The sequence below is a fragment of the Styela clava genome, chromosome 8, assembly GCF_964204865.1.
Source record: "Styela clava chromosome 8, kaStyClav1.hap1.2, whole genome shotgun sequence".
In the NCBI taxonomy this organism is placed as follows: domain Eukaryota; kingdom Metazoa; phylum Chordata; class Ascidiacea; order Stolidobranchia; family Styelidae; genus Styela; species Styela clava.
In genome coordinates, this window is record NC_135257.1 from 1,733,404 (window position 1) to 1,805,492 (window position 72,089).

Below are 72,089 nucleotides of genomic sequence, written 5' to 3' on the forward strand. Positions count from 1 at the left end.
AATTCGCGTACATATATATACTTTTCTTTCTCAAGAATCACAACCCAAACTCTTTGCGTCAAACAGATCAGATGATACATGGTTTATATACATTAACTGTGAATCTTAATTGTGAACTTTGGGAGCAGTCTTTGATGACCTCATGGTCGTGTCGCTCACTCCAGTATACCGAATTAACTTATATTTTGTATATCTTTTATTGTACCATCGCTTGTTTTCTGGTTGACGAAACAATAAATCTCTCTCTGCTTGGTCGATGCCAAATCTAGGGTTTCGTTTTTTATCAATTTAAAAAAAAACATCCCGTTTTAAAACATGGGCTTGTTTTAATAAATCTATTTTTATTTAATACCCCTTGAAACTACGCCAAAATGTTGCGTTCTGTCAGCTGTACACTCAGCCGGAATAATAATTTCAAAAAAGTAAGTAAAATTTTTCTTTTACTTTCATCGCGTACATTTGTCGCCAAGTTTGTACCTACACCAAAGTCAGGAATGCTTATTCGAGATATCAGGAAAACGTTTTGAGTAGTAAAAATCATGAAACGAAGCCCACGAGCCTACTACAATCCAAAAGCAATTGGATCAAGGGCAGCTCATGGTAAAACAAGTGCGTTACAATAATAAAGAAATTACTTAGATTGACGGCAACCTACGGATTTAGACTACGGGGCACTCTGGCTCGGGCTGTTCGTATAATTGAATTCAGAATACTTTGTCTTTGAGGTTAAAAAGATAAAAGAAAAAATATTTTGAAATAAGCCTTTACAATTCAAATAAAACGATTTAAAAAGAGAGAATAGTTCAAAAACGGTTGTCAAGAAGCCTACCTTGCCCAATGGTATATCCGGTCCTGCTTCGAATCCCGTGAGAGATGTGACAATGTGCGAACGAATTGCTCCTCGCCGTCGCAGAGTGCGGACGTTTGCGGACGCATTAAACTACAGCTTGATAAGGCGTGTTTGGGCAAGTCATCAGTTTTTGTGGCGTTTCGAAGGGTTTATTGCGAATGAGAAGCGATTGGCAACTTTTCACATCCATTTTCCATGTTTAAGTTTTAACCTATTTAATACAAAAAAAAATAATAATACAGCCATTTTAAACAAAACAGGAAAAAAAACTTGATTTAAAACAACTGTTTTAAAACAATTCTCCTTGAACAAATCCCTAGCCAAATCTAGGTCTCAAAATCGACAATTTTCCTATTCAGATAATTCAAAATTTTACTAAAATGAAGAATCTATAGTTCTATACTATATCGGATACAATAAATTTCTATTCTGTTTGAATATTAAGTTCGATTTTACCTCCTGATTTTGGGCTTCCATTTTCATCAACTGCTTTTACTATACAAAATCAATATGCTCGGCAGCTTTGCATTTTAGGGGTGTGTTCACAGATTTAGATGGTGATGAATAGTTTGCTATTACCAAAAAAACTATTTGTAACCAATAAAAAATGTGTTATGTATTTTACTGACCATCTGCACCGGTACTTGCGACACTTTGTAGATATTCAAATATAATTATATATATTCAAGTTAGGAATGTTGAGCCTGATTTGGAGCTCGTACTTGAAAAAACGTGTTGGTTTGGGCGATTACACAATAGATATAAGTGGAAACAATTGTTTTTTACTGATCTCGTAAAACGCAATAACCTCCACGGGAAGGATTTCACCAAAAGTCTTCAGTTGGTCTCGCAAAACGAGAGCGAATCGCACTCTAGTTCTATTTACATGCATAGCTCAGGTACCAAAGTGACTATAATTATAGTCACTTTGTCAGGTAGCCTACTACGGAGTCCACGTTATGATATTGAGATCGCCACGCAAAATATACAGCCAGCCGATAAAATATGGCCAAATATATGTAAATGGAAAGCAATTTCGATAAGCCACCTTGGGTGATGTTTTATAGTCGTGAATGTTCGCTTTTGACTGACACATTGCCATATTATTCATCCACGACTCACGCAACATGAGAAAAAAGTCAAAATTAGCACGGTATGGTGGGCTGGGATCTATTAGCGTTTCATACTCAATAAGAAACGAATCAACATTAGGCGAATATGCAAGAAAAATCGACGCAAATAATTGAGTTCTGTGAAATCGTAAATATATACTACTACGGTCAAATACCATAAGAAACGCATTACGTGCCACGGAAAAGTTGAAAGTCTACCGTCAAAACGAGAGAGCCTTAGAAATGAGAGAGAAGCACACTCTTATAATCTGCGAGAGTCTGTGTACCGCACTTGCTTTAGTTTAGGGGCTGTTGGGACAACACTAAAAGGCTGAAGGAAGAAACGGATGAAGTGGAGGGAAAACGGAAGTTGAAGTGTTCCCAAAGGTGAAAAATTAAAAAACACTAAAAGGCTGAACACTAAAAGGAAGAAGTGGATGAAATTTCTTCCGACGGGTAGTTAGGTGGCTGAAGTCACTAAAATACTGAACACTAAAAGGAAGAAGTGGATGAAATTTCTTCCGACGAATAATGAGGTGGTTGAAGTCACTAAAAAGCTGAACACTAAAAGGAAGAAGTGGATGAAATTTCTTCCGACGAATAATGAGGTGGTTGAAGTCACTAAAAAGCTGAACACTAAAAAGAAGTGGATGAAATTTCTTCCGACGAATAATGAGGTGGTTGAAGTCACTAAAAAGCTGAACACTAAAAGGAAGAAGTGGATGAAATTTCTTCCGACGAATAATGAGGTGGTTGAAGTCACTAAAAAGCTGAACACTAAAAAGAAGAAGTGGATGAAATTTCTTCCGACGAATAATGAGGTGGTTGAAGTCACTAAGTTCGTATTTATGAGACAATGTCCTCGTGGATTCGTTTTTGTTAATTTTTTATATGTTATGCTCAGTTCGAGCCTGGCGAATTGAAGGCCATGACATTCTCGTTATATTCTTTTTAATTTTGATGTAATGTGCAAACAAATTAATATATATATATTTTCATATCTAGCTGTTCTAGATCAACAAACCTTGTAATTTATAATATGTTTGTGGCCCACCTCAAAATGCCTCTGAGGCTTACCAGTGGCCCATGGCCCATTGGTTGAGAACCAGTGGTCTAACAGGACTTCGATTTGACTAATACATCATTATTCAAAGTCTTCGTGCGTGAACTGCTTGCAAAATTTATAAAAACAGATATTAAGTTCAAGGAATGAAATACGGAATCAAAAATAAGTTATATTCGGGCACAATATCACGGCAATCTATTATTAATCACGGCAATTATCACGGCAATTATTATTAATTTTTGATTCCTATTTTCGTATTTACAAAATACAACGGCGATCCATGGACTTAAAATGTGTGGTAAACTGCCCGATTATAATTAATTCTTGATACATATTTTCGTATTTATAAAATAATAAAAGATATATATGCGGACATTGAAGTGCCCGAATATAAAAAAATCCATTCGTATTTACGTACTCACGAAAAAATTGTCGCAAGTCAGAAATATAATTTATACTTTATCCCGCTTTTTGGCAAATAATTTGGATAATGGTTGGTATTTAAAAGTATGGACTTTTACTAGGATGATTTTGTGTTGCGCAAAATGTTCAAATCTATGACCGATAGCACTATTTTAAATGCTTGCCGTATTAATTTAATTCTGATAACGTAACTCATGGTATATAAAAATATATCGCAGTAATCTGCAAACATGAAATGCATGGTAATATAGTCATGTTGTAGATAACAGTTATTCCATTGTTTATTGTATGCAAATTCCTTCATATACTATAGATCAGTAGTCGGCAACCACCGGGCCGCGGCCCATCGCCGGTCTGCGGAAAGGTCACTACCGGTCCGCAGAAAGGTGACATGAAAACGTACAATGCCATTGTTATCTTCATGTGAGGTTGGGTTTTTAAAATGGCAATTACAAAAACGAAAGATCGAAGTGGGTTTAACGTAAGAAATACGTTACGTGAATAGTATCACCTTCGTTTTTGAATGTATTGTCAACATCCATTTTCTAACGCATATTATTTATTACATTAGATTAGTTCGTTTGTATAAAGGTGGTCCGCCAAAATTTTGGTCAGGCTTTACCGGTCCGTTACTGAAAAAAGGTTGCCGGCCACTGCTATAGATCATTGATTTTCAACCGGTGTTCCGCGGAACACCGGTGTTCCGCGAGAGACCTCCGGGTGTTCCGCAGAAAATTGCTTTTTTGCAGTATTATGACGTCATAACTGATATTTAACCGTCCGATGGATTTATATAAATTTCCCAAAGCGCGGTTCACAACCGCTTCCAATCTTGCTATCATTTTCCACTACCTATCTTTGCGAAATGAGTTTTTAAGCATGGCCGGTCTAGGGCTGTGCAAAATATTCGAATAGCGAATACAATATTAAAATATTCGAATGCCATTTTACTATTCGTATGTACAATACCACATAATCTGTACCGCTTTGCTTGGGCACGGAATTCACGCCGGTAAATCGATCGCTTGGATTACGCGAGAATTCACCCTCGGCTTCCACTGTTATTATGCAAAAAGCGTGCCGACACTAGTCCGTAAATGTAGAAACGTCAACCCAAATAAGATATCTAAAATAAAGTTACCAGATTTTAAAGATGTTATTAGCCTCCGCATGCATGACCCGAATAGAAAATCATTTTCGGAAATTAAGAGTTACAAAGACGTTTTTTTTGGAGTGTTGAATTTGCAAATTCCGTAAATAAAATTATGAATTTCCCGGTAACGATATTAGCTATGATATTGGTCGGGGTATTGATTTGTTGTAAAATAAATGGTGACTTGAGGTGATTGATTATAATTAGCGTCTTCCCTTCTACTAGATACGAAAAGCACTTGGGCACAAAATTGTTTACAATTTTTTTGGTATCAGGTCGCGTATGTAAAATATCGTTCAAGAGTGCTGCCAAACGACAACGTAGAAATGCCTTTATTTCAGATTTTAAATCAACATTCTTTATTCACGCAATCGTGAATTCACGCAGTGACTTCGACCACCTCATTATTCGTCGGAAAAAATTTCATCCACTTCTTCCTTTTAGTGTTCAGCTTTTTAGTGACGTCAATCACCTTATTATTCGTCGGAAAAAATTTCATCCACTTCTTCCTTTTAGTGTTCAGCTTTTTAGTGACTTCAACCACCTCATTATTCGTCGGAAGAAATTTCATCCACTTTTTCCTTTTAGTGTTCAGCTTTTTAGTGACTTCAACCCCCTCATTATTCGTCGGAAAATATTTCATCCACCTCTTCCTTTTAGTGTTCAGCTTTTTAGTGACTTCAGCCACCTAACTACCCGTCGGAAGAAATTTCATCCACTTCTTCCTTTTAGTGTTCAGCTTTTTAGTGACTTCAACCACCTCATTATTCGTCGGAAGAAATTTCATCCACTTCTTCTTTTTAGTGTTCAGCTTTTTAGTGACTTCAACCACCTCATTATTCGTCGGAAGAAATTTCATCCACTTCTTCCTTTTATTGTTCAGCTTTTTAGTGACTTCAACCACCTCATTATTCGTCGGAAAATATTTCATCCACCTCTTCCTTTTACTGTTCAGCTTTTTAGTGACTTCAGCCACCTAACTACCCGTCGGAAGAAATTTCATCCACTTCTTCCTTTTAGTGTTCAGCCTTTTAGTGTTTTTTAATTTTTCACCTTTGGGAACACTTCAACTTCCGTTTTCCCTCCACTTCATCCGTTTCTTCCTTCAGCCTTTTAGTGTTGTCCGGGCTGTTGTTAGAAGTGAGCCTTCATCTGCCATGGAACTCTCGGAACAGCAAGTGAGTGTATTCCGATCCATTTATCCTAACTTTGTTGATTTTATTTCCTAGGAAATTTTATCGTTAATTTTGTATTGAAGTATTGTTAATACCGGTAGTAATTGAATATAATATTCAGTATATTACAGTATTATATAGCAGTACTGCAGTACCGGTATCAAATAATGTTGAAATAGGGGAATAAATGTTAACTTATGTAAAAATAATTGTTTTTTTGTATAATTAATTTGTTTTTGCGGCCCAGAAGCATACTGTTTAGTATTATGATATTTGAGCATATCCAGGGTTGCGATATTTTAGAAATTTATTTTTACAAAAGTTTGGGTCGCTCGAAAGAAAAGGTTGGGAACCACTGGTGTACTGTTTGAAATTCTATGCAGGCTGCCTGAAATTGTGTTTATGCTGTACAGATGTTATATTTTATTCAGGATGCTGGGGTAAGATTTAGAGATTATTCCCATATATCCCGGGGAAATGGAAAGCTGATAAAACAGCTTAATCCAGTAATCATAGTTTACACTACAGTTCTACTGGTTATACAGGTATATGGCAAACAAGGCTTTTTGCTCTGTTTCTTGTCCATTCGGGTACCGGTATGGCTGTATGAAAATAGGTATCATAACTAGTTTTTCGTTGTAGATGCATGGGCTCTGGGTCTAGTATAGTTTAGTACCACAAGTACGGTACTTCCAGTGGGCGTAGTATAAACAATTTTGCATATGTTATTCCTAACCCCCACCTGACTATGCCATCCAAAAATTACGACACTACGACGTCACCATCACGTCATAGGGCTTGCCAAAGTATAATTAAGATCGCCCGAAATGAATATGCGCCGCCGATACAGAACTCGCTAACGCCGGCGATCTCTCTCCTATCATGATCGTTGTGGCGAGAAAACGAGAGAAATAGCTTGCTCGATTTTGGGTGATCGTCTGCGTGTTTCGGACGACCATCCGCATACTTTGGTGGGCCTTATTACACCACTGTGACGTCGAAATGACATAATTTTTCGGTGACGTAGTTAGGTGGGGGTTAGGATTGACATATGCAAAAATTGTTGAGCCAAGCCAACTACAAGTACATGTGGTACTAAACTATACCAGACCCTGGGCTTGTTGTTGGAGGAAGCAGCATACCTGACCTGAATATATAGATTTTCCCGACCACAGGACGCTTTGAGTGATGATTTAGTTTCTTGAGATAAATCCATAAATATTAATGCAATATTACATGAATTTATACATTTTGAACAACTCTTCAAGGCGATCGAAAGTACAAGACCTAACTCAAGTTGCAGTCTTATGCATCTAGTGATAAGAAAAGCCGAAGGGGCGAAAGTCTGTAAACCCCTGACCAGCAGTTACATGAACCACGTCGTGACTGTGTGTTGTCTATCAGTACTCTCGCACAAAGTTATCCCCCTAAGTAATTCAAGCCTGTAAGGGTGTGAAGGGTAACCAGAGGTGCAATGACAAGAGTGTCCCAGACACTCAGCATAATGGCACTCATGCATATTTATATCTGCATTTTGAATTTCTTTCCGTTATTCAAACAGTGCCAGCTGATCTCCATACCATTGCAGGACTAAAGTTGATATACCGTATTTGCTCGTTTTGTAGCCCGGGCCCATATTTTTTTCAACCAACCCACTAACTTATTCAAACCGGCCCTTATTCAAGCACGGGCGCTTGTTATTTTCGATCATTACAATAATTAATATATTGTTATTTTCAGTTCTAAAGTATGATTTAAACAAGAATAATAAGAAAAGTTTTGCGACGTCCTATCAATATTGAATCGACGCACTTGGGCGTCGCGACGCCCAGTTTTAGAACCATGGTGTTATGTAATCAATGCTATCTATCTGTTATGTACTTTGACGCCTAAGGCGGGAGTGTTATCTACCGGCGCTTAAAATTCAACAGCATTGTTTCAAAAGCGCTTCTTATTTCCTATTGTTATCTACCACTGAAAAATCAGCTTTCATATCAGGCGGGTATTCAAGCACCGGCCCTTATTTATTTTTATGTTCTGTTCACACGGGAGGCTATTCAAACGGGCCCTTAGTCAAGATCGGGCGGTAAAACGAGCATATACGGTATTTCATATTTTATTGAACTCAAAATTTTGAAAAAGGCTGTTAATCACATTGCTACAGACACAAGTCTGTATTGTTTTAGGTATTCTATTCAATGCCGTATTATTTTTTTATTTATCTGATAGGAAGAAGTAGAAGTTTTAAACTCGATATTTGAGGGAGATGAAGCATTTACACAAATCAGTGATACCGAATTTCAATACAAGGTTTGTCCTCAATTTGTTGGAATTTTTCATATGGCATATACCGTACGTAATAATAAAATTTGCAACTCGTCAACTTGACCAAGTTTATATAATTTTTCAACTAGCCAGATTAGACTTGATGTTTGACTTCAATTCGATTGACATTTTCACCACCATCAACCAATCTCCAGTCAATATTACCCAGTTAGTGCTGTTAAATGTATTATAATTGATTTAGATTTCAGAACATGCTGTATGTGATTTTAACAGTCATCTTAACCTTTGCTATCAAAAGTGCTGGTCGGTGATTTTCCTTCAAATACAGTCAAATACATAACACATTTTTATAAGTTACAAATAGTTTTATTTCATCACAAATAATAAATGTGAAACACCCCCTCCCCGAAAATGCAAAGCTGGATAACATGCCGTTACTGGTGCTGTTCAATGTAGTTTACGATTAATCTTCACTTTTCCTCATTTTAGGTGGGAGAGGATGGGTCAATGAAATCATTTCTGATCACCATAAAATGGCCTGAACAATATCCACAAATCAAACCAGATATAAATATGGATTCTTTCTACAACAAACATATGTATGTGTTTCATGTTTATTAGTAAATCAGAAATGAAGTGTTTTTAAAAAGATTTGAACCAAATTAAGGTTTTTAAAAAAATTATTATTTTCCTGATTATGAGAGCTTTCAAAAGGTAATTATCTTGCGAACCTAGGGTGACTGTAGTCATTTGTAGATCATTAAAATTTATATACGTACATCCAGGAAGACTTATTTTCAGTTCAGAGATTTGTTTAAATATTTTGCACACAGAACTGAGGATGTCAAACAAAGTATCATGGAGTCTGCTACCGAACAAGCTGAACTTTTGATCGGGGAAGCAGCCACATACACAATTATAGACTGGGCAAAAGAAAATGCAGAATTGTTAATGGCGGAACAGCGTGAAGTTGTAACTAGGGTGAGTTTGGTTGATGAGTAGCATTTTAAGATTGAAGGCATTCAATCCTACTTTTAGGTGACCAATGAGAGATCAAAAATTTTTTTTGCATGAGTCTGCTTCTATAATTTCACTCCGAATTACAACATACCAGTAGTAGTTTTGTAACTTTTCGCAATAGGTTAGTTAATTCATCACTGCAAATGCACTAATGCAATATTGATAAATCTATTTTTGAAGATTACACAACTATGGTACTTACGTTTTACAGGAAGAAGGCATAAGGAATAGCGGTGAAAATGCAGTTTCTAAGAAAAAAGAGAAGAAAGAACAATTGACCAAAGCACAGAAGCGGAAATTAGCAGACAGATTAAGTATGAAAAGCTCTGTAAAGTTCTTGTGTTTGAATAGTTTTGCATTATTTTTCCAGCTACTTCGTTTTTATGATAACTTCTGATCAAGTCAAATCATAAACAATTGCTTGATTTATGCATCATTATCATATAGCCTACTCTTCTCATATATATATAATATGTGGTGCTGTGCTATGATAGAACATGAAGTTATTATGTACTTAGTCACATATTCCCCGGTGAAACTCTTCTTTGAGCATTGTAGTTTGAATATGCATGAAAGTTATTTTGCCCATAAAGATTGCAATGTTTGCCAACAATGCAACAACTGCCTTTTTCATTACAGATGCAAGTGGTGAACGCGCCAGAGGTTGGAATTGGGTAGATGTTGTTAAACATGTAAGTTTTATTAGTTTCTTACTTTTGTTAAGGCTTGTGAGTAAAAAGAATTTATCCTTTAGCTTTCCCAGACTGGACGAACGGAGAGCTGATCTTACCCACAACTGAAAAGAATCAAGCGTGGCCTCACAATAGGCACTGTGGCAGATAAATCAACATCATGAAAAGTGATCTGCATGCCATGGGTAATGTAATACTTGACTGGATGACGTGATCTACAGTGTAATGAGAACAGTAAACCATTTTTGTGCTTTAACATAGACTTCAGGTGGTCGTTTCAGTTTGCTGTGATCGATGTGGACTCTTTGGTACAGCCTGTTGGAGATGGATCATTTACAAAAATTCATAATCTGATTTTTTCTTACAATTGCTTATTTGGGTTACCTCAGTAATGAGCAGAGCCAAGTACATTTTTTACTGTATTTGTGCTCTCTTGCAGTTACTGAAATAGTGTGAGGTTCAATGTTATGGTGGAGAATTAAAATTATATTAATCGCGAGAGATTGGTCTTCCGTGTTCTTTTCAAAATGTGAGAAGTTGTATCAAATCTTTATATGGCTATTCTATTCCTGTTCATTGGTAACTAGGCTTGGTGTAAGTAGGGATGTACAATTCAGAATAACGAATTGGAGATAATGAAGATTCCCGGAAAGGAAACACCCATTCGTGAGGCGAGGAAGTGGACCAGACCGTTGTTGTCCTCTGCGTTGTTCAGCTTTACTATCGAGATTACGACATGCTAATAATTAATTGTTATCGGCAGATATTATATTTATGGAAATAACCAAATTTCACGATCTAACATTTGCGAATTTTTAATAATCGAGCCAGAGTCCTTCACTTTCAAATGATTTCTGGTGGCGTCACAGTTGTCAGGAAAAAATATATGTAAACACGGGAGCAGGAGCCCATGGATATTTCGGAATCGATATGTGCGGAGAGTTTGGGATCGTACAAAACGCGTTGTCTAGCGATACGCAGTATACGGTAAAGAAAAGCTTCCGTCTGCAAAATACCATATGAATTGCATTTCATACCCGCGAATACTGTAGAGAAAAATATTACTTACACCTTTATATTACGACACAAACACAAGCATGTTTGGTGTGAAATAAAGTCAAACGTTTAGTCAAGTGGCCAGCATATACCTTTGTTGGGGAAGGAAAATGGTATGCTCATGATATTTATTGGACACGTTTAGTGGACATAACGATCGTTTTGTTGTTATGTTGTTCTTTGACACGTTTTGAAGAAATCGCTTTTCTCTTTGATTACTGGACCAATTGCTTTAAAATTTTCACTGGTTAAAAATACTGCTATGACGTCATCAAAATTATTGCCATTAGGTGGCGCAACGTGTCCATACATTTGAGCATTGCTCTCTTGTATTCTGAAAAAAAGATACTGATATTTCAAAAAAGTAGCTTTTTTAATTAACCGATGGGACACGAAAGGCAAAACGAAGGATCACGGGTATGCAATCTTTCACAGCAGACTATGGGTACGGCAATCTTCACGACTAACAAGAAATCGGAATCGCCAAAAATTTGATTTGCTCAATTTTTGATGACGTTATCGCATACAGAAAACGGATCCCATAGAGTCCATAGAAGTGTTAAAATAATAAAAGTGATAGCTTTCTAGCGTAAAATATATAAAATTTCAAAGCAATTGGTCCAGTGCTTATCATAATAGGATTTTTTTTCATAACGATAAGAAGAAAAACAAGAGAGCTGTGCTCAAATATATGAACACGCCACAAGGTGTCACTATTTTTTATTCTGACACATAAAAAAAGAATCTCTTTAAAGATTGATTTTTTTTGCCAGAGGGCTATTATTTTTACTTATTTCAAAAATTTCTGTAGACTCAACTACTGAAAATTTCAAAGCAATTGGTCCAGTATTCGAAGAGAAAAGCGATTTCATCATGACGAAAGAGAAGACTAACAAGAACAACAACATAATAATATTGAAACGATCGTTATGTATCCTACACTGACGTGTCCAACAAAAACATAATAACAAAACGATTCATATATATGTACATTTCGTGACTACAAAAGGCAAGAAAATCATGGTAATAAGTTATTCTTTTTTTACTGGACTAGGAAAATAAAAATAGAATAGTATTCCGTATTTTGGATTTGAATATTATAGAATAGTAGGAAAATATTTTGTTTTGCTCATCACTTAGTGTAAACTGTAAGTAAGGAATAACAAACTTGCGTTTCTCGGAAACATCTTGAGGGCGATTTCTACAGAGATTTTGTCATATGATTTGCTAGAAAACAATTCCTCGTAGACCAACGACTAACATAGTTATGGACAGACTGCTTCAACATATAATATCTATAAACATGAAACTTATTAACCAAGACTACTGGCAATTTTGAACGATCCCGACTTTCAATATATATATTTATTAACATTCACGGGTGCAATAATTTGTCGGTGATAATATAGGCTACGCGTGTTTCAATGTGCTCTCTCCGAATAGGTCGGTCTAAGCCACAGGTAGGGGGTGGGCGATTACTTTCCTAAGTGGGCCACTTACAGACAATAGACTTGGTTCCCGAGCCGGAGGTTTAAAACTCAATATGATACTATGAATAAAAAACAGTTTATTTGCAAATAACTGGCTTCGATAACAATCGCTCGCTGCTTTCACTGATGTAAAAAAGCAATAGGTATTTGCTGCGGCCTGCAGGAGATGCAATAAATAACATTGGGAGATGACACCAGTATAGGCGGAATAATTGAGTTTAAGTACTGACATTGGTGTACCAGAAAGAAGGAAAAACATTTGTTGCAGTACGGTATTTATTTTGGCCAACGATTTGTTATTTCCATCGATATTTTCAACGCAAATATATATCCATAAAAATTACAGTCGTATTTTCAATAGAAACACGCACGCCGGATAAAACATTTCGAGGGCCTGGTCCGACCCGCGGGATGTAAATTGCCCACCCCTGGTCTAAGATGTGACGAATTAGCGTATCACAGGGCCGGATTCAGACGACGAGCGGTCCTAGGTTACATCATTTGTGATCATTTATTTGTGATCACTCAAGGCTGTATTAAAACGCCATGACACCAGGAAATCATTAACAACAATCATAATACTGTAATACCCGTTTCTAGTCGCGAGATGTGGAGGGGGATTGTCTATTTACTGATAAATAAATTAGGATAACTTCATTTTTTTCGACTATACCGTATTTAATGTTTATAACATTGTTTGAGACAAGATTTATTAATCTGATAAAAAATAATTAAACAGACATCAATTACAGTATATAAGTTCGAAGTTGCTATATTGTGGAACAATCCTTTACTATTAATTTATAAAAAAGAGTAATACGATAGTTCAGCGACTAACCAGATCGTTCAAAGTTGAGTGTCCAGCCCTCATATGCTAGGCCAGGTTGGTCCAAACCCAGGCCACATTATCTGTGGCCCGCGTCGCATTTGCGAGAGGGTAAACAAAAAATCTTATTTGGTGTTGTTTCGTCATAAAAATAATCAGAAAAACCTTTCGACATATTGTTACTTCACTGATTTTACCGAATTGGTTAGTGTCATGGTTAAGTTGAATAATGTGCTTGACTAGTCTAAACTGTTACTGGATTTCTATCTTTTGGTCGAGAATATATGCTAACAATATAGGCTTCGTCGAACACTAAATATCGAATGTTGGCTATGCCTGATAACTAAATATTGATGTTATGGCCGAACAATATATTTCCTGGGTGCCTAAACAGTATTACAAAAATGCTGCTATATATCAGAAAATATAGTAATTACCTTCCCGTATCTCAAGTTTGTAAAATTCAGTTATCAATCAATCCGCAGTTATTAATAAGTTATTTTGGAAACGTATGTTTGAAAAGAAAGCTGACCTATTCAGACAGATTTTTGACTGGATATGGTAAATACCACAATGCTTGCTTGATATGTCTGCAAGTTGGGTCGGTGACAAACTAAAACGTCATTTTCTCCGTTATGGAGAGTTAAAATCTTACACTGAATATATTTTTAGTAAGATTTTTGCACGTTTTAGTGCGTTTTTAGCTTAATGAATGACGAATAATGATCAATGTGTTTGAACAATAAAAGTGTTTGTGTTGTATTGCACTGTTTACCTATTTTTGGCACTATTGTGGCCCGCGAACAATACAAAAATAATAGTGTGCGCGCGAGACCAACAACCTTGGACCACCCCTATAGCCAGTCTACCCTGCATAATACGGTAGTAAATCCGCCCTTCGGTACCCTTTTTGGCGATGCACGATACCGGTAGTGATGGGCAAAATAGTCATGCTAAGCCGTTGTGCTAAGCGGAAGCCATTTTAACATACGTTTAATCGGTTTAATAAATCAAACGTGCAATCAACTTGTCCAATCAAGTCACTATCAAAATGAGCATCCAAAATTTTGCAAGGAAACCAGTAAACCATTTTTCTGCGGTCGAGTGTCGGGGAAGATATTTTTTAAATAGCGATGTCGGCTCTAGGCTTTGTCTGCATCTTTGAAATACCATATCATTTTTCATCTAAATTTTAATCAGAATTACTACTGAGTGACACTTCGATACCAAAAATTAAATTTGCTATAAAATATACAGTCGTTATTTTTTGAGTTTCCGTTAAAAAAAAACCAGCGGTCCAGAATGTTTTTTCTTCCACCCATTATGTGGTCGCGATCCACCAGTTCAGCAGGTGAGAAACACCGCTGTAGACAAGTAGACTACCTCAAACTTTTGGTGTTGCGGAGCCCTTGAAAGGTTGAATATTATTCGCGGAGCCCCAAAATAAATGTTAAAATTTTACTTGCTTTTTGTTCTCGTGGGGAAGTATGAGTTTAATGTGAAAAACATGTTACCATATTATAGTCATCGGCGATGAAAGGCTAAAAATAATAATTAATAAAGAGGTAAATCCGCAACTCAAATTTCTTAATCGAAAAACGCCTTCTAAAATATTAAAACTGAAACTTAAAATGGAAGATCACACGATCGTTTTCAGCAGACTCACCTCAGATTGAAAACGCTTTTATAGACATTGTAAATCATAAAATTTGGTGTTATGTTAGGTTTTCGTCGTAGTAACTGCGAAATCGAAACACAGTCAATTGTGAGCGCGATCCGCGATGTACCTTTTTTCATTCTGAAACTACCGGCAGAGCCGAATGCAATAAAATAAATTTCAATTGTTCGTATTTTGCCCAAATATTGTGATTTTTTAAACGGCGATATCTTGCTTAAAAATAATCTCAAGTACAAAAGAACAAATCAAGTTTGACAAATCCCAAGATCGCAAAAATACGACTCCAATTTATTTATAGTTGGCAGTTTATCACATATTTTATGTTATTTTAGAATAGTATTTTCATTTTAGTAATCCTAATAGTAATCTCGAACCAAACGTGAGTAACGATGAGACACGTTAAATGCTCGCATCGGTCATGGATTGAATATTTTACGCAACAGAAATCTCGTTATCCGTTTTTTTAATCGCGAAGAATGTTGCGCGGAAATTTCCGATTCCAATTTTGAACCACCTGCCTCTTAAGAATCCTGGCTGCGCTCCTGCTTATAAATAATGTCATTTTTTAATTCCGCCTCTTTCCATATTTCGAGGCTATATTGTTGTCAGATTTTATCAATGCTGTTATTGCTTCTTTGAACAGTTACAAAATTTTGAGTCAGTATTTTGAAGAAGCACAAATGATTAATAGAAATATCAGCTGTAGCGAATTTTTCGAAGGAGGGGTGAAAATGATGAACATTAGGAATCAAATTAAAGCTTTACAGGTAAAATGGGTGTTAAAATTGCTTGAAGGTTGTAATAATCCATGGTCTCAGAGAGCAAAGTATTTTGTAAATAACTATTTTGATGTATTATCGAAAGGTAACTTAGAATGCTTGTATTTGAACTTTAAATTGGAAACCAATATACATATACCGAAATTTTATACTAGTATAATCAACTCATACAAACAAATTGGCTTAAAATGGAATCAACCACAAAATATAGCAGAAATATCACAGGAAATAATTTGGCACAATCCTCTAATATTAGATAGAAATAATATTGAAATAACTGCTAAATCAAATTGGGTTCAGGCAAAAATAATTACTGTTAGTGATATCTTTGGCAAAACAATATATGATATTTCCAAAAGAGTGTACCCCCAGCTAGAAAACTCTGCAATAAGTACTTTAAGAAAAAACTGCTTGATAAATAAGTGCAAAAATGAATTACGGCAAATATGGGAAGCACTTCCAATAGAATGGAGAGAGATTTTATCAAGGAATAGGGAATTTGGTCAAACAAGAATATTAATTGATAGGTACAATGGGTCGAAAGACTTGACCACTAATCAAATTTATAGGATTTTACAAAGTAAGAAAAATGATACATTTTTGAAAAACCATAAGGAATACATCTTTAATAAATTTCACCTAACTAAGGCAATTAATTGGAATAAAATATGGAAAATAAATATTGGAAACAAGTATAAAGAGTTATGTTGGAAGTTAATTCATAATGGGTTGCCCACTGGAGACAAAATAAAACACTGGTTCATTGATGAACCAGGAATGTGTGTCTTATGCGAAAATTATGTTGAAGAAACTGTGTGTCATTTATTTTTAGAATGTGACTGGTCTATTGATTTTTGGCAATGGTGTTGCATAGATATTAATCAAAATACTATTATAGCAAACGATTCGGAATGCAAATCAAAATTAATCGCAATATTATGCGGAAAATCAACAATTTGGGAATATCGAAATTCAGTAAAATATGATGAAATAGATAAAATGAAAAGTAGTATGCGTTCAATTTTCAAGTGTAAACTGGTAGGGATTTTAAATTTACTAAAAGAAAGCGAAAGAAATGAATTATTGTTATATGAGCACATGGATGATCTTTTACATAGGTCAATCATGATGTAAGTTTATATGCAACACCATACTCTGAAAATTATTGAAAGTATGTTATCTGTACATCATTTTCATAAGAGGAAGATGTATCGACTATGAAACATAGATGGCGAATGGGAAAAACCCAATATGAAAGCGTGGATTTTTCCATATTCTCTGTCTAATTTTTGTATTCTTGTATTTTTCATGCTAACTAAAAAATTAAAATAAAAACTGATTACCTGTAAATTAAAATTATATTCAACCAACTGATGAGTGGATTACATGTAGATTAACTCAACTTTTTTGGACATATATTGGATTATATTAAATTAATGACATCATGGTAATGGTATGAATTTTGTCTTTATTTTGATTTTTACTATTCATATGTATGGGGGAAATGGGATTAAATTAAAAAATGATAAACAAAAACATGGAAACAAAAAAATATCTATTTATATATTTATAATAAAATGATTTGATACCAAAATATTAATACGAAAATTCCGTTTGGCATTGGAATTTATTTGGCACGAAAAAAAAAAAAAAAAGTATTTTGAAGAGTTCGCGGAGCCCCTGGGTTTCTCTCGCGGAGCCCCGGGGCTCCGTACGGAGCACTTTGAGAACCTATGGACTACGGTACCGTACCTGTATTCTAGTTCTGTCTCAAGGCGGCAGGCATACCTACCGGTATTAGTAAATTTGGATAATTTATTCAGTTTGGTACCGTATTTGCTGGCAGTATAAAATTATAACGGCCCGCAGTGCAGTAGTAACATAAAAAGCTCAGTGAACTAGCGCTCAGCCAGCTGTTTGTTGCCATAGTACCGTACCGTACTAGATCAGTGCGGTACGGTACCTATACCGGTATTCTAGGATTATCTTCAGATAGAACATTTTCATTCCAGCATGTTCTTAGTACTGTAGACCAGGGTTTCCTAAATTTTTTGGGCCGCTGAGGCTGACCCCTGTTTTTGAATCCTATTTTTGACGGACCCCCATTTGCTCATATCACTGTATTACTGTATTAATCTCAGGGCCTAACCAACAAGGAGGGAAAACGTTTTATTCACTGATTTACATCATAAACCACATTACCGGTACTGCATTAATGTAAAGGATGAGGCTGCTTTTCGCACCACAATTTATCGATTCTCGGCGCAATTTGTGACAAGCAAACTGGTAGGTCCGACTCTACGGCAAGTGTTGACCTGTGTTTTGTCATCATATTGGTAAGAGCTGAAAATGCTGCCTCACACATGCACACATGTACAGATGTAAGTCGCTACAAAAGGCAATAAAATTTTAATTGCCTTTTCTGACAGCAATGGATATTCGTCTGCAATGCTCAATGGAAATTTGCAATGGACCTTAGTTTGGCTTGGGTAACCCTGCTGTAGACTAATGTTCTTATGAACTAGTATTTGCTGCTTATTTTTTCAAATTAGGATAGTAAGGAATTGTTCACTTTATTTCAAATTGATTTTAATATGTTTTTCACCGAAATGTTACATGTAAAGGTGAGAGGTCATATTTTCACTTCCTTGTTGATATAAAAGTGTCGAATTGTTTGTGTTTCACAATTGGGAATTGATTCAAGGTTGCCACTCCACAGTACGGCACACTATACAAATCGGGTGACATTGTCCCGATTCAGAGAAACCCATTTCACAGATGATCAGACACCCTCCCTTTGGGAGACGTCTGGACATTGTTGTCCCTCAATATCGGTAAAAATACAGTATAATGAAGTTGCGCAGAATACTACAAAAAAGCGCAATCTAGTAACGTCATCATTGAATTCCTTGGGAAAAAATAATCCGATTTACCGATGGAAAAATTTTTTTAACGTAGCATTCGAGAGTTTTTAGCAAAAAACGGCAATTTTGGTCATGTGACGGCCGCGATTAATTTGGATTATTTTTGAAACAAGCATGGCACGATATGAAGCATCTGTCATGGCCCCTGATGCCCCTCGTTTGTGAGACACATGGAGACGGAGTGTTTGTTTTATTGAGCCAAATGGAGGAAAATTCTTGGAATTTGGATAGTGTGCTGTAGTTCTCCACATGTTTCGAATTCTAATGGCACACCATTCCTTGTATTTGCCAAATTGGTGAATGTGGCACTTGGTTGTTTATATTCAGATATTACAATTGTGTATTTGATATTTCAAATTTAATATTTTCAGGGGCTAACCCTGGACAACTTGAGTTTTACCTTGATATGATCTTCAGATCTTGTTGTACATTTGAACCTGTCTCAAATGCAATTTTTTTATTCTGATTTAGTATTTATCAAGACAAATAAATAAACCTACATTCATATTTTACTGCTTCAGGCCTCATATTAATCCTAATATCATTGTTGACAAATTTTTATGGTGTGGTTGCAGAGTGAATATAATGGAAGACGCAGACTTGGCAGCAATTCGTAATAAGCGAATGCAGGAACTACAAATGAAGGCTGGTGATCCCAATCAAGCCAAACAGCAAGCAGAAGCAAAACAAAAGTATGATGAGCAACTTAACGGTATGCTTACACAAATTTTGACGCAAGATGCAAGAGCTCGTCTTAACAGTATTGCACTTGTAAAGCCTGAAAAAGCAAAGCAGTTGGAAGGAATGTTAATTAATATGGCCCGGTCTGGACAATTGGGTGAAAAAATGACGGAGCAGCAGTTAGTTAAAGTTCTTGAACAAATTAATGATAAAAAACAGCGAACAAAAGTTAAATTCGAAAGAAGAAGAGTAATGGATTCCGATGATTCAGACTGAATTTTTTTCATAAGCTTGGTCATGTATAAATAAATCTTCAGCCCCACTTAATATCACTATTTGTTGTGGAATTGCTTTAAGAGTTTGACATAAGTACAGAGTTTCTGGCATGACTATTCACTACATAGCACTACACAGGACGAAATTTTTTTTTAACTCATTAGAATAGTTGCCTTTAGAATATTTTGTATAAAAATTATGATTTTGTATTATTGTTGATTTGATTTATTGGTTCTGATGCCTTTTGTCACAGATAATGCTTTGAGAAATGTATGACCAGAATGATCTTATTCAAGTATATTGCAAAATCTGACAGTTCAATGTTTGGTTGAATTATAATCAAACCAAGGTATGCGAGATTCCAGTGATAGCTGTCATAGAAAATACACACCATTCTGTTTACAAATATGCTATAGTAACTCTTATTTTGTTTATTATTCCCTTTAAATTTTCCCGATAGAATGCAAAACTAGTTATTAATCTAGGGCTCTACTAAAATGGGAATTTATGAAACAATGTATATTTGAAACAAGAGGCATCAGAATGTTAATTTGTATTTACAATTATTATTTTGGAAAACATTCGAATAAGCTATTTATACAATAACAAGATGGAGACAATGCTTTTTGAGGAGATATTTTAGTGCTAAATAATATCAGCTGTGTGTTAATTTTTTCATCAAAACTTATTATCCATTTTTATTAGCCTTGATATATTTTTTCACTAAATTAATCTTATTAAGGTAATATCAATGAAAATCTTAGTATGGCTTGGAATTTGTATCAGCTTTGGAAAAGGAGTGGTAGATAATGAGGTTAGATGCTTATTATCGACTGTGCTAGTGATGACTTTTATTGAGCTGTAATCTTCAGCTATTAGTTTTCTTGTGTTCAAACATATTTATATTTGTATAGGCCCGGTTAAGCAAGTATGAAATTATTTATCAAATTCAAATCATCTTCGGTTATCTGATGAAATGCTTCTGTTTAGTTTTTTAAAACATTACAAATTGTGTTTACCAATTCCCATGAATATTTCTCTTTAGGATGTCTGTTCCCTGCAATCATGCTCAGATCCATACCCTCCTAATGGATCATTTGTTGACAATTGCAATTCACATCCTATGCTGAGACTTCAGGGACATTGCTGTGAGAACTTCTCATCTGGACATGTTGTCGGGTGAGCTGCCTTAACTTAATATTGAACATAGGTTTATGTAAACCTGTTTTGGTGATCTCATAATAATCAGCAAACTTGTTTTCCAGAGTTATAACTTCAGCATGGATTTCTGAAATGACCCGTTGTTAATAGGCTCGATACAGAAGAGAACGCCTGTTCTTAAAATTTTGAATTCCATCTCTGCTTATATTCAATTTGATATGTTGTATTCAATATGTGTATTTTGCTTCTTTGTTTTTGTCATCAGAAGATCGTCATTATCTGCAGTGCCGTATCAGTTTTATTTATATTAATCATTTTTGTTAGTAGACTGTATATTCAGCCAGTGTGCCACAACCTATGAAATAGATATTTTCATCCTTTAAATGTTCTTTATTTTAGTATTGATCTGTCTTTCTGCAAGCTTCGTAACATCAAAACATTGTTTCATCAATATACTGAAGTTACAAAAATGTGAGAGTCACTTTTGTTAATTTAATTCGGAATTTTAGATTGTCCACTTGTTTGAGATTTGGGTGGTATTTGACTAACTTTGATGTGAATATCAGGTAACTATGGGGTTCAAATATCTTGTATCAATCCAGCACTTTAACAATTTTTTTTTCATGTAATGTTGTGTTACTTCCTCAGACCAGCAGTTCACAACAATGATAGGAAAACTGTAAACTGCTTGTATTAGGATTGTTGCAAAATAATGTTTATGAAAGTGTGATGCAAGGTGTTTGACCCTCTCAATATTATAGTCATTGTGTTGTGATTAATTTTTGTGAACAATATGCATACATTATTTTATAGTAATCTTACAAACAACCCAGATTTGAAGTTTCAAAATACAAGTTTTCTCGGGCTGAAGAAACTTTGTCAAATGTGAGTAACAGTATGCTTTGCATTCGTGTCGCGACTATGGTGGACCAAAATGGCATAGTGCAGTGGTCCCAACGTTTTCAGTGCTCAGTCAATTAAAACAGTCAACATGGTATGGACAACAGTTTTCTCGATAGACTACAATGACATGCAGTTTCCTTGTGCTATTTTGTTATCGTATTATGCATGCAAGGCTCACAATTCAACTCTTTTCACCCAGGGTGCAATAAATTAGTTAATAACGAACTGGAAAGAGATTCTGTAGTAGTACCCTTTTGCCTAATAGTACCTGAGCCTTGTTTACAGTGAAAAATCAAGTGGTTTAGTCAAGTTTGTACAGTAGGAAGGTGCCGGTGGTAAGATACCATCTTTCTGTACTGTCACATACAATTGAAAGTGTTTTCTTATTTTAAACCAAATTTTTAACTTACCTGGAATAATTGCATTCAGTGGAGCAAATGAATATGCATTGTTTGGTAATTTCAGATCAGTAGATAAAAATGTTGAATGCAATAGTCAATGGAATTGGTTCAACAGTTCATGGCAAGCTTGGAACAATACTGAAGATGATAAGCATGACAGAAAATGCATCAATCAAACTAATACCTGCAACTTATTAAAGCAGTATCATAATTGTATGTTTTAATTCTTGTTATTAATATGTACTGAAGGAAAACTTATAAGCATTGGATTTTACAGTGATCACTGTGAAATCAAAATTACTCGAATTTGTGTGACCATAGCAAATGAAATTCAGTCACTTTAAAAAGGGGCCGATTCTTGAAATTGAAATGCAGTAGCCTTAACTTTAATCTTGAGCCTTAAGTAAACAAAACTCCCAAAAAGAACTTGTTTGGATCTTGACGTTGACAACATGATAACCTGAATTTGTATTCTTGAAAGCATTCGTTTAACGAAATCCACTGGCCTTTTGTTCGCTTATTTTCACTAATCTGCCACCTGGACTCACTGCTCTGGTCCGTTTAAGTTGATGGGACCTAATTGGCAATGGTGATATTGGTAACGTTGTCTTCATCTTGCTGCCTAAGTTAGTAAGTAAAATACTTTATTTTCAGATTTTTTTCATTCCAGATACATGTCCAGACAATTCAAATTGTATTAACAATGGACCAGGACAATTTTTATGTGATTGCAAGCATGGTTGGGGAGGTTACAAGTGTTTAAGAAAAACTGATTCAGACTTGAAGCTTCCTATTTTAGCTGGAACAGCTGCTGCAACTGTACTTTTATCCTCCATTTTGTGGTACACACAAAGAAGGCATGTGATATAGTCAACTTGAGACGGTCTGAATTTTTATCCCGCAAACAACTCAAGGCTGCAAAATGAGCAGAAATATGCTAACACCGTGTATCTCATGGGCAACAAGTTAATTCTGAACTGTATAATTTGTATGTCAACTTTATAGAGTGTCATACTCAAATTAATAACTGTGCAATATATTTATGGTTTGATTTTTATCATTATTGTGAGCTTCGATTTTTATCGTTATTGTGAGCTTTTTATAAAAATAAACAAATGTGGTTTTATTGTATCCCTCGAGTATTCCGAGAATCTAGAACAGGGTGGTGCAAGCCCAGGCCCGTGGGCCACATGTGGTCCTCCACTTTATTATCTGTGTCCCGCGTCGCATCGGAGGAGCAGTCGAAAAATTCTCAATTTGTGTTGTTTCGTCATAAAATGAACTAGAAAAATCTTTTGACATATTGTCACTAGTGTTAAGGCTAGCTGAGGCAACAAGCGAAGTTGAATGTCCTGATTGTCAGTCTGAATTGTTATCTGGCTTTCTACCGTTTTGGTCGGGTATGTATGATGACATCATAGAAAACTAAAAATCGAATGTGGGTTCTATTATTCTAGTTTGGCTATGCCTGATAACTAGATATCAATGTTATGGCCTAACAATATGATTCATGCCTGGTGTTTTTTGCAACCAGCCTAAACAGTATTACAAAAAATGCTGTCTATATGTCAGAAAATGTAGTAATTACCCTTCTTGATATCACATTTGGTAATCAATCAATCTGCAGTTATTTTATAAACATGAGGTGTTAGAAAACAGAAATTTTTAATTTGATGTGGGAGGAAAATGTCACAATGTTTTCTTGATGTGTCGGTGACAAAAGAATTGAAGTTTAAACGGCATTTTAGAATCTTGTGAGGAATGATCATTTTCCAAAGTTGAGATTTTGCTTTGAAAATTTTATCCATGTTCGAAAGCACCTACATTTGCGAAAGCACTGTTTTCGTCATAAAAAGTTTAAAATATTACAGTTACACTATATGTATTGTAGATATATATAGAAAGACTTTTGCTTGCAGGTTTTAGGTAGTTTTTGCATGGGTTAGCTTGATAAATACTGATCAATTTATTTGCAAGTGTTTGTTTTGCACTGTTTATCTATTCTTGGCACTATTGTGGACCGCGAACATTGCAAAAATAATTTTGTGGCCCCCGCAGCCTACAACTTTGGACCACCCCGATCTAGAATATATATAGTACCAATAGTGTGCAACTGTTCAACGGTATCATGTTAGTCTCCTTCGGAAGCTCTAAAAACTATACTGATGCAGTAGCGGCGGTCGGCAACCCCAGCGCACGAACTAAAACACGTTTTTAAGTTTTAAAATAATAGGAACAATTACCGTAAATTCGATGAAAAACAACGTGGTTATATTTGAAGTGTTTCATTTTATTGTTTCGCCATTATAATTATTTTTACGCCATTATTGTTCACTCCCATGCCGATATTTGCGTTTTATTCAGTTTTCAACCGTGTTATGTCGGCAGCCAGGAGGTTAAATCAAATGTGAGGCAATCAAGAATCAAGAGTCCTAGAGAACAAATTTTGGGGTTGTCTGTCGTAATGACAGAGATGTATGTAGACTCATCTGTAAAAATGTCGTTTCCTTACCTGAAGTATTAAATTCATTTTGTAAACCGAACACAAATAATTATTCGAACATGATTTTGAGATAAATGAATCTCTTAAAAAGGCAGTTTCTCGCTACGAAGTGCAAAGTAGAGCGCCATTGGCAGTCTAAATCAAAATACAAAAGCCGAGCGCGAGAAGTCTTTTATTGATAGTGATTCATTGAAGAAGTATTTATCAATTGTTCCGAAAATTTCTTTGAGGATTTGTTAAATAAAAATTCTCTCAAGGTTTAAAAATTCGCCTTCGTCCGCGCGAACGGCGGAACGACGCGATGAAGATCATTTAACAGATAACAGATAAAACAAGAGTCGTCACAAAGACATGGCGACTGGCGTAAAAATGCGACAGGCTGTTGCGTCGCAGTCTGTCGATATGTCTGTGTTGCTCTTAGCGTGGTTTTTAATAATATATATTCAATGTTTAGCGATCATCGCGCAGTACTGTTCTGACGATGATGTGTTGGGAGAGTTGTGTTGTCCATAGGCGTAGCCAAAGGGGAGTGGTGGGGGCCATGCCCCCATTTTTTTATTATATTTTGAATTTTGCGTCATTTGCAGTATAAGTGAGTAAGGCATAAATGCATGCGCCTTCTCCAACATCATTTTGCTCTATTCTTGGACAATTTACTGGAAACCGGACGTTTCTTGGCTTGCTATCAACACGCTAATCCTTTCACTAAATGAACCAAACGAGATGCAGTAGATGAAAATACGCGCTTCTATGCTATGCCTTGGAAAACTTCGACAGGAAACTTCATTGTTGCCTGTTCTGCAACTATTCACCGACAATTTCGTTCTTTTCTTGAGATCGAGAGTGCACATTTGAAATATCTTTTGTACTGCACTTTCATGTGGCGGCATTGCGGCAAAGTTCTTGTAAAGTTTCTTAAATGTCTGGGTGAATAAAGATTTTTCTGTCGAATCAAGGAATACACTAGCCAGAATTGAAGAACTAATAATGGCTCGGGGAATTATTGTTCCTTACGGATATCACCACGCACTTGAACGAGTTAAATATTCGTTTGCAAGGTGCTAGTCAAACAATGTTGAATCTTTCTCGATGTCTATATTCGGGATGTTCCGTTTATTGTCATTTCAAAAATCTTCGTGTGATCACGAATCTCTTCTGTTATTGCTACTGGCTATATGAGTAAATTGAAGAAACGAATTTGCAGTAGATTTTAAGATTTCCGACGTTTTGATGAAGTTTTTTCGTTCCTAAACATACCAGATGGTCACGACGATTTAGATCTGCTATTTGATTGAATGAATGTTCGAGACTTTCGTGTGCAGCTGATTGATTTGCGGTGTATGGTATTGTTGAACCAGCATATTTATATCCTGGATTGCTCCGGACTATCAAAACTGTGAATCGTTCAAAGTTGATATTAAAGTGTTATATATATTAGAGTTTATATATATTTACCACAGATTTAATTGAAAATAGTAGCGGGAATTTCAGAGAAAATACTTTAACCGTTAATCGGGTAAAATTAACCGGAACCGCAGCGTGACGTTTGACGTAAAAATTTAGAATTGCTATATCACGATGGTACCAAAGCATTTTCGCAGTTCTGGCCCACTAGAAACTGGATCGGTGAAAAGTTAATAGATCCAGATTTCAATATGTGGCGGGAATGGCGCAAAAATATATGGCATCTTTTGTAGTAAGCTCAATTCACTAATGCAAAGATATAAAATTTGATAAAAAACACACCCGTCGCTTTTCTAGAATAAAAATAGTAATTATCCAGTTGGGGTTAGGAATAATTTGAGGAATTTGAATTCGCAGCGTAATCTGTTTCCCTACCCTAACTGGATGATTAATCATTTCTCTTTATTTAGAGCGGTGACGGGGTGTTTTTGGGGCGGGGGCACGGCGATAAATATTGTAAATTAAAAGCGTTCGTCACTACTTTCCTGAAATGTTAATATGCTAATATCCCTGCGGCAGAATGCACATTGAATAGACGCGTCTTGCAATAAAATCGTGAACATTGTATTGTGACTGAAAACTGATTCTGAACTTATCATTGTCAAATTTTTATAATCAGCAATACGTTAAATTTTCTTGGTGCTTACCAATTAAATTAGTGATATCCTTCACAATTGAACGCCACGGAAGATAAATTAGTTATAAACTTATCATTTTTAAAGAAATTGTACATTAGGTGTTCATTTCCTGAGATGTCAGTTAACTGTCAAAAAAATCTTAACAGTTAACCATCTAAAATCGATTAACAGCCCTAGAATAGATTGATCATGGCGTCATAATGCATTTGTAAACTAACATGGCGCGGGAATCAACGTTTGATTCTAAATTGTTTCAAGCTATTATCATCCAAATTATCTCAATTAATTTGACCTTCTTTGTATACGTACAGAGTTACAAAGCAATTTGCGATGTAGTTGATTCAAATAATTCAATGAACCGCCCAGTGGCGACGTTGCTCAACTTGTCATTTATGCATCTGATTTCTCATTATAATAAGGTAAATCAAACAGTGGCGGCGCGTGGTCATTTTGACAACCGGGACAAGCTACTGCGGGACCAAGTCACCCCCATCTACGGGGACAGGATGAGCGCTGTAAGTTCTCCCATCATTTTATGAGTATAAAAACCATTCCATCGGTAACAACCAATCGGCAAAAGCGACAATTTTTAACGATAAGAAAGTGTCTTTAAAACCGGTCCAAGTCAAGGGATTAATAAATATAGACATAGTTTATTTTGAAACCTCTTTCAAAAGGAAAGGCAATATTTACCCAGATAAATACAATGACATATTAACAGAAACTTCGGGAAAGCAGACAAAACCTAAAATAAGGTTTAAAACGTTACTATGAAGAAAGGAAAGTTAATGCAAAGATAAGGACATGCGTCGCTCACTCATAGATATATATGCTGCTAGACTTCTACTGCTTGAACATATATGCAACACGCCGCGGTTTCTTGGAAGCAAAATGCTCAACAACGTGCTGATTAAAGTCATGCATCCCAGAAATAACGTCTCTGTGAATGGATAAAACAGCCAAGGAATTTAATCTATCTTGCTTCATTGTGTTTCTGAGACACGTTTTAATACGCTTCAGCGTGCTGAATGTTCGCTCTGCGTCGGCGGAAGAAATAGGCGTCATCCATAGAGCGCGCAAGTTGATGTGATGTTCAAAAAAGTTTGATTGGTGTATATACATCGCAATTCATTTTCCAATTTACCCACGTTTATCATGGGGTAAAATTTGGAGACGGTAGCCAACAAATGGATGGGAAATTGACATGCAAATTTTGAAAATTTTTTGGGGTTCATCAACGAGAACGCGGCAAGGTGTTCAGTGCGCAAACGATCGCCTATTTGATTCACCAGAATGTCACAGCATTCCTTTGCAGACAAAATCAAACGCTGCGTTGTTTGCCAGCGGCGTAAAGAAGCACTCCATGTGTCGTCGTATTTTATTGTTTCCCGGATACGAGATACAGCATCGCAGAAGTCTGAAATACACGACTGCACAGACGCTCCATCCATTAGCCTTGACTGCAATGCGCCGTATAATACATCCACGTGATAGAATATTGTGGAGAAAAAATGAAAACTCACCATCTTCTAGCAGACGCTTTAGACCAGCGGTTCCCAACCTTTCTACCCTGGCGGACCGGTAAAATTAGATTAAATGTACTCGCGGACCGGCAAAAATTGAAATGGCCGTAACAGAAAAGAATAACATATATTTGCGTCTTATAATGCAATGTCGGGCACTAAATATGCTTCTAGACAAAAAAGCACACTTTAAAACATTTCACACGAAGAATAACTATCAAATAATGTGCCGACCAAAAATTACAAATGAGTGAAACATAAAATAGTACCATATATTTGCGTAATGAAATGCAGTGCTGGGCACCCATTATGCGTGAGAAAGGCACGCATTAAATTCTCACATTAAAATAATGCACAATTAACTTCTGTGAGAATTTTGCTGCTGTTTCGTTTCCAATACAAGATTGCGAACGAGGCAAAGAAGTTTTTGCAACACGTAGCTCTGCAGCCGCGTGCAGCCGATTTCCTTGCCTCGTTTTAATCAAAGTGAGGTTTTAATTGAATCGAGTGATGAGAATGTTTTTTCGCATAACGCAGTAACTGGCTGAAAAGACGGACCACAGTTTGATTGCTCGATTACTTGGCGATGGGTATTCTCTATCAAGAGATATCTAAAATTGTGATAAGTAATTCTTTTTCAATCTGGACTGTAAAGAAGAATCACAATTTTAATCAAGCCTTTTCTTTTTCATTGGGTTCATAATATTAATTCCTCTGCAGTTAATCGACGCCTCAAACGGAATGAATTTGCATTACAATGACAAAGTCGTCGATAACTTGGCGACAAGCTCAAAATTCTACTGCGTCTGGAAAAGATCTCTGCGGCTCATGCTTTTTTTTGCGTGTATCGCGTGACCACCTGTGGGGTCGCAACAAGTTCATATCTTACTGGATTATTATACTGTTCTTGACTGTTTTCTAGTTTAAACAAGGAGATATCCATTACGTTTCATATGAATGGTCATATTAATCAGGAAAAGCACGCAGAACAGAAAAGGCACGCGTGCCGATTTTTAGGCTTCTTAATTTTGCAAGATTTGATGGAGCGCATTCGCGATGAATCGGAGCTGGAAAAGCGAAAAGTGTGAGTGATCGGCGCCAAGATGTCGCGTAATACGGCGCCAACATGTCGCGAAAGACGTCGTAATATGACGGCAGAAGAGAACTGCGTAATGAGCCAACGCAACTTTGTCTACGGTAAAGCGATTGAAACGGCATAAAAACAACAAGACAACAAAATTTCTTGCGGACCGGCAAAAAAGCTTCGCGGACCGGCACCGGTCCGCGGACCGGCGGTTGGGAACCACTGCTTTAGACCTGCCGCCTCCCTCACAGAGCGTTCGTCCCAAACCGGAGAGCTCTGAATGCCATTGAAACACTCAATGAGCTCAGACCTAATTTCGGACACGCCCTGCACCACGCGTGATTGGAAGTTCCAACGTGTTGGTGCACAAGCTGGAGACGGCGGCTACATATCTGGCGAAGGAGGTCAGAGCGCTTCGCCGAAACGGAAAAAAATGAAGAAAACCCCGAAACATTTGCAAAAAATATACGGACGAGAGGGGTATCAAGACACATATTTTTAATAACGAGGTTAAATTGGTGTACATAACAATGTAAAAAATGCGCATGAGGAAAATCTTCTTTTATATAAACTTGAACACCATGTTTCGACCCACTCATGACTGCCGCGCCGTCATAAGTTTGAGCTATCAATTTTGACTTCGCGTTGTAAGGCTGTAACACTTCTTTCAGTACAGCCGATATCCCGCAAGCCGTGCGATCAACGATTGGTACAAAGCTGTGAAATCTCTCGGTAGGTTTACCATCTTTCACAAACCGAAAAATCACAGCCAGTTGGGAAACGCACGTGATGTCAGTTGTCTCGTCAGACTGAATCGAAAGGAACTGGCAATTCTCAATTTCCAGAGCCAAATGTTGTAAATAAATTTTATACATTGAGTCGAGCAAATCATTTTGGATATCCTTAGATGTCCCTTTCGAAACAGTTGCGGCATCAAGATGATCTCTCAATACTGTATCTAGGGATGCGGTGTATTTCACCATATCCAAAAATACCCCTCTATTAGAAGAGCCAGCCCGTTCATCGTGCCCACGGAGGAACAGCTCGTGACAACCAATGAACTTCAAAACATCTATCAATCGACCGAGAACATGGCGGTTTTTCTCGACGTTTTGGTTGTGCCGACGAATAGAAACCGCGCGTCCTTCATCCAACTGTGCTGCAATATTAACATTTCCGAATGTTCGGTATTTTACTGCATTGTCCAGATGCTCCATAGAAGATTGATGTTCCCTGGCACGCTCGGAAAGATGTTTAAGATCTCTAAAACCAAATTTACACCAACGTGAGTCACGGGCGGTAGCAAAAAGTATGCAATAAAAACAAAAAAGTGCATTTTTTTCCTCGCTGTAACACAACCATTCGTGTTTTTTATACCAAGTTTCTGCGCAGAATGTACGCCGACGCTTTCATGGGATTGTTCCAGTGAACAATTTTTTGGTTGATAAGGCCCAAGACGTTGTACCTCTAATTTTTGTTCCAGCGGCAGCTGCGAAAACGGAGTGCGTAGTAGTAGTAGTGCATCAACCTTATTTATTATAAGGTCTAAGGCTAAGAAATGCGAAGCCGGAAAGAAGTGAGGAGCTCAAAAGGAATGTGGAAAATCGGAAGCAAATGGACTAAAGGTCTCTAACTGATTCAAATAGCGAAACAAGCGACAAAAACGAAGGCGAGGAAACTATCAACTCTTCAAGCAACCAGCGACCGAGAAGGAATGCGTGAATATGTCAACACTTTGTTGTAAGAAACGTCGGCATTGTGTCGTCATAATTTCGGGGCTAGCCCCAATGATTTAGTAAAAGAAACAGAAAACAAACGCGGCGAGTGGAAGACAAAAGAGAGAATACGATATACAATGAGCAACCGGGGCAAAATCGGCGTCGCCCCGTCGACGTTCGGCGAAGGCTTTGCGAGCGAAAAATGAACCATGTCGGGAGAATATGGCTAGTGTAGACAGTCTGTGCAACCGATATTGAGGTATTTTTCGACTATTTTTTATTATACCGAAAAGGCCCTATTGACGCGCCACTGAAATCAAATATGTATAATATGGTCTTTCATACAGACAGTTGCGCAAGGAGGGTGGGTTGGTGTGGTAACAGAGGTAAAGGTGGAGTATACAAAACTGTTTGTACAAAGGAGTTTGTATAACCCGCGAAAGTCCTTCAGCTTCAAATTTTGGCCTGCAGTCAACCAACTTGGGGAACCCCTGGTTTAAGTTAACCAAACAAAAATTGAAACGCATAAAAAGTTACTTACATGCACCATGAGAAATACTTCTTCAAAAGTGACAAGAATTTATTGTCGCCAAGTTGAAAAAATCTATAGATGCTGCCTTTCAGGACTGAGACTTAAGTAATGGAGCAAGTAATCATGTTTTTATGTTAAGAGTACGACACCTTCCGTAGTGCATCAACATACTGGCAATCTGTTAGCAACTCAACCCAACACACATAGTTTCTAAAATATTTATATTTCAAGTACAGAAATTGGACCCAATAGTTTCATGGTAGCACCTTTGCTAATGCTAAAATAATTTCAATTGTGCATCATACTTATATGATTAAGACTTAAAACATTATGGCTTCTCACAATCTGTGCAAAATTGTAAATCAGGTAGTAATAAGCAAGAACAAACTTGCAATTTTCTTTCAATTCGAGAATAGCTGACATGCAAAACTCAGCACACCACATGCTAGTTCGCTTAAATTTGACTTTGACTTTCCATGAAGTATTCATTCAAATCAGCTGTCTTAATTGATAACATATAATATAGCGTGATTAAATTTAACGAATCATATAGGGTTTAGAATATAAATGTAAAACAAATAAATCACCCAATAAACAGATAAAAAGTATTAGTAGTAATACTGGAAAAGAGTGCTGTAAAATTATTTAAAACTTGTATCGCAACATACAGAACGAGATTAATAGGCTACCATAGGTAATAGAAATGTGCATAAAATTATTAAAGAAATACGCACCAAGGTATATAGAGATTAAACATTAATTTGCTGTGCATTATCATAGCAAAATTTTTCAACGAAAATAAAATTTACATTGGCAAATGAGACGAGAAACAAAAGGATGTATCAAATTATCCAGATGGAATGACAAGTTGGAGCTGCCTTAATAAGCAATACAAGGTTCTTAATACATGTGGTTTAAATTGAAGAGAAATGTATCCATTCAATTTCTTTGCTCCTAAGCTTGCAGGAAATATTCAAAAGCCTAATTATAGTAAAGTTCAACAACAACATAATGATGAGTGTGGATAGGTAATTTGGTCCATTGAAATCATAAGTTTGTAACAATATGAAAAAAGAAAAACCCAGGAATATAAAGATAACATAGTTGTCTAAAGGATTATATGTTACCATTTCACTTCATTGTAGTCATATTACTCAAAATGGAAGTACCACGGGCATCCTGACAAAATATGTCACAGGGTCAAAAAAATTTTAAAATAGAATATTCTAACAAAAAATGATAGCAGAATGTGATCCTAAAAAAATAAGCAAGGCGGAACAATCATCTTCATAGATGCATAATATACTCTTGCAGACAGGTCATTCTTCTCATCTATTTTCTATATCAAAGTGCAGTTGGAAAAAAATGCTGACTTCTTTTTCCCAACCCTTGACTTATTCGGTTGTAAGGTGATGGTATCGTTTCTACCTGCATTAGCCCCGTTGTTATTATTTGAAACTGATTTGTTGGCAGATCCACCAGCAGTGTTGAAAACACCTGATAGAAAAATAATATATAGTTGTTTAACACTAGCAGATTGTCTTAACTAGATTTTGGAACTAAAGAGTAGCACAGCAGTAATTTTAGAAACTAAGCATGCCTCAGTAGTCACAAATTTTGCTGTAAAAACCAGATCCAGACTGACACAGAATAATTTGAAGAGGTTGTAGCAACTGCTGATTTTTCCATAAAATGACCTTTTTCAGCCTTGCCAAAATCAAGTAAAATTAATTTAGTCTGAGGTCTGGTTCCTGACATCCTTAATATGAGAGTAAGAAGATCAGAATTCCATATTCATGTTATATCTATTTTGTCATCCTGAAGTCAGTTTTACAAATGTGTTAGCCTTGATACAATTATTTTAGATTAGAAGGAATTGATTTTATGTTGTATAAGCTGAAATTATTTAAGAACATACTGAAGCCATTCTTGCAAAAACATTCATTTATGAAAATCAGTTTGCCGATTTCATTTAATCAATTTTCCCAGACATTTACATAGCAGCAATACATCTAGCCATGTCCCAAGCAGTTCAGTGACTTCTCTACTTTAAGATAAAGATCACCAATCCTGCCTAGAGCTAACAAGACGTTCACAAGAATCCAATGTTAAACCCAGATAAGCAATCGTCTCACCAATTTGCCTTGTAGGCTGTATTTCATCGGTTTCCCTTTGAGCTTCCTTGCGAATTTTCTTCAAGTGTTGTTGCGCAAGATAATCAAAAACTGAAATACAATCAAACAAAAATTTTCATAAAATATTGAATTAAATATTATTATGCATTTCTACTGATACAGAACTTTTATTTGCTATATATTTTTGCGATTGAACAGTATCCACAGAATGTTACGCCCTTACAACCTATATTAATGTACATTAAACTCATGGCATCATACACAGAGAAAAAAGCATCTTGAAGGTTGGGACATCATGCCAAGCATAGGAAACAAACTTAAATATTACCAATACCAAGTCATCTTATTATAAATATGAAAATCCTATTTTAAGATATCTTACTTTAATAAACAGTTAAAATCAATTCCAATTGAAATACAAACAAATGTTCCCAAACAGGATCAATGATGTTGCTGTACAAAACAGAAATGTATTCGACACCTACCTTCATTAATATTTAAATCTTCTTTAACTGAAGTTCTGTAAAATCTCAATTTTAATCTCTTGGCTAGACTTTCAACATCATCTCTGAAATATAAAACATACTCATAAATGAAAGTTACCCAATTCTGACGTGTTATAATGATTCATGAATATGATTTTTATTTAGCAAATTAACTTCGACCACTCTACAAGGTGAAAAATTCCCTCTACACTATGAATGAACCGACTCAAGTACATTATTGATGATCTTGAATGATAAGAGGAAGAAAGAATTCCAATATTTCATAAACAAGAGTAAACTCGGGAAAAAATTGATGAATTTTACCATTTCAAACTTTCATGTGTAATAAAAAAAACCTTGAATAATACATGTTTCAAAACCGTGATTCATTGGGTTTTTTCGTGATAAAACCTTGCAAAACTGGTAGATATTCATGAAATAAATCACTCTAAGTAGAGACTGCCGACTAAATGAAATACAAGTTACGGAATAAATTTTGCAAATATTCAATCAGGTGGTTAGGTCAATTTTATTTCACAAAAGTAATCTTTGAATTCATGAAAACTGGTAAAGTGAAAATGATTGAAATTCCTATATACCAGAGTGAATTCAACAAAATATATGATATAGGCTATACGCAATACTGTGTGAACAATTCAATATTTCATGAATAGATTTTGACGACTAATCCCAGTATTATACCAATATCAGTTATTGGACGATTAAAATAACAACAATTACAACACATATTTTTAGCATCATTCAAAACAAAGAATGCCTCTTACTCTTGGGCTTTGGATTATAGAATTTTACAATTGTTGTTAAAATCATTATGGGGTTTTATCTTATTAATATTAAGATATATTAAACATCACTATTGATTTGTATAGATGATCTTGAATGTTTATACAAAATTCATCCTCACATACTTGAAATTGGTATGTTGCAGATTAGGCCAACTATAGATCACAATATTTAACAATATTAGTTCCGAAATTAATCCTGCATTCAAGTTCAAAAGAGAATATTTTAACTAAAGTCTTTTCCCAATGGGAACCGATAATGGTCCGTATTGATTTTGACACCAATCAGACAAAATTTTTTTGTCAAATAGTTCCTTCCAAAATAACTTACAAAAAAGAGCAGATTAAAAGCGATGGAACTATACACTCACTGTTCGACAACTGCATCATCAATAAGATCAATTTTGTTTTGAATAAGACACGTAGGAATGTTTGGACCAACTTCCTCTTCAACCTTCCGTTTCCAATTTTCAATTGCTTCAAATGAATCTCGGTCGGTTGTGGAAAAGGCAAGAACGCATCCTTGGGCACCTGAAAATAATTTATAACAGTTCAGATAACAATATGAAGTTACGCAATATTCTTCAGGATCTAAACATGATCATGTATGTAACTGTGTTGTACCAAAGTTAGATTGTTGTTTCTTGAAAAGAATGAATCAATACCCATACAGACGTCAGCGCAACCGCAAGATTACAAAAAATTATAATTGAGTGAAGATGATGATAAAAATGACAGGCCGAATCTTCATATGATCTATTGAATAGCCTAGAAATCGTACTGAACCATTTAACAAAAGGATATAAAAATGTATCATTCGCATGTTTTCTTCTCGCTTCAAGACCCACTCAAATCACCCAATGAAAATAATAAATAATAAGTACAAAATACAGTTCTTGAGCAGATTGCTTTATCATATAACAATTGGGCTTCAAAGATAAATTTTCATTTAAGATATAAGTTCTTTATTAATATTCCAAAAAATAATTGTTAGCTTTCTGACAGAATTGGACCACAATTTTTCTACAAATTCATTTGAATATGAAAGGGATAAATGAGATAATGGGAGTATTTCACAACAGATTCATCTTTACGGAGTCTATTTCTAAGATAAATGAAGGAATAACAAATGATATATGGAAAACACAAATAATACGAGTGTTTGTGATATTCTTTAATCCTCTAGTTTTTTTATCAGTAGATATATAGTATTACCAAATTACTAAAAAGCAGCCAGGTGTAGAATCTCAACACCATAAATAGTTAATAAATGTGGCCTGCTGGCGATGTGAATAATGAATGGGTTGTGAAACCTGCCTGGGATACCAAATACCTATACAGAAACAAAAGCACTGATTATGATTAGATTTTAAAATATTAATGTAGCGTTCAAAAGTTAAATAAAAATACTTCCTGCTGTGCTGCAGATTGTTATGCTGATAAAATATTCAGTGAGATAAGGTAAGTGAAACCATGTCATTTTGAAAATATATGCACATAAACAGACAAGTACATTACACAACTGGCCTAGTTGTTGTGTTTAGATGGACATGGATAGAAAATAAATTTCACTATTGCCCACTATATTCATTTCATACGTTTACAAAAGGGACTCCGGTGAGAGAAGGGTATTTTGATAAGCTATTTAATATGAAGCAGTTTCTTTTTGTAGAAAAGTAGCGTACACATCCCCATGGCTTTGGTGCTTTTAATTAGTACTTAGTAGTAGAAGACTAATACCAATATTTTTTTTTCAATTCATGTAAAACTTTATCGTAAGCCATAAGAATCCCAATATTTATTCAATAATGATGATATTCGTTTCAAAAATACTAATTCAGCCTTCAAGTAATTGATTATTAACAAAATTATTTTTCCAACTTTGTGTGTTAGCGAAAGTGATATGCTTGAAATGAAAATATTCAATTATTTTGGAATAAATCACAAATTGGAATCACTACAATGTGAATAAGCAAATACAATCAAACCATTCAACCCAGATTCAAAATAATAAATCATCACTTAATTAACCTACTATATATTTATTGGTCATAAAATATGGCTAGACCAAGCAATAAAAAACAAAGTACAATTCTTTTATGCCATCACCAGAACTGACAGTTCAAGAATAAGCAAAATATACAACTTAGTGATGCAAACTGTAATCTATCAGCTTTGGCCACTTTCGAAATAACGAAGTTGATAACATCAACATCCAAAACTCCACATAATCAAATGGTATGCAACATACCTCTGTAATAGGCTTTGGTTAAAGCATCAAATTCCTCTTGTCCTGCTGTATCCCACAGCATTAGAAGAACATCTTCACCATCTAAACTAGAGTAAGGAAAAAAAAGAGGTTTTATTTAACAGGATAAAGAAAAGGCATTCACTCAAATTCTACAATATGTTTATGTGTTCAAATATTGATTGTAGAAATTTCGAAATAATATTTATTTTTCGTTTTTATAAAATAGAATACTTGAGGTTTCAATCATGTAAATACATTATCCTATATATATACCAGTATATTCAAATTGACTTAATTGTATTTTAAATGACCTTATAAATTGAACTTGACAATTTTTAGTAATTGATTCATTGGGTTGTACAACTATGTATAAGCTATCAACAAACAACCCATAATCAGCATCTTCACATTGAAAAAGATCAATTGTGGGAATTAATTTGCTTTAATAAAATTATTAGAATCCTCTAACTAAGTGTTAATAATCTTCAATATCTGTCATAAACAGATTATTAATGCACTAACTTCCTTTATGAAGCTCCTAGTATTGTCAGTAACAGGCCAAATTCACTAATCATGTATTAATAAAGGATTATCTCTGAATATTTTCAAGTAATCCTATTAATTAGTCTTTTCATTTTGATGGCAGCTCAGCAAGACAAATACGAGTTACATAATATAGAGGCATTGACAGACAAATTTGAACTACCATAACTTTCCTTAAAAAGGGAAACATTAACATTGGATAACAGAAGTATTAATTTACATTATATAAGATTAAAACTCAGGCCTTCATTTTTTTACTGCCTGAGTCAGCCTGACCAGAAATAAAACAGCTTAACAGCGTATGAAATAATATATCAAAAATGGTGGTATACATTGAAGATTTAATGTATTAAATCCAGATTTAAAATAACATTAGGTAAATATTCAGGAATGCATCAATATCAACGAAAAAAATAGCTGATACATAATTTCAATAGTTAATACTTCTAGTGATATCTAAGGATTGTTACATAGATTTTTTCATTTCTACAATTTCACATTATTACTTGAACCAATAATGCAGATTTTCTGTAGAATGCTATAATTTTCATGATATAAATTCTCAACATATTTGAACATAAATAATTTAGAACATTGCTTAAAATAAATATATTTAGACACTTTGAATGAATATCCATAAAAACAAACATACTTTATTCTTTTTTCAAGGAAGTCTACTCCGATAGTCTTTTTATAATCTTTTGTAAATATATTTTTACAATAACGTTGAATCATGCTTGATTTTCCAACAGCTCCATTGCCCACAATAACAATCTTGATTGCAATCTCAAGATCTTCTTCCAACATGATTATACCTTTAGGAAGACAATTGAAATTTGCTTGATTATTTTATATTCCAATGATTGACATTCTATTTTTGATTTAGGTAGAAATTTAACTGGCTGCGTAGAACTGCAAATTTTCAAAAAGATATGCCATTATAAAATAAACAGTCAAGAAATACGATCTGTACATGTGGCACTTCACTTCATCAAACAGCAATCAAAATATACGAATATCTTTACTCTACACTCTTAGAGGAGCCTAGATCTGGGACAAGTAGTGAAATAGGTATCGCCTACTAGAACAGTATAGACTAGTCAGCAAGCAGTGGAGTGCTCAGGAATATTTGATACCAATTATTATATTGCATCTGTGATTGACCCATCTTTCAGTCTTAGGATTAACTTAGCACAGTCAGACAGTAGCAGTATTGCTGTCTTGTGTTCAAATTCAGTGTCAGAGTGTTCTGGTGTTGGCTATCCTGCAATATTGTGTCTATTTGCATGACTAAACTGTGGGGAAAACATTTGTACCGTACATAGAGATCATTGTAGCCCACCAATCTATTCCTATTGTGTCTATTTGCATGACTAAACTGTGGGGAAAACATTTGTACCGTACATAGAGATCATTGTAGCCCACCAATCTATTCCTACAATTCTACAGACATACCGGTAGCCTAACCGCTGTACCGCCGTATGGTATGGCTACAGCCGCATTCGTTTTGCGTTAACGTATAGCTGCGTGGCCGTATCTAAATAATATATTTTCCCAATTCTAAATATAATCTAATACACAACATTTCAACGCATTAATGCAATGATGCTACGGGAGTAGGCTACTCCGATAGTAGACTTACACAAGTACCGGTACCGGTACATTGACTGATTGAGAACAGCCCCGAGTGATAACGACGAATAACAAGGTACAAGGACAACGTCCTCGCCAATGGAAACGTAGGTGAAGAGAAAGGCACTGTAAAACTCTTGGAGCAATGTAGCCCACTAGCGACTTAGCATCTGGACTCCGCTGTTAGGGATGGGCCGGGACTCAGATTTGAGTCGAATCCAGGCGTTTTTTGGACTCTGATTTGATATCGAGTCCACGTCGTTTCTACCGAGTCTATAATCAATTCTGTTTTTACTAATTTACGCCTATGTTTGTACTTTTACTCCTAAAAATCACACTACATACCTTAACTAGTTGAAATTCAAGGTTAGATATGTAACAATATCACTCGTGTGTATTATAAACATTCCTAATAAAAACAACGACAGATATCCAGATAATATAACGCAAGTTAAAAACTATTGATAGCTTATAACAATGATGCGCCAGTCGCCTTCAAACTATCTATCTTTTTGGTTTACATGTGGTACACAATAAAGTATGTGTTAGCGCAATATTTTTGGGTTTTCGAATCGCGTAAATAAGGGAATCTCATCAATACCTCTTTTAAATTGAGTTTATTACGTGCAATCCTTTCTCTAAAAAGGGAGCAATGAAAAGCATGGAGCGTTTTAGAACGTTTACATGAACTACTAAATTGCAATCATTGTATTGACGACGAGTGTCATCTCTCTACCATTTGTGCACGCGACATAGCAAATTTGAGGCTAGGAATATCTGGAATTATAGGAAGGCATTGTAGACAAAAGCTTTTTTATTTTTCTTATTGACATGTAAGAATTTCTAAATAGCCGCCCAGAATTGACGCAAAGTGGTGGGCTGGAAATCCAGTTCACAGCCAAGGCGCACATTGACCCACGTTTACGTTTGTATAATGGCCGACAGAAGAGAAGAAAAATTGTATTACTATGGATTATTGAGAAAAAAACTTGGGTACTCCAGAAGTACGTGTACTAAGATGCGGACAATGGAACACCGTATGTGTACCAAGTTGAATTTAGGTCATAATTTTAGGTACAAATACTACAAAACTCACTTGAATAGTCCCCGAACTTGTAATAGAACTGAGATAAGAAAAATTGGAAATGGCCTAACCCTAACGTGGTATACACACTACGTTCCTGTGTCCTCAATTTTTAGTACGCATACTTCAGGAGTACAGAAACTTGACTGTAATCACATATATCTTAATTTTCGTTTTAGCTGCTGTTTTTCTTTAATTGTTTTCGTATTCCACGAATCCTAGTTATTGTCTATCTTGTTGTTATTATTTTGGCTGCAGTACTTTGCTTATACATTTGCTCTAATTTTTTGAATACTTTTTCAAGTAGTGTTGTTACATCTTGACATTAGTTACATTGATTAATACATTGAGGTATTCGCTCATGAATGATTTGAAAATGTTTTTCTTCTTGATCAGGTATCGGATCACGGATGTTCAATTTCAGCTGCTTGCATGTATTGAGATAGCCATTCCAATGTTCCCCATAAGCATGTTTTGTTGTGATATCTTTTTTTTCTGTCACTTTCTTAAGGTTAATTTTTTTAACAATAGGAGTTTATGACTAGCAGAAATTTCTTCACTGTGATAAATTTTTCTAATAACATATCCTGCTATGTAATCTAAAATTTCGATTTCTTTGACTGTGAGATTGGTGGTTATTACGCTTTTAGACTTAGTATTATAGGCAGTGCTGCCATCGATATGAACCCCAAAATAAGGACAGAAAAACATAGTAATAAGATAACAATGAATGAAATAAACAGCATGTATTCATGCAGTGCGACCCTTGTATAATCACTGACTCTTGGTTTGATTCAATTTCTTGAGCAGAGTTCTTGTGCTTCTGCCTTCTGGGTTGCATTGTGAGCATAAATTGCTGCTTTACCTATGGATTCCAGGTAAATGTGGTCACATTCACAAAACTGCAGTGCGCAAAACACTGACCATTTGTTTCGTTAATGTTTTTACGTTTACTCATTTTATATCTTATGAAGTTCCAGATCTAAACCAAATTCAAAGTTTAATTTACCGGTATATTCATTCATAAAGACACATGTCACTTAAAAATAAGGACAAAAATATTTTCCAAGACAAAGGCCTTCAAAATGCACAAATCTCAAAAATAAGGACGTTATGGCAGCCCTGATTATAGGTCAAGTCAAGAAAAAATCTTCAGTAAAAGGTACAATACCTGAGATAGAGTGAGACCAAAACGTATTTTAATCATTGAGATGGAGTTATAAACTTTTTATCACTTTCAGATGTCCCGTGTATCGTGCGCCGAAACATTACATTTTCGTAAAGTGAGGTTGGTTACCCCTCCTCCCCTAATCCCTATCCGTTTGTCGATAAGCCAACATAACTAGACTAAGACATTGGTTATTTTGATACGTTGTTGATCCAACAAAACAAGATGTCGTTGTCAATAATATAGGTAATACTGGCGCTCCCATTTTATATGTACAGTCTCTGAAGGTTTATGACTTCAAGCCAAACATACACTATATCGTCTGAATGCTTCGCGGGCCGCACAAAATTCTTTGGCGGGCCGCAGGTTCGTCACCCCTGGTTTAAATGGACAAGCGCCAAAGACCAATTGTTTTGCACTTTTCGATGTATATTTAAATGTGAAGACTACTGATGTTGTGGCCATTAAAACAAGTATATAAAATAATGGATAAAGAGATGGACTCCAACAAAAAGAACAAATATTAATTCCAACTCAAACAACTTAGAATACAAGATTCTGAATGTTATCCAAGCAAAAGTAGGATTCTAATTCGGCGGAGAATGAGTTTCCCTTTGCTGTTGGTAAAAATTGTAAATTTTGGATTTCGTCTATGACGTCACAATAAAACAAATTGGTGCTTTGAAATTTCTTTTACGAAATTTTGAAAATATGGTTTCGAGTAATGTGGCGAATGCCGCCATCGCCATCTAATGTAACGCCGCAAATGGGCAAATGGACAAGAAGAGAGGGAAACGAGCAATCGAATTCGTGAAAAGGTGAGACTAATTTTTAACCTTTCAATGAAGGTTAGTGGGTATTACTTTAATATAGCCTTGGAAAAGATATTAAATTTTTTACGATAGAAAATAAAACTAATTAATTCTAGATGATAATTTCGCCCTTTCGTCTCGTTACCAGTGGGAGTTGGATCTTGCAATATGCCGAGTCCGTCGACTTTAAACAACTTAAAATAACCTGTTTAATAGAACTCACCGATTTTAGATGAAAATATTCACTATGTATCACCGTATATAGTCTTATGGATGTGCAGAATGAATTAAATATGCATTTGGGTTTTAGTATGCCACCGTCAAAACGTGCCAAAATGTCACCAAGTCAAAAATGTCCACAAAAGTCAAGTGGTGGTAGCGCAGGGAGAGCGAAAAAGGCCGAAGAAGAATGCTTTAGAAACAACATGTATAAAGTTTTAAAAGAGATTTATGATGACACTGGAATAACGAAACAAGCTATGAATATTATGAACAGTCTGGTAAATGAGTTGTTTATTGCAATCGCCACGGAAGCCAAAAGAATAATGGAGTCTGGAAACCGGACAACAATGACAGCAAGAGATATCCAGAACGCCGTCAAAAGTATTTTACCAGGCGAACTTGAGAAGCATGCCGTGTCAGAAGGAACGAAAGCGGTTGCCAAATTCAAATCGTATACATTCTCTTGATGGTGTGATTATTTGTCAATAAAATGATTTATTAATGACATTTTATCTCTTTTGATAGTCTCCATCTCCTTTTAATAGTCTCTAATAGTCTGATACTGCTACCGTGTTCCCCCGAAAATAAGACCTAGCCTGAATTTTGAAAATGATTTTATGTAAGCCTCCTCCTTAAAATAATACCAGTCGAAAGCACGAATTTTTTCAGGGTCCTAGTCGATGGCAAGAACTCTCTCCTACGATTACGCTCTATATGATTAATCTAAAACGTGTGAGAGAGGGAAAAGGTTCAATTACCCGAGGTAACGTGAGGATCACGCCACGATTCATATTTCGTATATATATTTGAAAATTCGTAATCTCTACTTTATAATTTTATTTTTGATAATGAAAATAAAAGACATCCCACAAAATAAGCCCTAGTGTTATTTTTCGAAGAAAAATTGAAATAAGCCTCTGTCTTATATATTTGGGGAAACACGGTACTACTGTTTTATTTTTTAAATTTCGCGCTTATTAACGGCGGTCCAAATTCTTTATATAGCAAAACTGCCATATTGTAAATAGATGACATTTAGTCAATTAAATTAATTTATACAAAATTTCAGATTCAGTTATAACATTAAGCACAAATAGTCAAATTTCATATATTGACAAAGAAAATTGTTCTAGAATTTACAATATATATAAAGCTAATTTTTCGTGAATAGAAATAAAGCCACTATGACTACTAATGTCTGTAACAAGGTGGAGAGTATTTCCTGCGGTAAATTATGAAGAAAATACTCTCCACCTTGTTACAGCTTTTAAACCGATCGTGGGCCGAAGGGCGCGTGGCAGGATTCGATTCAGGGAAGAAGGACAACCCTCTGTCATTTTATCGCCCGATACCTCTTACGAGTAATTTTTGTGAGGTTATTGGAACGTATGGTGACCAACAAATTGAAATGGTTTCTCGAGAGGTTTAATATAATTCACGAAACACAATCTGGTTTCAGGTCGAATAGATCAACATTGGACAATATTATCAGTCTGAACGTTGATATATACAAGGCTTATTCAAGCAACGACAGTGTTTATTGATATTAAAAAAGCTTACGATATGGTTTGGCGTGAAGTACTAATTTATAAACTTCATAACCTTGGTATTAGGGGTCTAATTCTATCTTGGATAAAGTCGTTTTTATCAAACCGGTTTTTCCAAGTACGGGTTGGATCTACTAATTCTAACAGTTTCAAATCGGAAAATGGAATTTTTCAAGGAAGCGTGAGAAGTCCATAGCTATTTACAATCATGATAAATGAACTTCCAAAACACATTTCCTCGACATCCAGAACAATTGCTGATGATTGCGCCACATTGGAGATTGTATTGAAATTTAACGCTTTTATATCAAATATGCAAAAATCAGTTTGTGGTGTCAGTGGGGATTTACCATCTCAATGGCAAAATATTATATATTCGACAATATGTTGACGTACAAAGCTCATGTATAACATGTAACACACTAATATGATTAAAGATTAAATCTGTTGAAACTTTTGACAGGCACAACATGGAGAGCTTTCAAAGAAGCCTTGCTTAAATTATGTTCAATATTTGAATACGGAATAGGAGCCTATTATTTTGAACCAAAGTATGTAATTAGGAAAATACCACTGATACAAAACAAATTTCTTCGTATTTGCTGTGGCTCTTTTCTCAGCACACCGATCTGTTGCCTAAATGTTACCTGTAGAGAGATTCCGCTTAAATTTCGTCACCAACAGGCTTGAGATATAAGAGCAAAATTTTATAGATTAGTCGATATCCGAAAACCAACATAATAGATCAAACATGGCACGAGCTTTATCCAAAGCCACCCTTGTTTCAAACCTTCAACATGCTAGCACCACATGTTGGTCGGATGTTTTTAGGCAAATTTCGGTTAATTGTATACCAGCTCTTCAGTCACCGCCTTGGGAAATGAAACTTTCAAAATATTGATGTATCGTTTGCTAATAATATTTCAAAAACAGATTCCTTACCAATAAGTAAACAAGCATGTGATTAATATATTACCGAGAAATACGGTCAATACTTATTGATTTACACCGATGGATCAAAGACGGATACGGGATGTGGTTCTTCATTTTGTATTTTAAAGTATGACGTTTCCAAAACTTTCACACTTGACAAAATGTTACGTTCGTTCACATCTGAACTTTATGCTATGTACAGGGCATTACCGTGGGAATTTTGCATCGGCCGTGCAACATGTTTTGATTTTAACCGATTATCTGGGCCTTGTACAGGCCCTAAGTAAAATTTTCCTCATTGATCATATGCTGTTTTTTAATATAAAACTATTCTTTCTTCTCCCAGGAGGCAAAATATTTTCGTAGATTTTGCGTGAATCCCAGGACATGTTAGAATTACTGGCAACGAAAAAGAAGATAAACTAGCAAAACTGTGCAATATTTTTGATGCAAAAAAATCGAATTTGATTGATAAAATTAAAATACTCATATATATAAATCCTAATAATGACAATAGGAAATGGGCTTCACATTGTAGCGAGTTTATTTAATCATGGCAAACCTGATAGATATTTGATTATATCCAAAGAATATGCATATTATTATATAGAATTCTCAAATTTAAATAAGGGACTAAAGACCTACACTAAACTGGCGAAACCCTAGCATGTCGCGGAAACTTAGTTGAAAGCCACTGGTCTGGGCCATTTGCCTTAAAATTACCACGGTACTGCTTTTTGTGGAAGCCGGATCTAGAGCCGGATTTGAACAATAAGAGGCCCGAGCTATAGGCTATGCCATTTATGAGCCCCCTTCTCAACAATGCCGTCATGCGGCACAATATAATCAATTATGATATCATAATAAAGGCGATTAATTAAATTAGTATAAGCGATCGATTTTTCCAAATTTAAACAAATTCATTCATTAGACCGTATTTTTTTTGAACATTTCAAACGTAAATTTCAATTTCGCAATTTCATATTACTTGTCTCTTTTTACGGTAAATGATTATTATTGTATTTTTCAGGGCCAATCAGGGAATACCCCACAATTAAAATGGTGGATTCGATCAGAGAAAATGCATAACAATGTTGCCATGTAACAATCATGGTTTTTTGGTCGTCTCATATAAGCTCTTCGTCTAGTACTCTAGTGAATGCTGTTGGCGGTTCAGCTGCCAAAGCCATACTCATCAATAATAAAAGTGTTCTAAAATTTCCTTCCTTACAAATTAAAAAGATATTGAACCTTGTTTGGTGCAGTTTTTGTTCTCCGCGGCCTTCCTTCTCCAGTGATATTGTGTGTTGAATTTTTTCCTCCAATTTTTTATGTTATTTTTTACAGGATGGACTATGATATATGTTATTGATCAAATCTATCAATCTATATTCTATATCGTGAAGATGTAATTAAACATCAAAATCATATCCCCGTCGCCGCACTGAATTGTAAACATTATTAAATTCAATGAACAAGCATATGTATGCAATGTGTGATGCTGAGTAAACTACAACTACAACGCAGTGGAATCGATATTGTCAATATCCTCTTTACATTTTCTCGAATTGTCCAAATTTGGGTTCTCGACAATAGCTTTTCTGGTGTTACTGTTTGCATTTACTTGTTCACCATTGTTAGACCGTTGATTAATAATTAAATTCACAGTCCAAGGGCAGCATATATAACGTCTTTTATTTGTCTGCTCATTTTCTTCATATGTGGCGGTTTGGCTTCGATTAATCCATAAATTTGCTGCCCATGGACAACAAGTGTGAGAGTGTTCCATGCGGTCTTCAGACCTCGAGGAGTCGACATCATCACTTTCGCGAAATGAAGATGGTTGATTGTCATTAATTCCTAATTTAGATTCACGAGTACTTTGATTTATCCACAATGTTGATACCCACGGACAGCATGAACAGCGTTCGTTATCCGAATTTTCTGATCTTTTTGAACTGGGACCGCTTTCAACCTCAGTTGCTTTGTCTTTATTAATCCACAGTTTATCTGCCCACGGACAACAAGATACATCTTGATGTTCGTTTTTCATTTCAGCTGTTTCAGAAGTATTTGTAGGCCCAATAGACCAATAAGAACTCTCCTCAGCTATTAGGAGGGTGGCTACCCACGGGCAGCAGCGGCACCGATATCTCTCCATTTTCTTTTTACGCCTCTCAGCGACCGCGCCACCAATCCTAAGCTCTGCTTTCCACTAAAATATATATAGTTTTCAAATTATACAAATGTTATTATTAACATAACTGAACCTTCGGAAATATTGCGAATGGAGTTCATATCGACATAAGTAACATTTGTATATTTTATGAGAACTTCTCAGAAATGGTCGTTAAAAGGTAAGACTGGGCGGCACTGGTAAAATTAAAATAATCGATTACAATGAAGAGTATAAAACTATCCGTTGTTGAACATTCGTTGAAACGGTAAAATATTAACATAGGACTCTTATATGAATTGGCTTATGGGACACTAGTTGGTTATATAACCGTGGAGTTGTAATAATGTTGTAAAGGGCCTTTACAACGTTGTTTGAACATTCTGTCACTGGGAACCTCCCAACCCAATATCATGTACATTGTACAGTATTATTGATGAAAGAGAGACAGACGTATTGCAATGAAATATAAACAACAAACCTTTCGTCGAAGGTAACAACTCACACTGATTCCGACAACTACAAACAATATAATTGCTCCTATGACGATCAGCAATATTATCCACCATTTCCAGAAATCTAAATGCAAAAGAATATTCGGGTTTTTTGATCATAACGTCAATTTTGATTAAAGGTTGGGAATTTTTCATTTATCTAAAGCTACTTTTCTTGCAAAAAAAATTATAATGATATGAAAACATTCAAAATAGCCCTGAAAAGCAATTTGGAACAAAATGGTCTAGTGGTTAAGAAGAATGAAAACCTTAATCGCCCCTAAAAAATGCAGACAATAATTTAGATCAGTGGTTCCCAAGCTTGTTTTTTGCGACCCCAATTTTCATAAAATCAGAGCCTACAGAAACTCGCGACCCCAAAACTAGAAACGTTCAGCAACTTCAAAAATCAATATATATATCAGTTTCAATTGCCTCAACGGGAACAATTGTACCTGCATATGGACTGCAAGTGGACATTGACCCAAAAAAAGTATGCGAATAAGTACGGCAATGCGCCCGAAAAACCTCTAAAGATTTGAAAACCCATGGAATCATAGGAAAACCATATTGTAAAAATCTCTTCGATCAGAAATATAACGGTTCTACGGCAACCCATAGACGGACTTGATAAATGATTGCTTCTAAATATACATAAATTTGAAACTTTATTTAGCATATTCCATCAATGTTTTTAATATTTTTAGTTCAATGTTAACATATTACAGATTGCTCCATTATCAATTCGAAAGTGAAACAAAGCATGAGAGTAAAATAGGGAAAAACGTGTACGGAATCCCATCTTTTGAGTGCCTTTTATTATGCTAGAGCAGGGTGGTCTAAGATTGTCGGCTCCGTGGGCTACAAAATTATTTTTGCATTGTTCGCGGGCCACAATAGTGCTGGGAATAGCCAAACATACAATACAAACACTTTTGTTGTGCAAACACATTGATCAGTTTTATCATTTATCATGCAAAAACCAGCAAAAGTTTTTCTATATCTAAATTTAGAGAGATTTAAACTTCCGCAAGTTTAAGTGCTTTTGAACATCGATAAGATTTTCAAAGCCAAATCTTAACTTTGTAAAATTCTCATGGCTCACAAGATTATAAAATGCCGTTTTAAATTACATTCTTTTGACACCGACACAACTTGCCAACATATCATGCAAGTATTGTGGTATATTCCCTCCGACATTCAGTTTAAAATCTGTTTAAATTCGTCAGCTTTGTTTTCGAACTCATGTTTACCCAAAAACTTCAGATAAATTGATCACCAGATGTGCGGTACAGGAGGGTAGTTACTAATTTTTTGACATCAGGGCGTCATTTTTTGTAATACTGCTGGTTGCAAAAAACACCCGGTATGAATTATATTGTTAGGCCATAACATTAATATTTAGTTATCAGACATAGCCACCGCATTCGATTTTCAGTTTTTTATGGTGCCAAAATTTTTAGCTTTTATTCCCGACTAAACCGTTAGAAAGCCAGATAACAATTTAGACTTCCAAGCACACCATTCAACTCTGGTTGCACAAAATAATAAACAAATACCCGCCGACTAGATGGAAAGGTTAAGTACTACATGAAAGTTTTATTAATTAGTTTCGGCGTCGTTTGGACAGAAAATGGCCAAATTATTGCTGAAAAATCCGAAGTTACGCACTTTTACCTTACTCGGCGACCAAAACAAGTTCCACTTTCAAATCGCATGTTTGACCGAAATTGGGCGACCCCATCCGGGGTCGCGACCCACAGTTTGGGAACCACTGATTTAGAAACGCTCATTAAATGAAATAGCGACCATAACACTAATACGTACTTGTCGAAGCCTCTGAAGCAGAAAATGATGCCGTTTCTTCTGACACTGCTGATGTCGATATATCAGAGCTCCCAGTAGGAGTTATATTTGGGAATGGTGAAGTCGATGAAAGTGTTTTTGACGATTCCTCAGTTACATCCATAGTTGATAAATTTCGTGTAAGTCCTGATGATGTAGGTAAGTCGTTCGTTCCTGGGGTAGTATCTTCAGTGGTATCACCTTCCATGGAAATATGTATAAGAGCCTTGTATAAGTATGTGGCCGGCTATTCTAATTTAATAAATGACCGGTTTTTAATTTACCAGTCGTTATTTTATTTCTCTCTGTAACGATTTTTGCTGTGCTGGTAATGGGAGCAGATGCTATGATATCTGTGCATGCTGCACGCGTACAGTTTTTGTGCGACAGTTTTAGTTTTTGATTTGATAAAATTATTTACAGAACATACGTTCTTATCGTCAGTATTAGGAATATATCTATTGAACGCAAAGGAATGCTGATACTCACAATGATCTGAGAATATTCAAAATAGCTTTTTATGAGTCATTTCCAGCTTTAACTATACTGATATTTTAGCCGCAAATGGTTCGGCAGCTTTTGTCTCACCCCCAGCAGATGAACACAACAATTCAGCAAAACGATCACTAGATCAATTTCGTTTCCAATAAAGCCAATGATAAAACTATGCTCTACGTCCAATAGAAGGCAAACTTTATATACTTGACCAAATATATATACACATTTCCGGTAGCCTGCGGGTCGCATTAATTTAACAATGCTCAATAAAATATATATTTCCGTCCAAGCACTTTGGAACGTTAAACCCTTGTCCCCGACCTTTCTATGCACCCTAGTCATTTTTAATGCCAAATTGCAGATATTAAACTAAACTAAACGAATGATTACCACTAGCAGTATAGCCACGTTCGGCGTGTGAACAGCATACCACAGTGCTTTCGCTTACGCTACTCACTACAAAGCAATTGCGGTACAGCAGTGACTGTTGAGAAATAAATCCGTGTGTAGATAATATTATTCGATTGATTATTGTTTTGATGTGTTGAAAATTAGGTCATTAGAGAGATACAAAAACTTATTTGCGTGCAGCATTTTGCCCGCGGGCCGCAGTTTGCCGACCCCGACTATACGTACTTGTGGTAGCTACTGATGCCACATTTGATGCCGTTGCAGTCGATATATCAAACATTGTAGGAGTTATATCGGGGGATAGAGATGTTACTGACGATGACGTTATTTGAGGCATTTCAGTAGTTACGTTCACGTTGGATGAAGTTTCTGAAATTCCTGATGATGTATATAAGTAATTTTCGCCTGTTGTAGTAGCAGTAGCACCTACATCAGAGAACAATATATATTTCAATGCTCAATGTAATCAAAAATGATCCCAAAATGAGCCATCCGTGTCAGATAAGTATCTTTTAATTGATTAATAAAACTGCTAATCTTAATCGAATATTTCTTACCTGTCGTTATTTCGTTTCTTTCTGTTGTAAACCCTGTTGTGCTGGATGTTGTGTCATATCGTACACATGTTGTTCCATTTCCAGTGAACCCATGATTACATTTGCAAGTTATCACTGCATATATGTTGCTCGTGCAAGTTGCATTTACATCACAAACTGAACACATATCATTATCTGAGAAAGAGATATGATTTAAATAAATTTTATGAGTTAATCCATGTTATCCATATATTGAGTGATATCCCGGTTTTTCATGAGGAAAAATAGTGAAAAGAGCCGAAAAACATCGTTGTTTTATCGGAAGTTTTTCACACTATCGGTTGAAACAAAGTTCTGACCAAGCTCAGAATTATGTATATTATCAAGCTACCCAATAACCCCAATGTCATTTGAGACATACAACTATTTCGCCTGTAAAATGCTAAAACTTACATTGTGTAAGAGTCATCGCGGCTTCAGAAGTGGATTCAGTTCCATCATGTTTTCGTGCAGTGACAGTCAGTGTCAAACTGCGTTCTGTTTCATTCTTCGTGTTGGGAACTTCAACCTTTAACAAGTTGAAAATCGATTGTGAAAAATACTGCTTGGTACTGATGGCAGTTATTTTTGTATGCAGCGTCGATAACAGAAATATGCATGATAGTTATGAAACAAAATCATCCAAGCTACTGCATCAGACCATTCTCCATTCTTTCACGCCATAGTTCTCAAACATTTTCGTATACACGATATTTTTTTATATAAAATTTAACTTTTCATACTCGTATGTACCTTCAAGAAATTCGAACCATCGATGCCGTCTTCGTCAATAATGGTTGAAACGGTTCCTGCTTCGTCTGATATTTCATATAGGATTGCTTTATCAACAGAAGGAATATTCAGTATAATCGAAGAGCCGTTGTTTATCCAGTAGTACGTAGCTGCGTTAATGTTGATTGAATCACCATTAAACACTGTAGAAGAATCATTGTAACATGTTAATTCGTCATATATTGGTTCACAGGTCATTCACTCGCACGACCATGCAACATTCCGAATCCACTTCGATGTGGATAGTTTCCAGCCATAAAGAGCTATTAATATTCATCGTCGATGAAAACAAGAATTTTAATTTGTTACAAATGTAATAATATTGAATGATAAATTTAAATATATATGAATACCAGTTGTGTAAAAGAAGGGATTTTTAATTTCCTTTGTGTCGACGTCTATTGCTTCAAGATATTTGGTGTACAGAAGAGTAGAATTCTGGTTTTTCAAACAATCTTTCACCAAAAACTTGGTCGCCAATCCTAAAACGGTATTTGTCGGAACAGTTCGAGTCGTGCCGTCATTCGAGTTCAATTCTGTAACAAATATTTTTGCATAATTTCTATGATTATATCTAAATATGATAATATTTGCCTTAACACATACACAAAAGTTTGTTTCAGCTAAGTTTAGATCCCGCAGCAACCCTTTTTTCTGGTTTTAAAACGGACATTGGGTATCAATTAAATATTGTATATATATGATGTAAATATAATGAAATGTTTTTACATCGACCTTTCATTTTACTTACCGCTTGATCAAGGTGCGTATTTTTATGATCACTATTTCAAATTTTGAAAACACATTGTAATAAAATTAAGTGAATTAAGGAAATTAAGTGAATATTACAATATGATATACAGGATTCATCTAAGTCAATACTTACTATTTCCCATGATGCTGAATGACACTACACTGCCTCCTTCCGAACCGATCAATACGAGTGGAATTTCCACAGTTGACATATTTTCTGGTGTTACCAACATGGATCTTTCAATTGTTTGGTCACTGCAGTCACTTGGATCAGGGTTGTAGGATAATTCGTAACCGAATTCAATAATACTTATGTATGGCACCCCAAGAGATTTATCTATATGTAAAGTATAGAAAAAAGATAAGTCATTATCCATCGGAACGTATTAAATTAAAGATGAGGTTTAATCTTATTTAGGTGAAGATATGATTTTTCTATTTAGTTAATGTTGGGCTGAGTACTACTAACAATATCAATATCCCCGAATGCAGTAATCAATACTGACCTCCATTGTTCACAAACGAATTGCTGAATTTCGACCCGTTAAGTATGTAATCTTTATTTGATGGTAACGTTTTATCTTTAACTTTCATTTCATAGAATACGAGTGGATTCTCAGACGTTTCATTCAATATTTCAATAATACGTATCCCGTTGTGTGTTATGCCCAAACGTGAATATGCTTCGTTAATGTTTTCTAGTGCCGTCGTGGTTTGGTTTGTTAGCACAGCACGACCAAATATTAAATGTGAAGCTAAAACGAAAGAACGCATAGGTAAATGTAATCTTATTAAAAATATGTAAGCTTCTTTATTTTTGTATGTTAACGGAAAAGGTTTTACAGAAATTTTTACAAATCTCGATGCCAAAATAAAAATGCCTATTCTACTTTTTAAATCGCAGGTAGTCATTCCATTACCATTCTTGCAACAAAATATAAAAAAAAATGTGGGAATCATTCTTTTTATTAAAAACTAATAAATATAGATGATAAAGTTTCACAAATTCATTTCCTATGGTTCAAATATCAGAAATAATAAAAAGATATGCTCTCGCCTAACCCGTCGTAAAATTTTGCCACGGTGAAAATTCAACTTCATGTTCTTCAAGAAATGTATTATATATTTTAGAAGCTCTTGCACGTAATTCGTAATTTGTGTCTCCCAATAATCCGGAAAGCCTAATAATTACAAATCACAAGCGATATGTAAATTTCATGATGTTAAAACGGCTAATATTCATTATTCGACATACTCGAAATAGAAAATAATTTATTTATGTTTATTTCAATATTTCCAACTGATATGAGTTGATTTGTGAAGTGATTTAACACCAAGACTTTCATTCTGGGTGTTACTTTGATTTGAATTTTATTTCTAGAACGTACTATACAACTGAAAATTTATTTAACCCTTCTTCATCGTTTGAAATATATTGGAATAGCGCACACTCTATACGCCAATATAGCCCATATAGAACAATAAGGTTGAATCTGTTATGTATTCGTTATTGCATCAAATAGTTCTAAAATGTACGGAGAGATTGCTAATGAAAGAATGGTGCTGTTCATTCGCGTTTTCAATTTGCCGAATTTTACTTGTCCCATTTGTTCTATTTTTGATTATCAGTGCTGATATCATATTCAGTTACCAGTGGGCATAATATTGCCCCGATGCTGTAGTGACTGTGGTGATATTGTTTGTTCCGTATTCTTTATACTGGATTGTCCATTCTGATACTCTTGCATAGTTTTTCGAATGAAAGAAAACAAATGTAGAATCGGGAAATTTATTACTAGTTCGCATCTCAGGAGGTCCAGGATCTGGAACAGAATTAAAAATTGCCCGATGCTCATTGAATGCATATTTCAGGTGCAGAATTTGGAAAGACAGAGAAACATTCATGGTTGAGCTATATTTATATTGTAATGCTCCTCAACAATGTGTACATAAAATTTAATGTTAACAATAAATTTTTAGTGTTTATTTGTTTGCACATTCAGTTGATGCAGCAAAGAATAGACTTGCATTATACGGTCAGTTTAATCCGAAATTTTCTGACGTTAGAAGTAACTTACTTGTATGTACTGTAGCGGAGTTGGATTTAGGCCCAATATTCCCAGATCCGTTCTCTCCTCTAATGTTTACAATGTAGATAGTATCGCTTAACAAACCAGAAATCTGTGTCAAATAAACAAAGTTAATTTAATAAAACAACCCCATATATATTAGAAAAAACTTCAGATATTTAGTCGTCTAGACACATCAGTTACTGCCGTCGAAAACAGATATTCTCATTATTCAAGTCATAAGGTTGAAAATTGGGTTTGTACGCTATTAATTTGAATCCAAATAGTAAATATATATTCAAATTTTACTGTTTGCAACCACATTTTCTTTCATAGTCAAAGCAAAGGAATTATATTAATCATGTAACTTACTCATATTTGAACGTTTTGTTTTAACTATTATTATTTAAGTTATTTTTTATTAAACAAAAGCAATTTTAATGCTGAACACTCACCTTTTTGCCTGAAGATGTGATCACGTGATTCAGCAACACAGAAGAATGCCGTTCTTTTAGAGTTATATGGTATTTTTCAAACTCGGATGTTTCGTTGAAATAAATAACAAAAGATGTGGATGTCACATTTGTCACTGAGAGTATCTTCATTTCTGCCACAGATACAAATAATAAAACATCAAGTCATCATAACAACAACAACAACAACAACAAAAGACTGCAAAAATGGGTCTCGAGATAAAAGAACACACGAGACAAACCAGTAACATAAGATATATATATATATATTATATATACTTCATTCTTACCTGGTGCCCCAAACGCAACAGGATTTGGCAAACAATTGCATATGAAGCCGAGGAGAACGTGAAACCAAAACAAATTCATAACTACGAACGTAATCTCCAGATGTTTAGAAAAATATACCTGAAAAATATGAGTGTGATATACTGTGAGTTCAATTAATTAGTTCTGATCTACTTCGATAACACATGGCTATCTTGAAGAACAAGAAAGTTTCACCGTGCAGTTTGATTGGAGCCCACTGTATTAAATTCACAGCCAGTCAAAATGGTGTACTGTTACTCAAATTCAGTTTTAAAAGGGAATTTCACCCCAAAAATCTCACAAATAAAAGTCACGCCTTCTACAAAGTATAATAATTCTACAGCTTCGGATATAACCCTATCAGTGGTTATGACCCCACGCTATTGCAACAGTAAATAAGTCGAATTTTATATTTCTTTATTCGAATTCCATGTTTTCGTTGTTTGTCTGCTTTGTGTCAATATGTTCATTTACCTCAAAAATTTAAAAAGCTTACTAAAATTCTAAGGAATGCACTTAATTTTAAATATTTGATAGTTTGATGATATATTTATTGTATTTTCAAGTAGCAAAGTGAGAATTAATTATTTATATTACATGAAAACTTATATTGTGCTTGAGATAAATATTTTCCTAAGACAAATTCATAAATGATAGCTTTTTGTGGTTATATCTCAATCGAAAATTTGGAGGTGTGAACAGTTGTTTTCATTCCGACTTAACTGCTTTCAAGTATGGTTTACTGTATCAGAATTAGCATTCCCTATATATAAAGAACATCGCTAATCGATCAATATAATTGAACCCAACTGTAGTTTGTTTGTAGTAGTTTAGCATGATCCGACAAGCCAATATATATGAACTAAGTTGTTTAAGCAGCATTATCTAACATTTTCTCATCAAATTGGTTCAGACTTTTAGAACATTCATCGTAATTCACTACAGTTTTTCAAGTGAATTGAACTTGAGAATGAGTTCAGCCCTTCCTCTCTATTCCAAAGGTTTGCAGCCTTTACAATTTGCTTATAAATTTAGTAAATTTAGTGAAAAATTCCTTTGAACCACACATTACTTTAAAATTAATTCATGCAAAAACTCATACCTTTCTACGTTGACAGTTCGATACAAAATGTCTTGCTGATATAATCTTAAAATGACCAAATACACTTTTTATCCAAACCCGCTAAATTCGTTATAAAAATACTTGTGCATGGTTATATGTATATTCAAATCTATTCAAAAGTTAAAACTTGCAAGCATAAAAGTTGTATTTGTTGATCACATACTGATATAAAACATAATAGTCCATATTTTATTAAAGCGGTAGCTTCATTTGCCCCGTGTGTAAGTTCTTTTTATAGTTCGTGAATAAACATAATCAAATTGCCTTACATCGATCCAACGGCCATTTGTAAATGATAAAAGCTTTTTATAATTTTGCCTATAAATCTTGCCTATAAAATAAAAAATTTCAAGAATAATGATAAGAAATAGTAAAAATATTAATAAACTCACATATATGTGATATCCAACAATGAGCTGTACTCGATAAAAAAATTCTCATATCAACTTTGATCAAAATATGTCCATATTACTATTATTTAATTTTCATATTAATGGAAATCCGTATGTAACCGTAACTATCAAGTTTTTATCACTGTGTATTCAACACAAAAGCATGGATAAAGCTGACTATCCTTTTATTCTCAAATAAGTTGATGCTGTAAAGCTAATTCAGTCATATACATCTAGCTAGACGTATAATTCTATAATGATCTTCTTTACACAAAAAGCTAATCTGCTAATGTTTAAAATTGTCCGTAACAGCTATTCATTTCTCTTTCTTTACTTTTGTTCGTTTCTCTTTTGAATTACGTATCGATGTGAAAGTAATGGCATATCATTTACATTAGACTCGATAATAGATTTTTACGAATCACGCTTACCGAATATATACTCAGGGTGTCGTTTAACTGACTTAGGGGATTTTGCGCACAATATCATCAATAAAAGTATGTTCCTTTCTGTGAAGCTCAATCTATCTAATATGGCATGGGTTAAATATATAGGGGTTTTTACATCAGAAATGCAGTCCATCGAAAGCGGGTGGAAATGTAGTTTTAAAGTATAATTATCAAATCTAAAACCTGATTCATTATCCTTATCAGCTTTTTTAGATATAAATCATCGAAGTAGAAGTCGTTTGGAAATACATTTTTCTGATGTTACGGAAAGTATTTTGACTTGTCTTTAAATTTAGTCCCGGATCGCAATAGAGTACTCACCCGACGGGCTTTTCACACAACAGTTCAAACTTTTTTGCTAATAAACAAAACATTCCAATCGGTTTCACTCATCAGAATTCGTTTTATTAAATATGAAATTTTAATTTTGATAAAAATGAATATCGATACAAAATAAGGAAAACGTTGAAGCGTTGATTTTCTTGAGATTTGGATCGGATATTACGGTAGTTTGAAAACATTAACCATATCATGATCATTCAACGCAGGAAAATTGTAAGTCTTTTTAGTTACATTGATTGATTAATTATACTCATCTTCATATGGAGGATATAACAATGAAGTTTTATAGGCGGTTCAATCTATTCTTGTTTAGCTAACTTAATGCTGTAACGATTCATTGAAGGCATTAAATATGATATATCAGATAAAATAATAATTTTACAACTTATCGGAATTTTTATTTTTATTGTTTGACTTCTTGAGGTGGCAATCAACGTAGAATTCCATATTGATATGCGAAAGTGTATTTTTAATATCGTGAAAGGAACCCTTCCTCGTGAATAATAAAAACTCGACGTCGGTCGAACAATGCTTTGTTGGATTTCACCACTCCAGACAAATATCTCGATAAATATAATGGCGATTGAAGTCGGAGCACTTACGAATTGTTATTGCGAGCGTATTGGGAAAATCCCCACTATTATCGTCTAAATACATGAATAAAACGTGAACTTCTTGCCTCAAGTTGCGAATTCTGTCCCGAATGCTATTCAGTTAATATGAAAATTACGACTTTTTGTTCAAAATAGTATTATACTATTTCACCGATATTTCTCGCTCACATATCTCATCTCGATATTTCAAAGTGATTTTTATAGTCAAGTTCTGTCGGCGGGTGGCATACGCGATCCACGGGTGGCATGAGATGAGGTTGTTACATTCTGTATAATATATTACCAGCAAACAACACAAGAACTATTGCTATCCTCTTAAAGTATATGATAAATCTGATAAGGTTATTGTAATGACAATACCAAAAACTGCAGTAAAGTGCTTCACTTATATTCTGAGCAGTGGGAAGAAATCTATTTTAAAAGTATCAATAAAATTTGTGAAACCATACTTATCGAAGTCATTGGTCTGAATGAAATTTAGGCACAAATCTTTGTTCTATACGTTCAAATATTGCAAAAGGTTAATTTTCTGTCAAATGCACGTTATTATGAGAAATACGAAATAAAAATCAAAACAGTGCGTGAAATAACAGACACTAAATCATTTCAGAATTTATTGAATAAGAAACCACTAGAACTACCTTCTCAAAGACACTTCAAAATTAAATGTTATTGGAAGATGCTTTATGCCAAAACTGTCGGACGGCGTATTCATGGGCGTTATCGTATTCATATTTATATTCCCACTATCTCTCTCATTTTCATTGTTATTTCTTATTACTTCTACGATAAACTAAATTTTAAATAACGAAGTGAATCGTTGAATTAGTGAAGAAATAATATGTCGTATTTGGTTATTGGGAAAGGTCAAAATGAGTTTTATCAGAAAAATTGACATTCGTTCATAACTGCGGCTGGAGGGCTTTTAACTTCGATAACGTATTTTATATCTAGTCGTCTCTTGAAAAATAGTGAATGAATTCTTTCTATGGTTGGTCAATGAAATAAATACGATTTTTCTTGAACCAAGCTACAAAATATCTTTAAAATGTCATAATTGAAATTTTATCTTAATTGATTCGCCATCAATCACAGATAACAAAAGATATTTGGCAGTAGTTATTTGTCAATAGTTAATAGGAAGAAATTGATATTCATCATCACTGGGTAAGGTAAATAGGCAATAAGAATTCGCAACGGACCAGGCAACAAAGGTATGCAGTTGGGCGAAAATGAAATAATCACAATATCTTATCAATTACAACAAAGCAAACTTTATTGCAAAACTTTATCGGGAAATTGTCTGTTTCCGCTATTTCAAATTCATTTAATTATCCGCCATCGCATGGTGGTGATTTCTCATATTTTCCTTTTCAAAGTTAGATCATTTTTAGAGCCAATATAGTTTAAAACTGTATATCAAATGTAATCTGTACACTTATTTGTAGAATACCAATATTTGATTTCGTTTCGTTGAAAATTAGAAAACTTTTAGACATTGTTGAAGAAGCAAAGGTTTTATATTCGATTTTTTAAAATTCCGATCAGGAAATTAAGCGTGTCGTACTGTTAGAGCGCGAAATATATACGTTCATGCATGGTAAGTTCACAAATGTTAACTTATCGATTTACCTTGACAGAATAGGTTTGGGTCGTACTCTAATGTGGCTTCTTTAACATGGTAAGTCATCGCATGCTTGACGGCTTCCTTATTGAGTATTATGTGATTACGTTAAATACTCCCTGGTTATCTCAGTTTCAAACTACATGTAATTTAATAATCTCGTCAAATCTAAACACGGTGTAATATAATTAGCATTGTATTTGAGGTCTTTGTTCTGGCAGATGATAAAATTTTCTCCAGGAAATGTAAACTTAAAGCATGACGCTAACAAGTCTGCAACGGATTAGGTTCATTTGCATTCTATAGCGAAACTATGTCGTCGATAAAAGTAAAGAATACGGATTTTTCAATATGCGGTATATAGTTGTTACAATTCACAAGAAAAAACGATAAAATTACCATAGTTTTGCAGTTAAAAAATTTTGAAATTATCAGAAAACTAAGGAACCAAGTCTTTGATACATTCCATATCAAGAGGTTTATGAATATATATATTTATTGCGATTGAAACATTAAAAATAACAAATTTTCAATTTTTGTTAAATAGTTGTGATAATATGAGATGAATAATGAAAACACGTTAGTGAAACAACGTAGGGGAGTAGTAATCGGTGTTACCTTCATGCGCTGAACGTGGCAAAACAAAAAATCTTTGAATTTCTGGAGTATGGATAAAACGTAAAATAACTAATTTTATGGCGTTTATAGATTTTAGCTGTGAGTATATTCACCCAAAATGTATTACTTATAAAGATATTATAAAATTATTCTGGTTTATTTAAACTAAACTCAGCTCAAATAAAATCATTGATTAAGTTACGTCCTGATTCATAGCCAGAAATTTACTGGTTTGAACGAACATAACAATATTAGGAACTTCCATAAAATGAAGTTTTCTTTCGAAATAATTTTAAATGTTATTTTCAATATTAAAATCAATTCAAATTACCATTTTATACAGTACTAGAAAAGTAGAGAAATTGTCAGAGACGTCCTTAAAATAAGAAAGATCCATTAAAAATCGGTATTGTATATTTCGTATACTTGAAGCAATGCTTCTTGTGGCACATTATCATCATTCACCTCAAGAAGTCCTACAGCTTTTGACATTTCTGAAGTGCTGACTTCCGATAGCTGTTCAAATTATAGTCTCAGAAATGACCTTCTCAAATAAAAAGAAAAACTTATCGTTAAAAACTACTTACTATTTGCGTAAGATCATATTTTGTTTCAGGAAACACGTAAACGACGAGTGATCTGAAAAATTGATTTCAATTATTTGAACTCGATTGGGTGAAATGAAGTAATTAGCATTTCAGAAATCAGTTCCGGTAAGATCATTTTCCAATGTCAATTATAACAATATATGTGTAATAAATGATATATGGTGGTCAGCCGGCTTTTATCTGTACTATTTATTAGCAATAGGATGGAACTGTGTTTGCTGATGGCGCGGTATCTAACTTAATCAAAACTATGAAGTTTTAATAATGAATTTGAAGTCTTCGAATTTTATCATTTTTAAATAACCATATATGTAAGATTTAGTTAAGGTATTGAGGGTGTGTTATCCCGTTCCATCCACATTTTCAGCTGGACGCCACATTCTCATTTTTCTATCATAACGCCCTTTTCACATCATATCTTTATTATCATAACTCTCTAAAGTGCGATTAAAGTTAAATGAAAATCAATGATATTATTTGTCCGCTAATGCCGTTAACTTCCTATCCTGGGCACAATATGTGCATGTTGCTCGTGCCTGATGGTGTTCGTGTCAACCATAAACCGAAGATATTTTTTACAGATTGAAAACTTTTCTTGAACATCTATTGTCTGGCTGGGATGACATTTTGATCTTGGAAAGGAAAATGAAATAAAAAAAAACACGCACTTAAAATGACAAAACCTTTGCACTGGAGTTTCACATATTTCACACAAATGCGTAAACACACAGCAATTAGTCTTAAAAACCAGGACAATGTTAAAAATATCCATATTCTCCAACTAAAATACAAGTTCCATCCATTTTTTTAAAATATTAAAATCAATTCAAATTACCACTTTATACCGAACCAGCAAAATAGAGTAATTGTCAGAGACGTCCTCAAATAATAAGTAAGAACCGTGAAGGAATGATTTTACAAAATTGGTAATATAAATATTTGAAGCAATGTTTATTGTGGCCCATTATTCTCATTCACCTCAGAAAGTCTTGCAGATTTTGAAGACGTTTCTGAAGTACTGATTTCCGATAGCTGTTCAAATTTGTCTCAGAAATGACCTCAGGATAAAAAAAGAAAACGTTTCGCTAAAAACGGCACTATTTACGTAAGATCGTATTTTGTTTCAGGAAAAACGTAAACGACGAGAAATCTCAGCAATTGACTTTCGATTAGTTGAACTCCATGGGATGAAATGATGAAATTAACATTTCAGAAATAGGTCCCGGTTAAATCATTTTCCAATGTCACATACAACAATACACGGTTAGTAAATGATATATGATGGTCAGCGATTTTTTGCACTATTAATGGGTGATGGGAATGAATAGATTTTGATACGTCACGGTATGAAATTGAATTAAAATTATGAATTTTTATAAATGAAATTGATGTGTTCGAATATAATTTTATTTGTAACAAAACATATGTAAATTTCAGTTAAGATATTGAGGGTGTCTTATCCCGTTCCATCCATATTTTTAGCTGGACGCTGCATCCTCCTTTTGCGATTATAACGCCATTTTTACATATTTTTATCATCATAACCCTCTACACCAGGGGTCACCAAACTTTTTTGACCGCGGGCCGGGTATGACTCAAATTGTGTTGAAACGGGCCGGATGAATATTTTTGTCAATGCAATACAATAAATTCACAAATGTTGGGAATATCGCAGAATATAGATCGAGAACATCCTAGGAAAAAAAATGAACAAGATTTCTATATCTAGACAACTATCCTGAGTTTAGCTGTTATCAAAACGTTGCTGTCATGAATTAGAAATGTTACAAAATCCGCGGCAAAAAATGTACGCATCACGTTTGCTAAGTACCGTTACGCCGTGTTGAAATACCGCTCATAAAAACGACTGCCTACTGTAGCTTGGAATTCTATGAAATTTTGACATAATTTAGATAGAATAAACAACTATTATCTGGTATTTGATTTTTTTCATTAGCGCATAAATTTCCGAACATTCGACGCTTTTAAAAATTACGCTCCAGTTATACGTAGTGCAAATTAATGATATTGTCTATGGACACCAATAAAATTTATGTGGATGTGTGTATTTCTTTCCTAACTTGATACAATTTTTATGAAGTTTGTACAATCAGAACATCGTTAATTATTACCCACAATGAACCACTGTCAAACTATCATGCACAACTCCAGCGTTTATTTGGGACGATCTTTCGGCGGTGTCAATCACCGTTGCCAGAATAAAATCCTGAAATAGTCTCAATATACCATAGATGTGACGCACATCGAAAGATTAGTGATTGATATGTGTTCTTTTTCCATATTTAGTTCAGTTCTTATCAAAAAAGTAATACAATCATTATGGAAAAAATTGGCCTGTCGGGCGGTACTAAAATTCCGATATCTCCGTTATTTCTTGACCGTTTATTATAAACTTGGTACTGTTTTACTTGTCGCAGTTTTTATTTAAATCGGATGAACTTCAATTTTTTTGTAACATACCTATACATGAATATCCGCATTTAAGCAGTACAAAAGTTAGTGTAGCTTTTGAAATTGGAGCCGTACGCGAGGGATTACAGTACTGTTAGCACAAAATGCACAATCGACGTTTATTTTAGCACAAAAAACAAACAGTTTCGTCGGAAGCACGCGCCACGAGTGTACAAGTGTATCACAGAAAACGTTACGTACTGGTAGAGAATTTTAGCCTATTTTGTGTCCGAGCGGATGCGATAAGGCCTATTATTACGTCACTCTTTTGCATCTTGCTGATTGGCCAATGTTACGAAATAAACAAGAAAGACGATGCTCGTGAAAATCTCTCTTGGAAAAAAATTTAGCCATTTTTGCGTGTTATTGCGGATCAGATAAAATGACGCCGCGGGCCGGATCCGGCCCGCGGGCCGTAGTTTGGTGACCCCTGCTCTACACTACAGTACAGTAAAAATGAGATTAAAACTAATATATACAGAAATTATCAGTCCCCTAACAGATAATTAGTACGCCGTTAATATCCTAGGGTGGGTACGAATATCGACCCAATGGGCAGGTTCTTGATGCTTGATGCTGTTTGTGTCAAACAAAAACCAAAGATAATATTTGAGTCTTCCACAAAGTGAAAACTCTTCTTAGACTCCCATTGTCGTTTTGGGCCTAATTAAAGTAGAAATTTCTTCTAAAAGAAAGCACTCAATATGACAAAGAATTCGTATTGAAGTTTCATATATTTCACACAAATGCACAGCAATTAATCATAAAAACCATTACAAAGGTTAAATGCATCCAAAAAAAAAATAAATGATTAGGATTAACTGGTTGAAAAAGATAAATTTAATGCATAGATTGTTAGTAGAAAGAAAGCATATCGTGTTAGTTATATGTATAGTTCATGTATAGAGTCAAAAATTACAATGAAAAAACTTAACCAAAAAGCCAAGAAAATAAAATAAACTATTTTAACTCAAGTGTCATACTACACTTTTTAAAGATCGGTTACTACCAAATACATTTCAGTATATTGGGAAACTGATAATTATTATCTTTCTAAACCCGAACTGCTGAACTACCCTAGTCGTTAGTATTCAGCCAATTTCCGTCATAAATAGGGAACGATATTTACTATGAGGCAAATCGTAACAAGCCAAAAGTTGAGATGGCTTCTCGAAAGGGATTTTTTTTAATTGACAGCACATGCAGAGTGCACGCAAAATGTTATATCGTTCAATTATTCCCATACTGGAGTTTTATATATTATTCATTCAGCTCATCTAGTAATTTGTAAACAAATGAACAGATTCATTGCTAATCTACATTTCCATCTTGAATTACGATGCATTGAACGCTAGGCGTAGCCTCTTCGCTGAGAACGCTGTAAAAAAATTGAAAAATATTTAATTGTAATTGCTAAGAAATGTGAACTTATGTAAAAGTGAATAGCCTATACTTAGCACAATGACGATTTTTAATATGTCATCAGGATAATTTTAGTTCGCTATTGAAATAAATTCCAAATTAGAAATTCGCGTTACACAAATGTCACGCCGTGTTAAATCTATGATATAGACAAACCTTAACAAAACATTCATTTGACAGGGTTACATATGGAAGGACTCAGTGATAACGTACCTTTCTGCAATAATGAATGACGACTGCAACACATACGATCAAAATCAAAAATGTGAGAACCATTGCTAAGATGAACCACCACGGAACACCTGATAATACAACGGAAATTTTAACTATAGTTTTTGCAGCCAATTCTGCAGCACTCACATACTTTATTGTACGAAAGTAAAATTCAAAGTTTTATTCAATTCCCATATATATAATTTGGCATTGTAGGGAAAATGGGTGAAACCTATTACCACATTAGAGATAATATAAAAATTGTTGTTCGTGGCGAATTCTACTTAGGAAAGGATTTAACTATCTTCAATGGTTGGGCATTATATTCGGATTGTTCGAATAACATTACTTGGATTAATACTTTGTTTATAATAGTATGAAGTTTTAAATGGATATATATTTAAATTGTGACAAAATAAAACACGAATGTATTCAATATATGAAATATTAAAGTATAGAAATTTCCAAATAACTTACCCTTGGGAAATGGCCCAGATCCCATCGTTGAAGTTATGATGTGACTGGTTGGAATCGATGAAGAAAGTATAGTTGATTCAGTACTTCTTCCCGTCGTCGATTCAGGAGGAATTGTGGAATTAAATGTGATGGTAGTTGTGGCATTTGTGGTTTCGATTGTTGTCGTCACGTCAGGGGTAGTTACGATTGATTTAGATGTGGATGCGGTAGTATTCACATGGATTGTTTCTGTTTGGATGGTCGACGTGTAATCTGTTGTGGTAGGGTTTTCTGTCGGCGTTGTCGAAAGTTCTGGTGCAGTGGGAAATTCTGTTGTTGAAACTCCGGGGATTGTCATAGTGGTTGAATATTGTTCAAGTGTTGTGGAATCGAAGTGGGTTTGTGTTGTAGATATACCTGTGGTGGGTGATGTTGACTCAACGGTAGTTGTCACACTACTGGTCTTGAATTGGTTGGTGTATGCTGCGCCCATTCCCGCTGAGTTTCCCGGAGATAAGGAAAACGAATAAGAAGTATCGGGGGATAATCCATTGAGTGTATATAAATTTCCAGTAACTCTATCACGCTGAAATAGCAAGGCAGCACTTGAAATACAAATTTCGATTAGCTTTACAAACATATTTATATATATACAACTTATAATAGACTTTGAAAATAGACTTATATTAGAATTATAACAGACTTATGATAGACTTTGAAGAGAACAGAGTACACTCTTCAGTGTTAACTAAGTTAAAAACAAATAAAGTATTTTTAGCGCGGGGAAGTTACTAATGGTTGTGATCTTTTATTGACATTCATTCATATTCTTGACATGGATCACTATAGTTCACTACGATAAGACATCGTTAGTATTCAACATACTTGTGTTTTTCTTTGCATTACTGTTTCGAACGTTCTGTTTTACAAACTTTTCAACAACAAAGTTTTTTTTCGAAATATAATGATTTATGATAGAATGAATGACATACATTGTGGTTTTCATATCTATACTTACACCACTACGAAGACTTCGTCTTCGTCGTCTGGATAAGATGTTAAATTCAACAACAAAATAGTCAGCCCCGGTCGTGCGATTCCAACTCAAAATGACTGACGTTGTACCTATTGTCATGTCCACGTTGGTTATAGCCGATGGCACTAGATTATAAAATCCAAAAAATTCGTGTATTAAATTATGAAGTTATAAAGTTTGCGCTCCGTCATACGCGTATTAAAATTTACATTCACTTACCCAGCCGACCATTGAAGACAAGTATTATGATCGAATCCTTCCCGGGTGTTTGAAATTTAGCCAGCTGCTTATTGACATTTAAGCACATTTACATAATAGATAGCAAATTTTAGCTGGACTTACGAGTGGGCGTGGTTGCGCAAAACGTTGCAGATTTGAAAGTATTGTTGAAACATAGATTCCCAGTCACGCAAACTTCATAATGATTTCCAGCGACAAGCCCGTCGATATTCTGTTCTTGACTAGTCGTTGATCTGGTATATAACGAGAAATAATTTTAGCTAAGACCATTTGAATTTGTTAAAAAAACTCAAAAGTGAGTCTGCATTCCATGAATAGTAAACGATATTCACGGAATCATGGGATTATACTGGAATTACACACCAAAATTGAGCTATGGTCTGAAAACAGCAATTTGGCTATTTGTTTGCCATATATATATATATATATATAGTACAGTATATATATATATATATATATGCACATATGCATATGTTCATATTCAATGGATAATTTTGCGTGCAAAAACTCGCAAAAAGGAGAAATAATTAAAATTATTATGAGGATGAAATTCGTTTTTTCACAGTTTTGGAGTTTCTTCTCTAGTTGATTTTTTTTTCTAGTTCACAGCTGGTTCGTTACGACATTGTTTATATATTTAAAAGTTTTGAGAGGATGGCATCACACTATTGTGGCATATTTGCAAATGCGTAGTTGAAAAAGTTTAGTAATTGAGAACCTAACTATTAAAATTACTAATAGCACACAAAAATTTTAATATACAATTTTCAGCAAATCTCTCAGCTTACTGCAAGACTATCATTGTTTAAATAAACTATTGTATTACCTCATATTTCTATCAGAGCTTGTGCAGTTCAAACACGTCCATGTTACCGAGAATGTCGTTACGCCGGTTGCATTTGCCCATGAAACTTGTATAGAATTTTCTGTTACGGATGATAACTCAGGTGCAAAATTAGTGTTTTCAGCTGATTCGTATGAACATTCTAAAACAAGTATTAATGCAGCCGTTATTGAAAGTGAAGTTATTTTTAACCTCTGGTATATCTAATGATTACACTGCATTATTATGATTGCTTAGCTGTAATATTATTCAGTTTTTAGGTTCATTCTATTCTGTACCTTAATCCAGCAAATTCAAAACAAATGTAATCTGATAGCACAAGATAATTTTGTAAACTTCCCTATAACTTTCACATTGTAGTTGAGCTGCTGGCGTAAAAAGCCAGTTAACAGATATTGAACTTGTCCTGCCGAAAATGCCCGCTCGAAATAATTACTAAATAATATATATGAGTTATGGCGTATTTACTATGGAGTGTTTACTACACTACCGGACTCTAAAAATACAATTTTGCCACAACCCACAACCCCCTCAATTTTTATCTAATAGACTAGGCAAGGTCTTGTACTTTCACCGCGAACCAGCATAATTTGTATGCTGTATGTATTTCCTATAACCAACACTACTGCCTTGAAGTGCTATCAAAATTGATTCAAGGTATATGCCAGGGTGGTCCAAACGCAGACTTCATTATCTGTGGCCCGCGTCCCATTTGCGGGAGGGTAAACAAAAAATCTCATTTGGTGCTGTTTTGTCATAAAAAAAAAACAGAAATGTCTTTTGGCATATTGTTACATCACTAATGTCACTGAATTGACTAGTGTTAAGGCTAGCTGGGGCAACCAGCAAAGTCGAATATTGTGCTTGGCTAGTCTAAATTGTTACCTGACTTTCTATCTTTTTGGTCGGAAATATAACAAAATAGGCTTTATAGGAAACTAAAAATCGAATAAGGAATCTATTAGCCTAGGTTGGATATGCCTGATAACTAAATATGAATGTTATGGCTGAACAATATAATTTCTGCTTGGTGTTCTTTTTTTGCAATCAGCCTAAACAGTATTACAAAAAATGCCGCCGATATGTCAGGAAATTTAGTAATTTACCTTCATGGATCTCAAATTTGGTAAAATTCGGTCGTTCAATCCGCAGTTATATATAAGTTATTTTGTACACATGAGTTTGAGAAGAAAGATGACCAATTAAACCGGTTTTGGAGTGGATATGGGAAAGAAAATACAACAATGCTCGCTTGATATGTGTGCAAGTTGTGTCAGTGACAATCTAAATCGGCATTTGTCTAGTTATGAAAGGTTTGAAATCTTACACTTAATGTAGGTATGGTAAGATTCTTGCACGTTTCAGTGAGTTTTTTTGTGGTTTTTGCATGAGTTAGCGTGATAAATGACAAATAATGATCAATGTGCTTGGACAATAAAAAAGTTTGTTTTGAATTGCACTGTTTACCTATTCTTGGCACTACTGTGGCCCGCGAGACCGCCAACTTTGAACCGCCCTGGTATACCGATGTTACAACTACAATAATATCAAGCTGTTTACCTGGCGTCGTGGTCGGTTCTGATGCCGTCGATGTAGTAGGCTCCATCGATGTGGAAGTTTGTTCTACAAAATAGTAATTTAAGTGAGTTGAAATGTGAACAGTGTACTACAAAACAAAATACATATCCGCTTGACTATATTTCAAGTTCTCTATTCAGGCCGATGGTGTTCATATATGTAGTTTACAAAGCTTGTGTCAGTTAGTAGGCTAGCAAACGATGTCAGTAAGCATTCAAGTAGCACTTGCTTTCTGGAGAATTTCCTGAGTGTTTTAAAAGAACGAAAGTCTCGAAGAAAAGAGAGAAGTATTTTATAACTCAATATGCCCTAATCTGGAATAAACAAATGGTATCAGCGATGAAGATTACAGATTTCCGTGTTTTATTTGTACTCAAAACGTTTTCTGGGAACTCATTATACTCTTGTGCAATTACAGAACCCTAAAGTATGGGAAGTTTTGGTTTAAAATATGAACTACTGGTATAAATTTTTTTCATTGCTATGCTACTAACTGGTTTAATACTTTGCGGTAATGTTCTTTTCTTCGCTGCTGGATTATTCTCAGCGACACGGTAATGCTGCGAAAGTTGAGACGTAAATTCGTACTGTATACGATTTGTACTAAACGCCAACTAATCGCTATCTGCTGTATTCTCATAAAAAGATATAGCTCCATTTCCAGTTTGCGACGTAAAATATTGTTAATGCCTTTGGAAGTGTTTATAGCATCCAACATGCGAAACCAGATACTATCCAGCTAATCTTGGCATGTAGTTGTTGGCTTGTTGCACGTTCTCGAACTAAAATACTACATCTTTAACTTTTATTTTCACGCTGGATGTGGATAACGCAAGCGTGCTGTGGCAAGAGTAAAGTTGGGTATTTTTATCCCCTTGGTCAGAAAAAACTTTAGCCTACAGAAATAAATTTGCGATAGTGTGATCATCAATCACGTAGAATACCTTGAAATGTTTTTGTGGAAAAGTTCAGTAGCAACATTTACATCTGGAAGGCTATAGGCTACATGGTCGTTACGATTTATCAACATAAAGATGTCAAACGCGTCGGGAAAAAGAACGTCACATTTCATTCACAACAAATCACAAGCCCTAGTATATCCTGAGCACATTGGTTTGAAAACCCCCAGGATATACCAGCTGTTACTGTATAGATGGTATTGGTATATAATAATTTGCACCAATTAGAATATTTATACAAAATTAGGTTGCGATTCCGAAGAAGTGGTGCTAACTATAACAATTCTAGTATTTAGATTAGCAAGTAAATCAAACTGATAATCTACTAGATTCCATATCCCAATGCGTTCGAATAAATAGATCCGCGTTTTTTTCTGTGCAAATTAGTTGACGCTATCACATGTTAATGCTTGTAAGCAAATTAGTATAGATCTTAAGTAGTACGTAATATTTCAATATTGGTTTGACCGGATTTGGTTCGATGCAGAGTGTTTGTTGAATATGATATTGACATTAAATTTGAAGAAATGATCTGGGAATATTTTGATTTGATGTAGTCGGTCGCTTCATGGTTCATGGCTGGAAATGTGCTCATCGATTGTGATTATTGATTCGAAGAAGATTTTTATATGTGAAAGAATTTACTATGTGGCACTACTGTATAGAGCAGCGTTTCCCAACCTTTTTTGGCCGCGGACTATTTTCTCACCGGCAAAAACCTTTGCTGACTCAACGTGCGTTTATTACAACCGTACTCTGTGTGAATAAATGATAAAACCAAAACAGAACAGAATTTCAACATATTTCAAAATCGGAAACTCGCCGCAATTGCGCGTTTGTTAAGAGAGCCGACTTTTTTTATTGTATAAATGGCCTCTTCTGCCGCAAGATATTTAATTCATGACAATGACGAGAATTTAAAAGGTCTTCTATTTTAATTTAATTGTATTCATGGTCACTCACGGTTGCGTCGAAAAATGACAAGATGAGAGCATTACTTCTTTAAAATGCCACGGCAATCTGCGAACATAATAATGTAAGAATATATGCCAGTTTATATTCAGTTTTAAGAATTATTTTTTGCGATCTTGTTATCGCTGTTAGAAAAATCCTACTATCTGCTATAAATTTCCAGAAAGTACAACTGGAATTAGTATTTAATAAAAATATATTAGTTTATCAAAACATATATATATTCATGTTCTTGCTTTATTATTAATTTAATTGTGATACTTTTAATCTGAGGTTGTGTTGACGAAATAAAAGCAATACTACTCAGAAAATATCATGACAATCTGTGGACACAAAAATGCGTGGTAAAGTGCCCGATTATATTTTGTTTTGATTCGTATTTTTGTGAATTCGACAAATCTGAGCTGTTCTCGTACAATACTTACGGCGCTCAAGTACTGTACGTACCATTGTGGAAGCAGTAAAGCAAAGAATCCTAAGGGAAAATGCCCTGATACGTATACTACAGTAGCATCCGAAATTTTTCAATTTGCAATGTCTAAAATAGCGTTTTTAATCGGTCGCGGACCATCATAAAACAAAACTTATTGTGTGCTCCGTTTTATTTTTAGTATTCTATATTGCCGTTTTTTAATTTAGAAAATTTAGTTGTAATTATTTCTTAATCTTCTTATTTTTTCTTAATTATTTACTTAATTAATCA

General features: G+C 34.8%; 7 protein-coding genes across 9 annotated transcripts in view; 4 read left to right on the plus strand and 3 right to left on the minus strand.

The window, feature by feature from the left end:
- The first annotated feature begins 2,170 nt into the window (after positions 1–2,170).
- Positions 2,171–10,276, plus strand: LOC120346241 (RWD domain-containing protein 4-like). 2 transcript variants are annotated; one of them, XM_039415950.2, is made up of 8 exons: positions 2,171–2,268; positions 5,730–5,782; positions 8,009–8,089; positions 8,555–8,664; positions 8,899–9,046; positions 9,297–9,399; positions 9,725–9,777; positions 9,840–10,276. In XM_039415950.2, exons 2-8 carry the CDS (start codon positions 5,762–5,764, stop codon positions 9,867–9,869), a joined length of 546 nt encoding a protein of 181 aa, XP_039271884.1. In that variant the 5' UTR covers positions 2,171–2,268; positions 5,730–5,761; the 3' UTR covers positions 9,870–10,276. The 2 variants fall into 2 exon arrangements, with proteins under 2 accessions (XP_039271884.1, XP_039271883.1); XM_039415949.2 differs by lacking the exons at positions 2,171–2,268; positions 5,730–5,782 and adding an exon at positions 5,920–6,219.
- A 7,749-nt stretch (positions 10,277–18,025) lies between these two features.
- Positions 18,026–20,192, plus strand: LOC120346246 (programmed cell death protein 5-like). Its single transcript, XM_039415957.2, has one exon. The coding sequence runs from the start codon at positions 19,116–19,118 to the stop codon at positions 19,485–19,487; it is 372 nt and encodes a 123-aa protein (XP_039271891.1). The 5' UTR covers positions 18,026–19,115; the 3' UTR covers positions 19,488–20,192.
- LOC120346236 (all-trans retinoic acid-induced differentiation factor-like) lies at positions 20,158–23,083 on the plus strand. Its single transcript, XM_039415943.2, has 6 exons — positions 20,158–20,301; positions 20,533–20,666; positions 21,048–21,119; positions 21,462–21,533; positions 22,017–22,165; positions 22,623–23,083. The coding sequence occupies exons 1-6, from the start codon at positions 20,239–20,241 to the stop codon at positions 22,820–22,822; spliced, it is 690 nt and encodes a 229-aa protein (XP_039271877.1). The 5' UTR covers positions 20,158–20,238; the 3' UTR covers positions 22,823–23,083.
- An 8,535-nt stretch (positions 23,084–31,618) lies between these two features.
- On the minus strand, positions 31,619–38,563 carry LOC120346235 (ras-related protein Rab-23-like). The gene is made up of 6 exons (XM_039415942.2): positions 38,284–38,563; positions 37,089–37,174; positions 35,209–35,368; positions 34,035–34,117; positions 33,550–33,639; positions 31,619–32,911 (listed from the first exon to the last, which is right to left on the minus strand). Exons 1-6 carry the CDS (start codon positions 38,436–38,438, stop codon positions 32,754–32,756), a joined length of 732 nt encoding a protein of 243 aa, XP_039271876.1. The 5' UTR covers positions 38,439–38,563; the 3' UTR covers positions 31,619–32,753.
- A 3,657-nt stretch (positions 38,564–42,220) lies between these two features.
- On the plus strand, positions 42,221–43,054 carry LOC120346244 (histone H2B 1/2-like). The gene is made up of 2 exons (XM_039415955.2): positions 42,221–42,333; positions 42,638–43,054. The coding sequence occupies exons 1-2, from the start codon at positions 42,290–42,292 to the stop codon at positions 43,014–43,016; spliced, it is 423 nt and encodes a 140-aa protein (XP_039271889.1). The 5' UTR covers positions 42,221–42,289; the 3' UTR covers positions 43,017–43,054.
- Positions 43,055–45,952: 2,898 nt separating this feature from the next.
- LOC120346191 (uncharacterized) lies at positions 45,953–61,219 on the minus strand. Its single transcript, XM_078115445.1, has 16 exons — positions 61,174–61,219; positions 55,406–55,523; positions 55,098–55,249; positions 54,652–54,754; positions 54,225–54,396; positions 53,636–53,754; positions 53,080–53,328; positions 52,707–52,910; positions 52,174–52,356; positions 51,782–51,963; positions 51,443–51,557; positions 51,011–51,184; positions 50,679–50,879; positions 49,527–49,745; positions 47,687–47,784; positions 45,953–47,244 (listed from the first exon to the last, which is right to left on the minus strand). Exons 2-16 carry the CDS (start codon positions 55,482–55,484, stop codon positions 46,546–46,548), a joined length of 2,949 nt encoding a protein of 982 aa, XP_077971571.1. The 5' UTR covers positions 55,485–55,523; positions 61,174–61,219; the 3' UTR covers positions 45,953–46,545.
- Positions 61,220–64,381: 3,162 nt separating this feature from the next.
- The window catches only part of LOC120346188 (uncharacterized), a 16,219-nt gene continuing 8,511 nt past the window's right edge, over positions 64,382–72,089 (minus strand). For both annotated transcript variants that reach the window (XM_039415865.2, XM_039415863.2), the window contains 7 exons: positions 69,438–69,500; positions 67,860–68,019; positions 67,136–67,266; positions 66,776–66,918; positions 65,779–66,343; positions 65,302–65,390; positions 64,382–65,044 (listed from right to left, as the gene is read on the minus strand). In XM_039415865.2, the coding sequence (XP_039271799.2) occupies positions 65,018–65,044; positions 65,302–65,390; positions 65,779–66,343; positions 66,776–66,918; positions 67,136–67,266; positions 67,860–68,019; positions 69,438–69,500 (1,178 nt within the window). In that variant the 3' untranslated portion in view covers positions 64,382–65,017. The remainder of the gene's footprint in view (positions 65,045–65,301; positions 65,391–65,778; positions 66,344–66,775; positions 66,919–67,135; positions 67,267–67,859; positions 68,020–69,437; positions 69,501–72,089) is intronic.

Bases quoted from the DNA above. Each gene is read 5' to 3' on its own strand.
- LOC120346241 (XM_039415949.2), top strand. From the start codon at position 6,193: ATGTTATATTTTATTCAGGATGCTGGG. The intron at 6,220-8,008 runs GTAAGATTTAGA...TTTATCTGATAG, and splicing joins ATTTTATTCAGGATGCTGGG to GAAGAAGTAGAAGTTTTAAA. The intron at 8,665-8,898 runs GTATGTGTTTCA...TTTTGCACACAG, and splicing joins TCTTTCTACAACAAACATAT to AACTGAGGATGTCAAACAAA.
- LOC120346246 (XM_039415957.2), top strand. From the start codon at position 19,116: ATGGAAGACGCAGACTTGGCAGCAATTCGTAATAAGCGAATGCAGGAA.
- LOC120346236 (XM_039415943.2), top strand. From the start codon at position 20,239: ATGAAAATCTTAGTATGGCTTGGAATTTGTATCAGCTTTGGAAAAGGA. The intron at 20,302-20,532 runs GTTAGATGCTTA...ATTTCTCTTTAG, and splicing joins AAGGAGTGGTAGATAATGAG to GATGTCTGTTCCCTGCAATC. The intron at 22,166-22,622 runs GTATGTTTTAAT...TTTTCATTCCAG, and splicing joins ATTAAAGCAGTATCATAATT to ATACATGTCCAGACAATTCA.
- LOC120346235 (XM_039415942.2), bottom strand. From the start codon at position 38,438: ATGTTGGAAGAAGATCTTGAGATTGCAATCAAGATTGTTATTGTGGGC. The intron at 35,369-37,088 runs GTATGTTGCATA...AATTATTTTCAG, and splicing joins AACCAAAGCCTATTACAGAG to GTGCCCAAGGATGCGTTCTT. The intron at 33,640-34,034 runs GTAGGTGTCGAA...ATTGTATTTCAG, and splicing joins AGATTTAAATATTAATGAAG to TTTTTGATTATCTTGCGCAA.
- LOC120346244 (XM_039415955.2), top strand. From the start codon at position 42,290: ATGGACAAGAAGAGAGGGAAACGAGCAATCGAATTCGTGAAAAG. The intron at 42,334-42,637 runs GTGAGACTAATT...TTTGGGTTTTAG, and splicing joins GCAATCGAATTCGTGAAAAG to TATGCCACCGTCAAAACGTG.
- LOC120346191 (XM_078115445.1), bottom strand. From the start codon at position 55,484: ATGAATTTGTTTTGGTTTCACGTTCTCCTCGGCTTCATATGCAATTGT. The intron at 52,911-53,079 runs GTCAGTATTGAT...CTTTACATATAG, and splicing joins TTCGTTTGTGAACAATGGAG to ATAAATCTCTTGGGGTGCCA. The intron at 49,746-50,678 runs GTACGTATAGTC...TTTCCATGGAAG, and splicing joins GGCATCAGTAGCTACCACAA to GTGATACCACTGAAGATACT.